Source organism: Pleurodeles waltl, chromosome 11 (assembly GCF_031143425.1).
Source record: "Pleurodeles waltl isolate 20211129_DDA chromosome 11, aPleWal1.hap1.20221129, whole genome shotgun sequence".
Lineage (NCBI taxonomy): Eukaryota > Metazoa > Chordata > Amphibia > Caudata > Salamandridae > Pleurodeles > Pleurodeles waltl.
The window spans coordinates 705,493,161-705,565,249 of NC_090450.1; the positions used below are offsets into that span (position 1 = coordinate 705,493,161).

The window sequence follows — 72,089 nt, forward strand, 5'->3', positions numbered from 1 at the left end:
AGAGCTGGTTTCTGGTTGCAGTACCCCCAACACACACTTTTTGCATGGTTTTTAGGTGCAACTTTGAAGTGCATTGGGTTCCTGCTAACCAGGTCGCCAGCATTCCTTCCCACAAGACACCTGGTCACCAAGTGTCCAGGCCCTTCAGCCACTTTAAGTCCCTAGTAAATGGTACACCTGGTATCTAGGGCCTAGGTATTGAAGAGGGCCCCTCAGTGGCACAAGCTGTGCTGCAGCTCTGAGGGACTCAGCATGGACCTTATGCACACTGCCACTGTAGGCAGTGTGACAAGGTACTCCCAAAATTGAAAAAAAAAAAAAATAGTGCACAATTGTGTGCCATGCCCCCTAAAACACTGCTTGTAATATCTGTATGTCACACCTACAGCAGGCCTTCAGCCTTAAGACAGGGTGCACTATATTACAAGTAAGGGCATATATGCATGAGCAAATGTGCCCCTACTAGGTCTGTCGATTCTTAGACATAAGTATGCAGGTAAAAGCAATTTTAGATACATGTGTTGGATGCTGGTCAATATGAGTTCCCCAGACCCATGATGGCTTCTCTGAACCTATGGATGTTTGGTTATCAAACTCCAGTGATTTCCTTAATACATGCAACCAGAAGGCATCTTTGAGGTGCCCACTGAAAAACCCACCAACTGCTGGTGAGCTCACTGGCCAGCCTGCCACAAGAAAAGAATCTGACCTCCCAGGGCAAGACCATCTGCTCTAAAGAGGTCAGAAACAAAAGCCTGTCCAGACAGGGGTGTTACCCCACCCCTCAGGACAGGCTGCATTGCAAGGCAGAAGCTTCAAAGAAGCCCAACCCCTATGTGTATATAGATCTGGCCTTCCTCAGAGGAAGGATATATGTGTATATAGATCAGGCCTTCCTCAGAGGAAGGTGCCAAACCCCCAACGCCCCCCCGGACTTATCTGGCACCTGGACAGGTGGGACAATTAGCTATACAGGTGTGCCACACTTCCTGACTCAGAACACCTATGGTGACCAGCCTGAAGTGGACACGACTTAGGAAATGCCTCCATCTTGCATGTGGTGGAATTTAGGAATTCTGGACACAGATGCCCACTACCCACATGAAGTGGTTATCAATGGGTTGTAGTGACCCCAAGGATAAGTATACCATTGACTGTTACCCCGCACTTCCCTTAACACACCCCTAAATTGACTATTTAGGGGACACCCCTCCCCCACCAGATCTTCGCTGAACATAAAATGAAGAGTAGACATAACTGTCTAACCCAAGAACAGAGGAGCACAATTGATTTGGCATGGACCCTGCCAGCTGCACCAAACCCTAGAGGGGCAACTAACCTGTCCTGGCACTGCAGGCTCCAAGGACCTAGGAGAGCTGCTAGAGCTTCACCACGAGGAACTCACCTGGAATAGGAGGTGCTGCTCCCCTGCATCTTCAAGCACCAAAGAAAGGCTTAACTGTGGACTTCATGGCGGCATCTGCAGACTGTTTCTGCAGCCCCCCCCCCCCAACCAACCACAAGTGACCAGGAGACAAAGACCCAACACCCTGCACCCATCCGTCCTGGACCCAGGAGAAGAGAACCAGGGGTGCCCCCAGTGTCTTCTCACCTCATGCGACCTGAACCCCCTTGTTGGCTTGGTCGAACAGGACCCCTAGTTCACACCTGCAGTGTTTCCAAAGGTCCCCTTGGTACCAGGGTCAACAGGAGAAGGCACCCGCACCCTAGATGCCAGGAAGGAGTGGACTGTGTCCCCTCACACGCCCGAAGACCAAGGGTTGAGCCCTGCATGGGCTGTCTTAGACTGTCCTTCCAGTCCATCACTGCAGCAACTTTGTAACAGGACCATTCCCCATAGACTTCAATGAAACACCAAACACCGTAACGCCTTGGCACCTGATGCACCAGAGCTCCCGGAGGTGACCCTTTGTGTGGGCTTGCCCCAAACTCACCCCAAGTCTGGGAGACTAGTCCAGTTAGTCGCTGTACTCTACCTGGTTTGCAGTCTGTTTTCCTCCAAAGGATTGCACTACAGCTTCCTGAAAATGTGTCTACTTTTCTAAAGTACTCACCCGACTCCAGTGAGCTTGATATCAAAATTTACATTAACATGTTTTCTTTTTATAAATCGGTTCCGGATTTCTTTACAGAGTGTGCCTCACTTACTGCACGAGGGTGTGCCTTACTTGCTTAGCACTATCCTCTGATATGCGTAACTGCTTGACCACACTACTCAAAGAGAACATATGGGATGTCATTTGTGCCTCCAAATACCTCTGGGGATTGCTTGGACTCTGCAAAGTGTACCTCATTTTGGTCAATTATATAAAGACCGCTTCTTACAGTATGCATTCCATCTCCTACTCCTGCCTGCATTTCGAGAAAAGCTCCACAAAAGTCTATAAACTTGACTGAGTCGGGAGACTGAGCGTGGACTGCCATGGCAGAGGGAAAGCAGGTTCAGTCTGTGTAAATAGCGCAGTGTTCCTGTCATAAGAACCATGTGCAGCGTTGATCAGAGTCAGTCTTGAAAAACTGAACAGTGACTTATTTCTATCTACTTTTCAGGGCCTCAGATCAGTTGCTAAACATGTCCAAACCAGACGATGACCAATGCAGAAGAGCATTTTGGTTTAGGGTATGTGGAATGCAGGGGCGAAAGAAACACCAACACTTGCTGCCGGTTTGCTTCAATTTTGATACGCCAAAGATTCAAAGTCTTAAACAAAATTTTTAAAAAGTGGCACCACAGTGTGGGTGGACCAATTGCTGAGATCGAACTGTCCAAAGGTGACCCAAAGGCAACAGACTTTCTCAAAGAAGCAGGATACCATTTTTAATCTTGAGATTGTGGTAGGTATGACTGATCATTTACCAGAGGTTTCAGGGCTGGCTTACAAATACAAGTCAGTGTGAGGGGGAGAGAGAAAAAAATAAAATAAAAATAATCACCCAACATTACGGGTAATCTAGGAATCCTACATACAACTCAAACAAGGCACAATGATAAAACGCATGTTTTCATACCCAATTTTCACTCAGATGGATCATCATCAAGTGCAGTCAGTACACAATAAAAAGAAAATGTACAATGCAGTTCAGTTAGGTCTGGGGTTTGCAGGTATAAAGACTATACAAATCGAAGGGTCAGGAAAGCAGAGCTGTACTGCTTTCGCTTTTCCCCACACGTTCCCCCTCGCAAACTGCAGGTATGGAAAACCCACAAAATAAGAAATTGTGAGCATCACTTCGAAAAATAAACAAAACACCTGATTCAAGGTGCTGGGAAGAAGGCGATACAGAACATTTGCTAATTGCCACAAGAAAGGCGTAAATATAAAGTGGACGGATGGTCACCCAGGATTAAATCTGTCCTTATCCCCAATAGTGGTGGCTAGTAAAATGGCTCTAAAATATAACCACAGCACACACCAACGTGGAAGGCTCTAATGAATCTGCCGTAAGTGCTTCGTTATTACTAATCGTTTAGAAAACAGCCAATTTAGCCTTTACCTAAAATCACTAAATTCAACAAGGTGCATTGCATTTCCACTCCACACACCTCATCACCAACTCCATCCCGTTCTTTTGATACAATCATCCAAAAACATTACCTTTATGCTTTAACAGCGATTGGCTCTGCAGATTGCTCTTTAAAACAAAAAAATAAGACAAAGGTGGTGGGTTTTAATGCTTGTTTATTTTTATTTATTCCACCAGCAACAAGAACAAACCAGTGAAAATGGATGTACGCTGGAAAACGTTACAGCCCGCTATACGTCAGACCAATCTCCTGGGCTGCACACCACATCACACCTGCTGCCAGACATCCCCCAAATAAGCATTGCTGCACGCTCGACCCAAGGCTGGGAACAAAGTTGCATACACCCTTTCACTTGCCTTCAAACAAATCAGATCAGTTCTCTTTTGGCTTTAATTCATTAAAAAAGGGGGGCTAGACTGTGTGCACGTTTATTCCCAACCTTGACCTGGGGCTGAGCCTTGGCACGAGCACCGACTCACTGTGCCAGCCAGTACTTTGATTCATTCTAACCCCAACCCCATTGCCGCCCGCCCCCCCCACCCCCCCCAAAAAAGTGGGAAAAATAACTAAGCAATTTTTTTTAAAGTTGCGATATAAAAGAATACAGTGATCCACAGCTTTTTTTTTTTTTTAACACTGAAGTTAAGTGTGATGGCGATACAGTACATTAGCTACGATTTGGAGACAGCAGTCAGATATTTAGTATAAAAGCAGTTTTACAGCACAAATATACCGATATGGTCCACCCCCTTCCAGTCCCCACTTTCGCTTTGAAGGTTGGTTAAATCTTAGTAACACATGGAGGTTGTTCGATTAGGGGAGGAGCAGGAAGTGCAGTCCACCGAGATGATAGGGTAACATCAGATCCCCTTGTGCTCAGAGAATGGCAAACTTGAAGAGGGCCATAATTGCTGCACTAATTAGCCCAGAGATTGGAACAGTGACAAACCATGCCAAAAAGATGTTCCTGAAGAGACGCCAGTCAACAGCTTTCCGAGAGCGTAGCCAGCCGACTGAGACAACAGAACCGACCTGAAAGAAACAGCAAAATGTAGAAAGCAGGCAATCAAGCAATACCGACTGTGTTCAACTAAATACCATTTCAAGGCGCCACAGCTCTATGCTCTACAAGTACACACTTTAGAGATATACCAGCAAATAGGAGTCCAAACCAACGCATGGCTACAAAACAACCGAAGGGCTATTTATAGTATTGTCCCATCAAGCCTCCCTGATCACATCTGCACCACAAAACAGTCTCCCATTCAGAGACACCCCGGGACAGTAAGGCGTGGTGTTCTCTATGGCATAGTTATAGAACACTCCTTGTCACCTCCGCCCCCCCCCCCCCCCACACACACACACAAATGAAAAAATATATATATACTTACTTTACAATGTGTAGTGCTAATGGGAAGGCCAACGTTTGATGCAATCATGACTGTGAGAGCAGATGCCAATTCAATACTGAAGCCACTATAAGAAAACAAAAATTCAAGGTTAAGTTACTGAATTCCTAAAACTCGATCTTGCATGCAGTGCGTGCAAGTGTGGCATGCACACACCGAGAAGCCACCCCTACATAAATGTACACCATAAATTCATTATTAATCACTACTTCAGGAATAGGTAACTCAGTAAATTAAGACATTTTATCAACTTCAAACTTCTCTGGCGTGCAGAAAACTACAGCCATTGAATAATAAAAAGTGGCATTCAGACAATAGAATGAAGCTTCGCAACTTGCAAGCTATTAAAAAGTGCATCTATTGCGGTGCATCTTATCGCATGACTCCAAGCTTTGCAAACATTTGGATTTATTAGTTAAAACACAAATTTAGTCCAGTTCTGTAGAGGATCTCACTCAACAGTACAAGATTTAAGTCACGATCTCAATTTTGAAGTCCAGCCTAAGCACACATCTCAGGTCTCCCTTCCATTTAAGCTTTAGTTCTAGTATCTAAAATATGAAGTCTATTACCAAATCATAATTATTAGGTTCTCAGTTTGTCGTACTAGAGATTTGTTTTGACTACCAAAAACTTTCAGAGACCACAGACTTTTAGCTTGCAAGAATCCAGGGTCAACTGGTATGTAAGAAGAGAACTGGTGCCTTTAAGTCTGAGACTTTACTGTAAACTAAAAACATCCAATAAGAAAAGGCTGTGCAATCGCATTACATACAGGCAGCCCCCCCTTACCCAATAATCAACTAGACCTTAAACGTTTCTAAATCACTGAAAGGCAATTTGCCACGTAGCAAGTACTCGGTAGCAAGACCGTAAGCTAAACGATGGTGTTCTTGGGTCAGATTCCCAGTAAACTTCTGTCAAAAGGTACATCAAGCTGCGATAGCTGGCTTGAAGGAGAATCCTGCTTTGAAACATGACAATACTCCGCCTCTATATCCATTCAAGGTAGTAGTCAATTCCAGAATGTGTGCAGGGCTCGTCGTCTTGAGGTTGCACACTGTTCCAAGACAAGCATCTGCCCCGGTGCAGTTTGGATGTGCGCTCTAGCAGGACTACTGCTATGACAAACTCCATTCAGGAGGTGTGCACAGAATAGGTTTAGTACCCACATCCAGAATTTATTTCCTTCCATGTTTTGGTGGACATGGCGTATGTGGGGGGTGGGGGAGAGCATTTTTTTTTTTTTTTTTAACTTCACTTGAAAGAAATAGGTTATTCCTTGCCTCTTTAGAAATGCTCTCTACCACCAGCTTCGAGGACTTGAGCTTTCTCTACCAGCCACTGTTGGCAACAGTCTTGCAAGTGTGTGAAATGTTTGGAGAACTTCAGAACCTAACCTGCAACCACTATATACAGCACCTAGCACACATTAGATTTGGTTACACTGTCATGACAGAATTAATTTCCACCCAAGGGAATATGTAATACGGGAGGCAGCGTTAGGTAATTAGCAACCCTTGGCTACTCTGGGAACGTTACACCGCAGTTTGTCAATCACCTCTGGGAGGCAGCCCTTCAGTGAATAGAAAGGCTCAGGCTGCGGCTGGCATAGCCTACTTTGATGCCTTTTCAGTTAGATTTAGAACAGTGGCATGAATCCCTCCTTCGTAGGTTAAGCTGAAATGTTTTATCTGATAAGGCAGACTAGTTTTATACTTTCACGGCAGACTTAATTTTCTCTGATCCTGTTAATGTGGCCTTAAAGTGAGTGCCAAAAAGATGAATAAATAAACTAGAATCACTTGCAGTATAATGGAGTTGAGAAGTTGAGCCACACGAATGACCTCCAAGATAGTCATGAGCTGTAGTTCAGCGGAACCAATTGCTGCACTTATCAGCTTGAACATAATGGTTTCAATTCAGGATTTCGATTAAATATCATTTTTACTTTGAGACCGTTTGTGAACAGCCCTGGTAAGTTCGAGAAAGCATGGTCCCAGTGCTCAAAAACGGAGGAGATCCCTGCTCAGGGACGTTTAGAGTCGTGCAGGTGGCTTTACCAATCAAAAACATTCATCTTTGATGCTAGGAGAGAATACAAGAGATTAAACTGCTCCCTAGATCAATAGCTTTCCCAGAGTCTGGTGGAGAGTTCTCCCAACACAATCTTGACTTAAAGGAGGGAACTTCTTTTCTGACACCATTTTAAAGTTATTGACAAATGCTTCAAAGAATTGTAGAACACCTGTAACAAAGGGACAGGGAGACAAACTATTTGAGAGGTGGTGTCGCAGCCGGAGGTCAACTATGCGAATGTCAAGCTTTTTAGGAACCACAATGGAGTCCCATAAGGTCAGTATCATACACAAGAACTATGGCATTGAAGACAGACTTCAAGGAGTACTTCCATATGGTAACAAGGTGAAAATTACAACATTCAAGTGCAGCGCATACAGAGTAAACAAAAGCTTTAGATGGCAAACCTATGCTAGTTAATTGGGATATTGTTTTAAAACTGGCGTGAAAAAGGTGCCCATTTACCATTTCTCATAAAATTAACGAGATCTATTACAATGTGTTCCAATAAAACGGACAGTTATTAAATGGCTTACCAAGGACAATCAATGGTGGAAGCCATTCCTAGATGTACACATAAGCAGTGACCTGTACTTGGATGCATCCCAGAGAATGTTGGTGCTGCTGAGGACTACTGCAGGGGAATGCCGATGGTAGTTATTCAGAGGTGGCAAGTAGGGGTGCTTAAGTGTTTTGATAAGAGTGCATGCAGAAATGCTGTACCGGTTGTGAGCGAATTAAGGACATATTTTGTTTGCTTGTGCTGTGCCATATTTATTACGATCGTAAATGAACATGCAAAATCCAAAACTCATTTTTTTCTCTCTAAACAATATCGTAAAGTTTAACAGCCAAGATGTGAAACACAATGAAGAGGGTATGTTAAGGGTTTTATGTACCTTCCGAGATTGAGAGAAATTAAAAACACCTCCCTCAAAAGTGTTCCTAAAGCAATCTACTACAAAACAACCCCCAGAAAGGGCAGCTACTATCTCCACACGTTTATGCTGAAGGTATCCGAATAAAGCAAGACACATTGTTCTGTAAAAGAATACTCGACTCTTACCTAGAAGGTGTGATTGGTGTTAAATCTTTGCCCATCGTCTGAATCACTCTCCTGCCCCAAACCCATAGTCCGATGCAAATGCCTACGCCTCCATACAGTAGCAGCCAAATTGGAGTATGCGCTTTGGTAGCAACGTCACCCGTTTGATAGACCAACCACAGGGCAACAAGGGGTCCAATGGCATTACTAGAAGGAAAAAAACATTCACAAATAAGAAGAAATAGCAATCGGACAGAACATTAAACACACAAGCTCACCCTCCTCACTGCTGAAAACTATACCAGAAGTATCTGGGAGTAAAGGAACTTCAGTTAAACTGCTTTTATTAAAGTGAGACTGCTAACCTACAGACAAAAATACAGTGGTGTTGACGGATATGCCAGTTTCACAACTTGACTCCTATATTAATTCTTAAACAGTTGTTTTACGTGCATACAACTGGGGTGACGGACACCATTTATTTAAAATGAACGCGAATGTGTAATTTGCAGATTTTTTATTTACATCAACTGGCGATATTGCTAGTCCCTTTAGACATAATGAGTGTCATGCACACTGGAATACCACGCATGCATTTCTGGACTTCGCTTTTACATAGTTATCAGTTGATCTGGTCCAATCAAGACAATTGTCACTCTAGAATAAAGTTGTGGGGCACTAGTGGAAGCAAAATGCGCAAGAATACAACAGTTAACAAAAACGCCCGACAATAGAGGGGAAGAGAAGGGAGGGACACCCCCTGCCCCCCCAAAAAAAATCCTTGCTTAAACTGCCAAATCTATAATAACCAGTCTTTACATTAAAACAAAAACGTGCGTGAGGAGATAGGAACATTAGTAGTGCTGCAAGGATTTTTTTTTATTTTTTTTTTACTCCCAATAAAATGCACCTATGGTTACATCCTGCAAGTGGCTTGGGACAGACTCAAGATCGTTAGAGGCTTGAACCATAATTGCACAACTTTCGGACACACCACTAAATCCAGCTAGGAAGCTAGGTAGAACAACGGATTTCAGGTTTATTCCAGAATGCAGCACCACGGAGAAGCCACAATTATAAAGGACATTTTGCCAGGCCGTGAATCTTTACAGTGGCTTCTATAAGACCATTTCCAACTGTTTCTACAGGACAAACAGGCATTGTCTTGGGTAGCAGTGGATGTTAAAGCTACAAAGGAAGCTTTGTTTCCCCAATTAGAGCACATCAGTAAACAACTGACTAGATTTCAGACGTAAACATTTCCCAGGTTACTTTCCGATCACTGCGCAATCTCAGCATCCCTAGTAGACTACTTTTAAAAAGAAAAAATAGGTTTCTTATTTAAGCAAAACTAAGAGGGCAAGTCACCAACTGGTACAAATCCACTGACCTGACATCATTGCCACCATGTGCAAAAGAGCCAAAGCAGGCGGTGAGGATCTGCAAGAACTGGAAGAGCATGGAAATTTCAGGCTTGTCCTGATCGTGCCATTCCTCTAGAGAGTGGGTGCTGCCTTTCGGATCTTCAGGCCCCAACTCCACCTTGCTCTCATCTACTTCAGCCACCTCTGGGAGAGGGTCTGCCACAGCATTGCAGTAACTGGTATAGCTGTCCATCCGTGTGCGTTTCTTGTTCTCTGCTGCTCCAGTCCAGGTGAGTTTCTCTAGCTCTTCCCCCTTTGGTTCATTATCCCTAGGGCGGAAAGAATCCAGAGGCATGCCACATATGGCCATGGTATAGGATGTGTAGCTGTTGTTGCGCCTCAAAGGTCTGTCAGCATTGTCCCCCATGCAGTCACCCACCTTCGCAAGATGGAGCTTGTGCAGCAGGTCTTTATACAGGCCCGAATCCTTGTGCACTGTATGGTACTGATACTGCCCACTGGAGTTAATCTGGTTACTGACCGTCTGATTGAACTGTACATGGTTCCCACTAGGTAACTGTACACGGCCTAGAAAAAGGTAGGGCAAACAAGTTAGCAGCATGTTACAAACTGGGTAAAGTGAAAGGCGTTAGAAGCAGTTTTATCATCCTTTATATTTACATCATGCAGTCTGACTTCTATGCTTCCTCAACACGCTTGAAACACATTACGAAAAAGATAGATCCATCTGAGCTGCCTGCATCTGTCGTTAGAAAAAAAAAAAAGAAAAAAAAAAGGCGCCCCTTCCGACCACTATCGTTTGCGAGCTTTTCCTGATCGAAGCAGGAAATGTAAGGGCCTAGCTGTGATGCCAATAAAAGAGGTATTTCAGGTGGGGACAAAAAAAACAGACAACTTTACTACCATGGATATACATACGACTGACCAGGAAGACAACGGAGTGACCAGGACCCATTTATAATGGGATGCAACTGACAATTAGACATCATTCAAACGATCTTAATTGCAAAGTGGGATTTGCTAGAAAGAAACAATAGTCATCAGTTCAGTTAGGGGTTTGCAGCCAGCTGACCAAACTCACCATTCATTGCATTGTCTATGTTGGTTTCCTTAAGCTCTTGGCTTGAGGATTTTTCCCTCTCAGGTACGTCGTCCGAGTCTCCCAGGTTGAAGGAAACAGTCCGCTCCTCTGCCGCAGCTCTTGGGATTACAGGAGTGTCCCCACACTCCACAGAACCCTTGTTCTCAATGCAGATGCCATTACAAAGCGGAATCTTCACCTCTTCAGGATCAGATTTGCGCAAGGAAGAGTTTCGCTCTCTGGACTTGATGGCCATAAGTGGACTTTCTGAAGGACTAGACTTGTGCCCTGTTGAGAAACAAGACACTGGAGTACGAATTCCCGCTAACAACGGCATTTCATAGGTTCAGGTCAAATACTATAAATCCCCTTTTCAGTATTCCATATAACGGATTTTGAGCTTTGGAATCACTAAAGGAAACCCATTTCACAAGCCAGACTGGACTACAGTGATTTCAAAACAATACTGTGGCAGTTAAGAACCTGTCACCACAAAACTAGCTGAAGGCCTTTCAGACTATTCAGTGAAAGACAGCAATCAGTAAATATCACGCAACGTCCATACATTACTGCAACTATGTTACTACTTCATTTTGTTTGGGGGGGGCCTAATACAACCTTTTCGGACATTTAAGAGCATCGGAAAGAATTGAGTTTGAAAGACTAGGGCAGTCAGTCAGGGTTGTACTAAAATGGAATGGACATGCATCAGTGTAGAAGAGTAGCCTCTTTCTAGCTTGGTTACCCCCCCCACTTTTGGCCTGCTTGTCAGTGTTTGTGTTCACTGGATTCCTGCTAACCGGGACTCCAGTGACTGTACTCTAAATTTGGTTGCTGGTAACTTTTTATCTCCATAATTGGCACACTGGTGCCCCCATGTAAGTCCCTAGTATATGGTACTTAGGTAGCCATTGCACTGGGGTTCCAGGTGATCCCTATGGGCTGCAGCAGTTATTCTGTCACCCATAGGGAACCCATGCAAAGGGTTATGCAGGCTGCAAGCACCCAGTTTCACTATGGTAGGCACTCTTTGCCCAGAGGGCAGGGTGCAGGTATCTGTGTGCGAAAGCACCCCTGCACTAGCAAAGGTGCCCCCCACAAATTCCAGCTCCATTTTACTGGCCTTCGTGAGTGCGGGACGCCATTTTATATATGTACTGAACCTATGTCCATCTACATAATGGTAACTCCAAACCTGGGCATGTTTGGTATGAAACATGTTTGAATCATACCCCAGTACTGTTGCAGGTATGATTCCATGCCCTCTGGGGGATTCTTCGAGAACCCCCAGCATTGCTACCACTAGTCTTAGTGTTTTCTCAGGCAGCCCAGCTGCTCCACCCTTCAAACAGGTTTCGGCCTTCCTGCTGCTTGATCTGATCAAACCCAGGAAGGTAGAACAAAAGATTTCTTTTGTGAGAGGAGGTAACACCCTCTCCCTTTGGAAAGAGGAGTGACTGGCTTGGGAGTAACCGCCTTCCCAAGACACTGGTTTTGCTTTGAAGGGCACATTTGGTGCCCTGCATGCATAAACCAGTCTACACCGGTTCAGGGTCCCCCAGGGCCCTGCTCTGGCAGGGAACTGGACGATTAAAGGGGGAGAGACCACTCCCCTGTCCATCTCCACCCCAGGGGTGGTGCCCAGCGCTCCTCCAGAGGGTCCCTGTGTTCTGCAATCTTGATTCCAAGGTGGCCGGGAACTCTGGGAGCATCTGAGTTGCCAGGCTAGTGACATTAGAGGCACCCTCTGATAGGTAGTTACCTGGTTAAATGACCAACCCTCTTTGGGCTATATAGGGTCTTCCTCTGGGGTGCGTCCTCCGATTTAGCTTGCAAGACTCCATGAGGACTCCTCTGCAACTTTTGCTTCGACTTCTGTATTACTTACCTGTGTGGTATACTCCCAGCTCCTTTCTACACAATTTACTTACCTAGGTGGGGGCCCTGTGTTCACATTCCACTTTCTTACTAAATGGTTTGGGCTCCCCAGGGTCACTAATGCTTATTGCTATTTTACACTGTTTTCTAGCATTTCTATGCCTGAGGAAGTGAGAGTGAGTATACATTGTATTTACTTAGCTCCTATTGGAGGGTTGCCTCTAGTATTTTCTACTACTGTGTTCCAAAAATAAAGTTACTTTATTTTTGTCTAACCAAGTGTTTTCTTTCTTGTGTCTAAGTACTGTGTGACTGTAGTGGTATTGCATGAGCTTTGCATGTCTCCTAGGTAAGCCATGGCTGCACATCCAGAGCTACGTCTAGAGAGCCTGGCTTCTAAACACTGCCTACATTTCACTAAAAGGGGATATCTGAACCTGGTATATGGTGTAAGGCCAACAAGACAGATGTGCACACATGTATGTCAAGGTACACCAATAAGGCCAGGAGCAATTTTAACACAAAACCAACAGTGTCCCAGACAAAGAGGTGGCTAAACGGAGGATGTAAGTTTTCATAGGTTCTAGCCCCTGGGGAAGCTCACTCCAACAATGGAAACAAGACACTGAATGAACCAATCGATATTAGTGTTGGGGTGTAGTTTTACTCACCAGGACAAGCAAGGCATGTGTGACATGCCCAATAAGCTGTAAGCAAAATAAGTTTTGGGAGTGGTGTAGAACGTCCCCATGGAAGGCCTTGAACACCACAAGGAGTTAAAACTGTGTTCCACTGACAGGAGACCGTCATCTTCTCTACTCAGGTGGTATGATGGCGGGAGCAAGAGTGGTCCAGTCCGCACACAACTAATGGGCGTATCCTTCTGATGTTTAGTAGCTGAACCAACCAGCGATAGAGCCAATGTGACTGAGCAAAGAGTAAAAAAGGAGAGAGGGTCCCCTCAAACCAAGGGGATAGGGCACCAACAACAGCACAAAGTCTATCTTCCCCTTTGGGCTTTCAGTACACACCTCATTCATAACCTTTCAGACAACTATAGTTTACCACAAATATCAACTTACTCACCACCCCACTTACAAATACAAACAGTACCACTTCAGAATGGATACAACCACAACATTTTTTTTTAATAGAGCATAAAGACTACTTTGGAGCACTGTTAGGTGCCCACGCAGCTCAGGTACGAGGTATCCTGCATATAGCGCAGATAACAAACCACGCAAGGTGCATATACATAGATGTATACATTTTAAAATGGTCGTAGATTCCTTTTTAAAAAAAATCTTTTTAAAGTTGAGGGACCTATACGATCTAAAGGAGTGTCTGTACTGGCTAAACCTACTTCACTCATCTGATGCTAACGCACTTCTAAAATATGCAGGCTCAAAAAGATCTTGTTTCAAAGGTCCTCTTGTGAGCCATATACAGATATATCCCAGAAGGATCTACTTGGATAAAAAAATGTTATCATCGTGTGGGAGAATATATGTATTGTCATGAAGAAGGTGGTGTTAATTGTAATAACCACCGGAAGGCATCAACGCTTTGATTGACTGAATTCATATAAAGTGTGATCTCACACAATGAATAATTGCATATAATTGTAGAACTTGGAATGCAAAGTGCAACTAATGAACGGATCAGCTCAGATTTAGACATTTGTGATGTCTTGTGTTTCTCCCCATGCCTGTTTTTATTCATTTATATTATTTTTTTGTGCCGTGGGGTTTGGAAGTTTAATACAAAAGGTACTTTTTGTAGTGTTGGAATGAGTTTCAAGTATTGAATGAATAATTGGTCTTGCCTTTATGCACTATTGAAAAATGTAGTGATGTAGCCATACTAAAGTGGTACCATTTATAGGTTTTATATTTGGGGTAAGGTGATATTTGTGGTATACTATGGTTGTATGAAATGTTGAGTGATGTGTACTGAAAGTCCCAAGGGGAAATGGACTTAAAGTGCCAATGTGACTTGGGACATTAGGGTGCAGAACAGAAAATGCTTATGGCTGTTGGGGCTGCGCCATGACTGGATTAATCAGCATGTTTTCATGGCCTATGTGGCCACCAACGATTATTTGGGTGTAGTCTAGGTGTACACAGCTACAAGATACAGGCTGACCAACATCAGGAAATCAATGGTGTTAAACACCAAGAAAGCAGATCTAGGCAGCATTAGTAGACTAAACTTCTAGGCCAAGCAATGGGGTGCAAATTAACTTCCAGTAATGTTTGTTGATTGCCAATTAAAAATGGGGCAAATCACTACTTCAGGAGTGCATTCAAGATATACAACTGCCCTGCCCAACGAGGGAAAAAACCTGCACACTCCCTTCTGTCAATATCCAGATTCCTCAGGCTAGAGGTTGTTCGAATTATTTTGGAGCAGAGTACCTCAAGCCAAAGGGCTGCCAACACAGTCAATTGTTGAACACTGAAGTGTTTTTCTAGAAGTAGCAATGTATGTTGTAACCAACTCTAACTAGGTTACAAAAGTGTCGAACTAAGGGTCCAATTAAAGACTTGTATAACAAAATGGCAAATACTAACAAGGAACTGTAGCTGTGTAAGGGGTACATAAAAGGTCATGACCTTCTTAAGTTTTCCATCTCAGAATAACATTTCCTTGTTCACCTAAACTATATTTTGAAGCGGTCAATTATCAGCAACAACAAGCCTTGTGTATGGTAAACAGAGAGTGGTTACTAGGGTACTTTACACAATCCCTACATTTGAGTGACAAGTGCTGCCACCTGCACCATCAGCAGTGGGGATTCAATCTCTGCTTGAGGCTATCCTGGGACGTGCATATTACAGGAGAGGCACGAAAGGTTAACCCAAGTAACACCGCAGGGTTAGATTCTTCCAGCGTCCTAGAGGGGGTTCATGCAGCACTATACTCCATGCCAGTCTGTAATATGAAACGGACATGGTATGCCCAGAATTTAGCAAGAGCTTGTTATGACACGGCTAAGCGGGAGCAGACAAGCCAGCCAAGGTGAACGTGGACTAAAGGAAGGCAAATGAACTGCAGTGCAAAGTCTTACGCCCCAGTCACTTAAAATCACCACTCTAGAGACTTCTACTACGAAGACAACTGTCAGGTGAGAGAGAGTATGCAATTTACTTTTTCTACCAAGTTAATAATTCTAAATAAAGAACTGCGTCGGTCTTTCAATTTAACGAATACAGCATTTCCTCCCAGGAAATCTTAAGATTAATATTGTAATACGATTAGTCTCATCAATACAAGATCACTCCTCATAAACATTACCAGTAGAATTGGTACGGTATTACTTACGCTCAATTTTCCTTCTCATTCGTGGACAGACGAAGAACCAAACAATAAGCGCGCAGATCAGAGCACATCCCATGGCAATCAGGATAATGCCCCAAAGCGGAACTTTGTCGAAGCCGAGCACTGTGAAATAAAGGAACCTTTAGACACCAAAAACTCCCATTAACAGTTTACCTGGCAAATATTACTTGTAAAGGTTAAGGTTGACATTCTAAGTGCATCAAACATTCCTGAAAAGAATGTGCTTGGCAGTGAACGGACCTTAAAACTGGTGCCGGCCGCACATCTAGCTGTAACTCTTCAATATTCAACAGGTAAGAAACTCGTCCCAAAAACATATTTAGGCTAATATGATGGATTAAATGCCAACATAACTGACAGCAGGACTGATGGTTTATCGTGATAGCAGGGATCGAGAAATACTAAACCTAGGCTACCTCCACATTACAGGCACTATTACCCCGGACATTTACTTTGAGACTTAAATGAACACTGATGGCCTTTTTTCTACATTTGTTCAACTGAAACAGTTATTAGGCTAACACTACATCCACTTTGACAGACAATACAGTACACCGTCAAGAAACTAATAATCAGCACTTCAGAGGTCTACAATTCTTATTACAAAAAAAAAAAAAAAATAAGCCACCCAAAACGATAGGCTAATCAGCTTAAAAACATTCAGGAAGTCCACGTGGCTTTATGCTGTGCTGACATCTGTACAAACAGCCATGCAGAACCAAGCGGCAGCATTTAGCCAGATAGTTCACCATGTCCTTGGCGGATTGACAGTGCATTTCACAATTGTCTAGATTTTGAAAAACTGTTTCAACCCAGTCATCTTATGGGAAGAGGAATGCTTAAGTAACCAAGTTGGAAATTTTGGCCTTCAATTTATTTATAGAGCCTTTTCCTATCTGTATACCGTAATCTAATCATATTATAAGAATGCTGCTACTGTAGCATAGTCCCAAACCAGCAGTTAGAGGCCTCAAGAACACTAGGTCAAGTAAGTGCCTGTATTATCGGTCTGTGCGCCACACCCCTCACTTGAGCTGCGCTCGTGCAGTGTATAGATAAAGGTGCAGCCGGTCACATGTACACTACTGCATCGCTCTTACAAGCACTTTTCAAAGAGCCAAGCACTCTTACAAACATAAGCCCATCAGTTCATGGATGCAACAACTAGCAGTAAACAAGTCTGAGATGGCCTCACAAGTATGTTTGTGCCTACTTTCAAGAGCAAGAAGAGACTTCTGCAGCCATACTAACTCGCCCCCCCCCCTTTTCTTTGGTGGGGGAGATGGGGTAACGGGGGAGGAAAATAAGCACATGAAGGCCGGACGAAAGTGTCACCAAAACATTCCAAACATGTTATCCATTAACACAACAGAAAACACAGTTGAAAAGTAAACCTCCTGGGCCCTAGTATGAAAGCCAATACCACGTTGGATTACCAGATCACAGCAACGATTTCCCTGTAGGGACAGCATGTCCAAGAGCCAAGGAAAACTGTTAATTATTACTTAGTACTGGTTTGTGCAGCTAGTTTTCCAGCCATATATTTTTAATTCGTTTCCAGGACACCTCCTAGGAATATGAATAACGTGCATGAGAACAAATAACCGTTTCAAGCTCTTCTTTACTTTCCAAACACCAAATTTTGTACTCTAGTACACTGCAACCAAGTGGGCACCGCTTTAAAGAACTCCCAGTTATAAGTGGGGTCTGCACCCACTTACAGGTTGTAGCTAATATCAAAGCCAGATAAATTGGTTTTTCATTAGTGGCTCCGCTGAAGGCCACAGGCTAAGGCTGACTGGTGTTTCAGTAAGTGACTGAAAAAGATACCACTTTACCAGTAACAAAATGCGACTAAACAAATAAGCCCAGTCAAGTAAGTGTACAGTGCTTGCTCACTGGTCAGCATGCAAACATCACTTGCTGGTACACACAAGTGCGGTTGAGAAAGTACCAAAAAAAAAAAAAAACACATCAGGCAGCCAATACATTTACCATGCATAAATCAACCTGCAAACAATTGTATGTGCATCTAATGTCAAGAACCACAGCCAGTCCCAAACCCCCCCCCAAATATGCTAGGACTTGGAACAAATAAGATGGGAGCCTGGCTGGATTTACAGTGGAAAAATTAAAAAGTCTTTGAGACTTGTCAGGAGGAACCAAAGAAGTCAGAAGAAAGTAAACCCGGTTAGGAAAATGAGATTATGTGCAGCCTTAATCAAGCGATAAAACAGTGCTAAAAAGAATACCAAAGCATGCCTTGCCCTTGAGAGTACAGACTTATCTGCCATACATGCAGAGCCCACTCTACTACCTTAGTTTTAACTTTTGATCATTCCACCATAGCTACAGAAGGCTAGTCAGCTAGTCGAGAGCTGGTCAATGACTGCCACCAGCACCAAAATGAGAAACAAGAATAGTTCCTACCATTACTGTAAGACTGAGTAGCCACCTCCTCAAAGTTTAACACTTGCTCGTTTGCAGACTACCGTTAACCCCGGTCAGCTATTACCTCAAAACACTACTGTTGGGACTGCACGCATACCAAAAGCACTTCTGAAAAATACTTAAGAACGTGTAATGAGGAGAAAGCATTTGGCGCTTGTGTATTGGAAGAAGCATACCAGAGTAGCAGTTTTAACCAGCCTCCTGCTTTTACAAGATTAGCCGAGATAGTACAACATCAACATGGGTGCAACTCCCCTTTTGTACTTACACGGCGCACCACTGTACATTATGGAAAAGAGGTTGATGCCAATAGTGCAGGCATAGAAGACGGGTAACGCTCGCAGTCCATTAGGAACAGGATCAGCCTACAAAACAAAAGAACAGCATTATTTCTTTAAAAAAAAAAAAAAAAAAAAAACACATTCATTAATTCTATTTATTGAGCGAAAGATACCGGCCGAAAACGTTCATTGGTGAAGAGCATTTCAGTATGAAACTCAACGGCCATTCAACTGCTACCTTTTCCAGCACTCCTTCGCACTGCACCAGATCCACCAGTCCTGAATGTGTTTAAAAAAAATTAGACAACCCTCTCTAGAATAGCGACATGCTTTGAACCTCAACATGCACTGTACAACAACGGAGCCACAACTAGCAACATTCAAACCCATGTACCTTATGCAAAGAAAACCTGTTTACCAAGAATCATGTCCCAAACAATGGGGTCCCGATGCTTTAGTATTGTAGCTACATGTCCATTATTGTACCTTGCAGAGATTGTAACGAAGTAGTCAAGCACTGGACTAACATGGTAGAGTATAGTGTTATGCCTCCACAAAGTGCACACTCGTTTTCGCTGAGTGGAAGATAAGCCTTCATTAATATAGCGCTGATTTAAATCAACTTAAATACGTGGACTAGAGCGAGGTATTAAAACTGATCTTTAATTTTAGCAAAGCCCCATGCCAACAATATACTAGGCAAAGCTTTGTTTTTAATGACCAATCATCCAAAAAAGAATGGCTGGAAACAAAGATATCCTAGCAGGGTCTAGTGGGAAACACCCAGTAAATTCTGCACCAACATTTGGAATATTAGTTGCAATCACTGTACATTTCCAATACAAACCCCACATACAATTCTGGTACCAAGAAACTCAAGACTGGAAACCTGAAAACCCAGTCTACACCACACTACATTAACTAGTTAATTTTTACATCAAAGCACACCGGCAGCCACGGCTGGTGCCTTATTACAAAATGCATACCATTCAAGCAGCCCAGGAAAATGTTTAATTCAAAGTTACAGCAGCTTGTTGGAGGGATAAGTGACGCGAGTTCATCTGCCATGTCAGAATGAGTTATTCATGCACAGTATCATTTCCAGCCAAGTCACCCAATCTCCCAGATTGAGTCGGAAACAGTGAGATGTAAATACCTCGACAGGAAACCTACAACAGGCAGCTCATGACCTAACGCACAAAGCTAGTAATCAAAGGAGTAATCCTGCTGTCACGAAGACCACAAAAAACGTCTTGCAAAGGCAGAGTTAGGAGCCAATGCAGGTATTCTTAGACACTTTCCACTAACAAATGGACCACCAATGGCAGACTAATGCCCTTCACGTTTCAGGTCTCGCCTATGCAACACATGCTCAGTCTCTGAGACATACTGTATTCACTCTGTGGTCTTAGAGCCCACCCATCACTATTTGCTAATGATTGCATCGTCCCGAAAAGCTTGCTTCCATGTGGTTTTGCTTTGCTATATGTCCCTTTTTCATGTTTTGCTCCCTCCCATGCAGGGGGGACCTAGTACTTGTTTCCTTTCACTTGTTCATTTCCACTTTATGCACCATTTTTTTTGTTGCAGTATACCTGGGTTTTTGGTAAGGTTCCGTTTGTAATGTCATGCTGCTAAAGCTTGCAGGAAATGTGTTCTAAGCGTTTTTTTAGTTTTTTTTAACAATGTGCTTTTTGTTTACCAAGGCTTTCCCATGCAGATGGTGATAGTGGAGGACATTGCTTTTTACAGTGCCGTATTTTTTTTAGCCTGATCATTTTTTAGCAGTAGTGCCCTGGTAGAACAAACAGCATCCCACCCATTCATTGCCTCTGAACCTCCAGTATGACATCACTGTCGCTTGTGCCAGCACCCCCGGCCCCTGAACAAGGTCCACATCTGCAGCCATTACATAAAGGGCATTAAAAGGGACACCTTGTAAGATGGATATCCTTAGTCCCAGTGCATCCCTATTATGTGGGATATGAGGGGTGATTATATGGTACACAATCGCCTAAATACCCAACTCCCCTCGATGGGTCCTTGTAAACCCATTCTGCCACCATCTTCCGTCACCCACGGTTCCTGACTCCCACAGCTTCTATCCTTAATGGGAAGCTGCCAGATTTCAAATCAAGCAGCGCTTGACTTGGTGTGGGGGGTGGGGGGGTGCTCACACTGAATCTCCAGTGTAACACAAGATGACATGACAGGCATCTCAGGTTGGGAGTGCTGGTAAGTAAAATACAACTGGTGTGGTGAATAAAACGATTAGTGGGCTAGGGAGTTCATGTTTTAGACCCTGTATTATACCTTGACATGCACGTTCTGCAGCTCGATTTTCCGGGACTTCTACTATTCACACATGTATTATTTTCCTGTTTTATTCATAATGTTTTCTTTTATTTATTTTTTTAAATGGAGGTGGGTAGTATTTGGGATCCTATGGTAATTGTTTTTCTAATGCCCTTCTCTCTCTCTTTTTTTTTTTTTTTACAACTGCCAGGTAAATCTAACTGACGATCTGTGCAAATAATCGTAAATATTTTGGTTTGCTTGTCTTGGTACCCAACATTGCACTGTGTAATGCACATTTGCAGTGTTGACATGATCTCTTACAATTTTAAGAGGTGCGTCAGTAGTGTAATCCTGTCACAGAATACCTTGTTGTATGTGGGGCGGGTCACTTTTCTTTGACTGTCCAAAAATGTTAATCTTTTGTTGGTAGACACTACACTTAAGTGGCATAGTAACAAAATTATTTGATCTTGCGCCATCACTAAACAAAGCCACTGCTGACTGAAGAAAACTTGATGAAATAAAATAAATTTGATTATATATAAAATCAGGGTAGAACCAGATCGTCATCAGGGCAATCCTGTCAAATCCCTGCATCAGTCTCCTATTCGTAACACCTGAGGAATCCCAATTCGGGTACGAACCAGTTTAGACAACCATCTGTACCTAAATGTGTTAGTTAAATATTCCCCCACCGCCAGAACTTAAAACGGCCGCGACCCATGTACATCAAAACTAACAAATCATGGTCCCCAAAAATAATCGCAATACAGATTACACTTATCTCGGGGCCGTATGGTCTTCTCTAAATGTTAACATACGTGGGCAGCACATGACCACCGATGCAAAATTGCAGTGATGTGTGAGGTCATCAAGCAGTGGATTATTTTTTTTGTTTTGTTTTCAAACACAAAAAAAAAAAAAACCTCAGACCACACCTTGTCACCAGAAGTTTGCAGCAGTACTTCTGCTAAACATGGTTGCATGGACAGCAACCTATAGACAGAGAGTTGCATTCTTCTTACCGATTTTGCTCCCTCCCCCAGTTTAAAGAGGTGAAGCATCAACACCCTGGTGCCAGCAGTCGAACGTTACCAGTTTATGTAAAGTATTTTGTTTGACACTGTAACCTTAAGCAGAAGAACTTTCCTCATGGATTAACAGGTTCGCAGATAAATCCTAATGTGGCAAAACTGCTAGCTTTCCATATGTGTTGAGATGTCAATGTCCTCGTTGGCATGTAGTCCAAGAAAAATGTAATTAATAAACACTTAATTTGTATCCAGTTGCATCCTCTGCATCGTAAGGTGAAGACATTTAACTCTCGTTGTCAATGGCTCTGTAACATTGGCGAGTGGGCTTTGCAGGATTCTGAAGGTAGGCTGTAGGAAGGATGAGCGATTATTGGTACCCAATCTTCCTCCTTGCCTTCCCGTTATCTGCTTGTTCTAAACCCACTAATTAACTGAGAGAGACGATGATGAATCAAAGTACCTGTCACACTTGAAGTGTCAAGTTATGTCACATTGATTTTTATAGCACAAATCACCGAGGTCTCATACACCTTTACGAAACTAAGTATGAGAATATCATTGGTAGCAGGTGAGTAGGGGCATCAGTTCTTATTTAGGTCTTGCATAAGAGATAGCATATACGCTGTTACTTGCAAGATATTTTGTTTTCTATATAGTGGACTTAGCGCACCCATTTCTTAGCATTGGTTGGCTTCATTTTCACTAAGGTCCTTACTTTTTCTTGGTCAGCTGCTGTAGACTTCCTTCATTTTGTAAGTTCCCCATGTTTTTACTTTTATCCTTCCACTTTTTTTTTAAGCAGTCTGTCAGAGTGCACCTTTTTCAGCTGTTCCCCTCGTGTACTTCTCCCCACTCTGTTTGGACACTTTTGCTAGTTATTTTTAATGTGTTTTTCTTGTGATATAATACTTGTTTTTAACGGAGCTATCTTTCTGGCTTCAGGTCCGTCATTCAACGTAGTGACAAGTGCTTCCTTCCAAGTGACAAAAATAAGCAGCTGGGAAAATACCATGTAATGTTCTGTTACGCTGACAGGTAGGCAGATGGCAAAGCTACAGTATATTCAACATGGATATAATTTGCTGGGATTTTTTCATATTTATTCAACAGCCAGTAGAATACCTGGCCAGCAATTGCAAACATTCAACTGTCAGGGCCCTCGCTTTTTTTTTTTTTTTTAAATAAATCAAGCGCATCTCCTTTACACTGCTGTGTACGCACTGTCACTAGTGCAGTGCTTGTTCATTGTGTCCTCTAGGCTTCCCTCAGAGCGTGCACTGTGAGAACCTCCTTACAACAGGAAGCTCCACCCCAGAGTGCGATGACCGCCCCTCAGTGAGCTTCATTTAGTCTGCAGAGGCAGTGCTTTGAGTTTAGTAACCAACGGTCAAACAGTTACATATGGCATTGGCATACGTGACTGCACAGCAATCTGAACTCTGCTCTCTACTTGACAGGGGGTAGTAGAAAGGTAACCCAGCCTCCCGTGTCTTACAGATGCTGCTCACTTCGGGATACCTACCTTGAGATAAGGAGTTACACTGCACCCAGAACGTGTTACATTAGTAGGGACCCAAGTAGGGTGTACATAATCTAGAACGCTGTGTATCTCCTGTATTCATAACAATACATTATGTACACCGCATAACTAAAGCAACAAAAAAATAAAATCTACACTTCCTATCGACAACTACTGTAGAATCGAGAATGAATTTACAACATCTTGCAAAGGTGAGACCCATTGGCTTTGCCAATGCTTGCTTTTGCTGACAAGCAACCTCCTTACTTCAGTTGTATTGTAATAATTTTTGCAGCCTACTGGTCCGTCCCATACCAAGTTCCTCAAGCACATCTTCCAGTTCTTCAATGCAGCATGAAAATCCTACTCTATTGAGTGGTGCAACTGTAAGTCTTAAGTCTTTGCAATTCCCATCTAAAAGTGTTTTAAAAAGATTTGATACATCCTTAACATGTCCTCGCTGTTGCCAGATAACACTCATAACCTTATGCCACTCATGGCCACATGCTTGTCAGCCTTGTCACCAAAAACAGTTACAACTGTGCTATGCTAAAGCAGTACGTGGTTTCCATTCTTTAAGCAAAGAAATGTATATGCTATAAATACAGTGGAAAAATGCCTCAGCATAGCAGAGGCAGGAATTAAAAATCCATTCTGTACTATGACCATGAAGTGGAGAAAGTTTCCATTTCTGTTTGAACCCCCATTTTGCAGAAATAGGTAATTATTTCAATAGGCATGCTAGCCTGGCTCACAAAGATACATTTTCTGTTGCTCAGAACACCCCATTATTGAAAAGCAAACTCACTATTGCTCAGTACAATGATAACTAAAGGGATACAGTACAATAAAGGAACTCACCTTGCGCAGAATGAACTGACGGACGAGAAAGAAGAGCAAAGCAGACATAATACCAGAAAGAAGAGGAGAGATAAACCAAGATAAAACTAGAAAGAAAAAAAAAGAAAAAACACTGTTAACATTACAAGCGGGAAAACAAATGAAAAAACATCCTAGTTGGAAAAGTTGCATTACTTACCAATTCTAAGCAGCTCTATCCACTGAACTCCTTGCTGCCCTTTAGCCACCAGTGAGAAACCAATTGTGGCTCCCACAATACAATGGGTACCGGAAATAGGAAGCTTCAAAAATGAAGCAACTAGCTGCCATACAGCCGAACCTAAAATAAAATAAAAGTATGCATTAGTTTACACACGGATGATCCATGGTGATGGGGGAGGGGACTTCTATTGCCTAATAGTTTATTGATGTTAAACGAAACTAAGTGTATGGGTACTTTAGATTATTCTTTTTACAGTAATAAACAATTTAGGGATAAATAGCAGGTTAACACAAATGTAATTTGTGTTATATAGGCCTGAAAGTCAGTTTTCTACTCTAAAGGCCACTCGTCAAACCCAATGGCTTTGTTCTGCAATGAAGGCAATTTATGTACACACAGGGGGTTTTGGTGGTGGTGGGTGGGTGGGTGGTAGACTAGCTTCAGAATTCAAGGAAATGCAATGCGCCAGGAAGTTTAGCAATGACAGGCATGCCTGGAAGAAGCAGCTCCTGGCTAAGGGGGTTTAACCATTGAAAAAAAAAAAAAAAAAACACACCCACTTAGTTACTTCGTTCCTCCTCTCCAGTCTTGCTGCAGGCACAGGCTCCCAGCCTGCCCTGCGGTCAATCCGGACGCTGCTCAAAGCAGCGTCAGGCTTGGCTGGGAGCTCATTGGCAGACTGGGAGCCTATGCAGGCTCTCTCCAGCACACCAACTGTGGGGCCAGGCTGGAGACAGCCTACTGCGCATGTATGTTTGGCTGGCCTGAGACGCCCAGCCAAACGTATATGCACTCTGAGGAGGGCGTGCAGTGCACTCCTCCTCACTGCTCGTCAACCCAATGGCCCCACCCCTTTTAAAAAGAAAATGATAATAAACAAAGTTGATCATCCTTTTCTTGCAAAGGTTTGCAACTGCCACTGCTGGCTTTTTTTTTGGGGGGGGGGAGGGGGGGAAGAGAATGCTCCTCCACCCTAAAGGAGGAACCGCCCATGATGCCAGGTCACCTACATCATCCAAAACAGAGGCTGTGGAAGAGGAATGTCCCCTACATGGGCACAAGGATGTACAACCACAGCCCTTATTAACCCAGCTGCATGATATCTGGTATACTGACATTCTTAAAGCTTAGCACATATGACAATTGTGGGTAAACTGCCTCCTATGCAATCCACAAAGTTGAGAACAGATCATGGCTGTGTGGCCTGGAGTGGTGCACCAGGGTAGTCCCAGCTCATAAGCCTATTGTTTGTGGCCAGTCCTATATGTTAAGTAGGGATGACCGAGAACAAGTATTTATTAACTGACCATCAAAACTGCTTTTTAGGGTTACGCGCAAAGCACTCTGTCCCTGGTGTACTCTGTGGGCTTTCAAGCATGCCCATCAGTCTGGTTGGTTCATGGGATTGCCTTTTAAAATTCGCTTGATTTAATTAGTGAAAGGCATGCATACGTCATGCCTTTTCCAGTGTTTAACCCTCCTCGAGCGCACCAGCCAACTACTGAAAACATACATGGCTTGGGGTTTGCCATGTGGTTTCTGGCACACCTTTTCATTTTATAGGCATCGCTCGCTGGGCGTTAGTGAGCGCTTTACATGACATCCTCCCCGTTACATGGATATTCGCACTGTTGCTGGTTACATGGCTAATTACACTTTTATCGATCCGGTTAACTGAGAGTGAACTTGTTTCCTTTTGAGTGTCTGCTTTGCACTCATTGTGGTCGTCGGTGCACTTATGTGAAACTGTTTCTCAGTTTCTGTGGCAAGAAAAGTCCACTCATGTTAAGTTATGGTTGAATGTAGTGCCCAGACCCAGCGCTAAAATCCAGACTAAATGCATCGGTGTATGTGGTGTGGTTAGCAGAGCTCCATGTTCAATTTGACTGTATGCTTCACCAGATCAATGGGATCCAATTTGGATAGCCCCTAGTACAATATAGCATCGGACCTGAGGTTATGCCTTAGCCTCCCACAGGCAAGCAAGCATATTGCTGGTACTGCTCCATTAGAAGAAACCGCCCCAAATAATCTATTAGATGGGAGAGACAGGGGCACTTCAGAAATGCAGCGGAACCATGTGGAGTTTTTGTAGATTCCTTCTCAAAACACTAAAATCAGGGCTGACAAGTCAAGCACTGGAGAGGATTCAGGTAACGACCAGAGCTGCCGTTAGAGCTGGGGAACCAGGTTTGAGACTCTGCATCAGCTCAACATCTTGTGGTTGTTGGCAAATCACTTAAGCTCCCCTTGCCTACCAAAATGAATGTGTTCTTGTGTAATGTAACTGATGCACATGGAAAAAAGCGCCAATATCTTTGGGTCGAGTTTGTGCAGTATAAAATTAAAAAAAAAAAAAAAAAAAAAAAAAAAAACAGAGAAGGTGTAATGAGAATCGTTCAGGAAGGGCTTGACCGTTTGACTTTTCACAAGTGCTACTCCACAACGACTGCTCACAGCCAGGTATAGAGCTTAACACTGGATTGTGCCGCTGTTGTGGGTCGTTCAATTGTAGATGCTACTTATCCATATCCGATGAGAAAAGAACAGCCTCAGAGACAAAGACTAAGTATTCTTTGCAATTAGAACACACAAGAAAGAACTTCCATAAGTCAGTTTCATGCCTTTGATAGTGAAATCTGGAAAAGGACTATAAAAGTGGGACCTGAATACCACCACTTGGTTCCACTGCTTTCAATAAACAGGGGAGTAGCCACCCTGCAGAGTACCCTCCCCCACCCCATAAAAAAAATAAATCCAGACATTCAGGGCTAGAACTTACCTGCCGCATCAATGCTCTTCGGCTCCTTTCCACTGCTGCACAGGCTCCCAAATCCATGCTGCCAATCAAGACGATGCTGTCATGCTGCTGGCAGAATGAGAACAGCATCTGGACTGGCCTGAGCACCTTGGATTTGCACTCCCAGAGAGACTGGGAGTCTGTGCCGGTTATCTCCAATCCAGCAACGCAGCTCGGTTTGGAGACAACTCAGTGTACATATCGGTTTGGCCATCCTGACATGGCCAGACAAACCCACTTGTACACTGACAGCACCCCCCCCCCCTTTAGCCCTCTGCCTATCACTGTGGTAGCCCCGCCCCCAAGACTAGGCATGGCCCTTAGAACCTAGATAATAAACCCGTTTCATTTTTTTTTTTTTTTTTTTTAAACTTTCGAGGCTGCTGCTGGCAGGGGAGCACTCTGTGGTGAGAACAGTTAAGAAGAAGCCATGCTGCTAATCCCAGCTTCAAATCAGACTGGCGTAGGGTGTAACTGGCACCAACCCACTGGTATAGCAGCATCCCGAACTTAATTTCAAGATACTAGTTCATACCACAAGAGGCGTGACTGCCATCCTCAAGTGTTCTGCAGCTACGAGCTTCTGTGATCTAAGATACATACGGTTACAAGCCTGAGAAAGTTATACGTGACAAATCCTACCACCCCCACCAATCCATTGGAAGGACACCTCCACCAACTGCAGTAGTGACTGGTGCAAACTCCTTGTCAACTCAACAAGCTAGCAGTTTCTTCTGGGCAGATCAAAGGTGATAATTTGACAGCGCAGGGTTTCACATTTCTAACTCAAGAACACATGCTCATTGCATCAGAGTCAATAGTGAAGTAAAGCCAAGACTGTTCAACTCACCGGAGTGCTTGAAGTATCAAACTAAAATGAGTTGAAGACTCAATGCAGGGACATTTATAAGGACAGTCTCACCAGTCACAGAACTAGGAAACTGGTAATGCATTCAGTGAGCGTTTATGTGAATGTGAAGTCAGATTAGTTTATATGCAGAATTCCCAATATTACATTTGTAGAACCTTGTGTCTTAGTTCTGTGTAGCATTGTGCTTTGTAGAGTATTACAAAACATATTTCACAAAAAGAAGCACTCAACAGTAATGGTCTGTAGCATGACTGTTGAGTCCAGAATCTCTGCCACAACACTATCTCCCCGTAACCAAAGCAGGTGAATGCCGAATAAGTGCGCTTGTGTTCAGTTTGCAGGACTCTTGTAGGCCAGGCAAAGACCACCGTTTGCACCCCCCCCCCCCCATACAGTTTCCATGTCTTTAACACAAAGGGATCCGAAAGCTCAGCTGCCCCTAAGGACCACATTGGCCAATAATGTCAATACAAACATGGTGGTGCGGTTAGCATTCAAGTGATTAGCTTCTATAATGCTCGTATTTGTTAAAGGGGGGCTGGGGCAGTGACTTCACTAAAACGTTATAGGCAGGCCTCCGGTAGTCCTGTTTCCCTGAAGACATGGAAGAGTAAAAATAGACTCATGTACTCAAGGTATTCCAATTCCACACTTGCAAATCCTGAAAACTGATCTGTACTTCTGTGGGGAATGAATTCACATGCACAGATGGTAACCGTGAGAGGCACTGAAGCTTTGGGTTAAGACAGCTGAGGAGCAGGTTAGACAAGTGTTTAATACAGCTTTATACTTTCTCAAAAACCTGCCTAGAACAAGCCGACATCTTCACACAAAACAAAATTAAAAAAAAAAAAAAAAAAAAAAAAAAAAAAAAAAAAAAAAAAAAAAGAGAGGTCAATTACACCTACTTCCCAAGAATTCTAGAAGAGCTTCATCAAAAAGCAGATTTCGACTTTGTCAGAGCCATGTACCAGAACGTTTTTCTTTATGGGTTTCCTTATTCTTGAGGCAGTAATGTTCAGCGGGTAACCCATGACCTTGGAAGCTAACTTAACCAAGCACTTTAGTACTCTAAACTACCAGATAAGATCACCTAGGTAGAACATGCATTAGTGAAGCAAATCGGCGTGGCATGCATTTTCAATTACCAGACCCACTGGCTTCACTTAAGCCATCAGGCGCTAAATTTAGGTTTTCTAAGCATCCCAACAGCAGAAGAAGAGCTGATGATGTGTTGCATCTTATTAGTGCCCTGGTGCCTACAGGCAACAAAAGGCTCATTCCTCTATTGAAAAGCTTACTTTTTGGATATAAAAATAGTTATTTATGCACTGCTTTGGAGCAGCTCTGCTTTTAAGGGGGGGGGGGGGGGCGGGTTGGAGGAAAAAAAAAAAAACACAAGCCAGTGGATAAGCATTCTTCTTTTGAAACAATCTTAAAATTTGTATAAATACCAACAGTTACTACAAGGAGGCAAATAAAAGGTCCTAGTGTTCAATGGTGAAAGATTCTTAAGAGGATGGCTTCTGCATGATAACATATGTAAAATCGTGCTCAGAGAAAAGGATTTACTGCTAATTCAGATCAACTACAGCCAATGAGGACTGCTAAATATTTTCTTGAAGGACATACCACACATGGGGCATATCTATAAGATCTCTACTCACTATACTTCAAAATCTATTTAGTATGGTTCTTATTCCTAGCAGAAACCAGAACTGAAAACAACTTTGTTTAACTGCCATTGCCAGACAATCTAAAGCTACCAAACACCTGCAAATGGTGCATTCTCCACAGCCAGCAACATTAAGGGCCGTATTTATACTCCGTTTGCGCCGAATTTGCGTCGTTTTTTTCGACGCAAATTCGACGCTAAACTAACGCCATATTTATACTATGGCGTTAGAGGCGTATAGCGCCAAAGTTCCCGGAATGTGCGTCATTTTTTAGCGTGAACCCCTTCCTTGCGTTAATGATATGCAAGGGAGGCGTTCCCGTCTAAAAAATGACTCCCAGGCCTTTACGTGGTATTTATACTCCCGGGCAAAAGCGACGCCCGGGAGTGGGCGTGGCTAAAAACGGCGCATTTGCGCCGCTTTTTAACGCCTGGGTCAGGCATGGCGTTAAGGGACAAGTGGGCTCAAAATGAGCCCAGAGTGCCCTCCCCTGCCCCCAGGGACCCCCCCTGCCACCCTTTCCCACCCCAGGAGGACACCCAAGGCTAGAGGGACCCACCCCAGGGACATTCAGGTAAGTATTTTTTTATTTTTTTTTAATAATTTTTTTTGGCATAGGGGGGCCTGATTTGTGCCCCCCTACATGCCACTATGCCCAATGACCATGCCCAGGGGACAGAAGTCCCCTGGGCATGGCCATTGGGCAAGGGGGCAGGACTCCTATCTTTACAATGATAGGAGTCATGTTGATGGGGGATGGGCGTCGAAAAAAAATGGCGCAAGTCGGGTTACGACGATTTTTTCGACGTAACCTGACTTGCCCCATTTTAAGACGCCCATGCGCCATTTTCCCCCTACGCCGGCGCTGCCTGGTGTACGTGGTTTTTCTCGCGCACACCAGGCAGCGCCGGTCTGCTTGCGCCGGCTAACGCCATTCAATAAATACGGCGCCCGCATGGCGCTTCAGAATGGCGTTAGCCGGCGAAAAACTTTTTGACGCTAAACTGCGTTAGCGCAGTTTAGCGTCAAAAAGTATAAATATGGGCCTAACTGTGCAGAGCTGGGGGTGGTGGGTGTTAACATGCAGCCTTGTTAAAACCTTCCAGCCCAGAATTTTTTTTGTAGCTATTTGACTAACCAGGACTATCTCAATGTTGGTATATAGATCTTTCCAAGAATACTACAGACCACCTAGATAATTTAACCATACTTCAGAGGGCTTCAGTAAAGGAGACAACTTTTTTTGCAGGGGAAAGCATGTTTAGAGTTGAAGAACACCATTATGTAGGAGGAGGTGGCCGTTTTCGATCAGTTCCAACTGCAGTGTCTGGGGTGACCGGATGCAGTACTCTAAGTGTTCACCAGTTGGATGTTTAAACAGATGCCTGCTCACCAGCCCATGAACACTGGTTGTTTGCCCCAGTGAATCCTGGGAGGCATTTGGAAATTACAAGAAGTAAACCACCAGCCCATTCATTATTAATGTGAAGGGGGTTGGGGAATTATGTTAAGACCCTTCATACAAGAGCACGAAGTAGGGGTAATGGAGGCAGTTACGCAAGATTGGTTTCCAGCATACTGGGCCCACATGGTAGTCACAACTTGAACCTTGCACGAAATATACAGAATACCAGTTTGACACATTGGAGCTTCAAGTTAAAACAGTGCAGACAGTCTCCTTTTCAAAGTGGCAGAAAGGGAAGTAAATTTGGTATGTGCAGGAGAATATATATATATACACACACACACACACAGGTTGAACGAGAGTGCTGGACAAAGGGCTTGAGGATTTAAAACCGATAGTTGGACTTTATGAACAAATGTCAAAAAGGGTTCCTATTTTGTGAAGCTAGATAAAAGGATTACATGGGGGATTTTTTTTAGAAATGTAAAAGCTCAGATACGGGAGCAAAATATGGGCTATACAAGCTTGACAGAAACCAGACTTACCAAACATGGCACTCACAGATCCTGCCATCAGTAGCTCTTGGGTGGTGTTGTACATTTCCACATCGATCAGGCCTTTGCGGATGGTCTCGCTGACTTTGGCTCCCAAAAGGACTGAGCCCACCGTCTCAAAGATGGATGCCAAAATACAGGCTTGCCGGAGGGTCACCACACCAGATCCCACTGCTGTCCCAAAGGAGTTTGCTACATCATTGGCACCCACAGAAAAGGCAAGGACGAATGCGATGATAAAACCCACCACAAGCAGCCAAAGGAATGCGGTCAATGGCCCAGTGCTCTCTGTGCCCACTATGCTCGTAACTAAACTCATAAAGGCGGTCGTTGATTCCATGTTTATCAAAATTAGTGGTTCAAAAAAATATTTAACTTGATATGTAAACAAAATGAGGTATGAAAATATTTAATAAATAATGTATTATAAAATTAAATAAGACTGTAAACTATGATATGTATTGAGGAGTTAACCTATTGCTATCCTCTACGTATCAGCGTCTGTTTTCTAGAGTTCGTTTGGCTCTGACGAGTTAAAGAAGATGAATAAAGCCCCATGGTGACGAGAGATGGGCCAGCAAATTCTTCATTCTGTAGGGGGGGTGGGAGAGAAAAGAAAAAAGAAAACTTTCAAAACTAGTCACATACTTCAAAATAAAGAACTTATTGACAAGTGAGAAATACAAAATAAGCCATTCACTGAAACTATTTAAGCATCCGAGTGCTTGGGCAAATGCTAGTACATTTTAGTTAAGAAACTTAAATTCCCTCTTTATCCATTTAATAAATAGGACCTCAATAAAAGAGGCAGACAGCTGTAAATTTTCAAGGTTTATACATAAATGCAATGGTCAAGCAATTAAAAGCTGCATGACCAATTTGTGGAACTTACACTTGATCTTTTAATAATGAAAACCACAAAAGGTAAACATGCATATCCAATCATGATACAGAAATAATGATTAGCATTACAATCAATTACATGGCACAATGACAGTACAGACGTTACAAATCAAACTATCCATCCAATTAAAATAAAATTGCGATTTCATAGATGGTTTTACACGACCTTCTGAGGTCACTGGGTCTCAAGGGAATAACACCAGCTGGTTGAGTGCCTCACCACGTTCTCAGGGGTTGGGGTGCTGGTCGGGGCTTTACTGAGTTTATGTTATACTAGGATTACAATTATTTTTTGGTACTGCTTACTATCTATGGCACGGAGCTAGTTTGCATAATTACAAATGCGGTTGTGTTTGTCAGCCCCGCTGTTGTGATAAAGTCTTTATTGTTGTATTGGGCTACTCCTCTCATACCCATTACATCTGTTGGCATTGTTGGAAGGGGCAAATTCTATTTTGTCATTATGTCTTGTTTCAACAGAGGTTAACGTATCTGAGGTCATGGGACACGAATCCATTGTTATCCAACGTAACTATACTGGGGGGGGGAGTGGAACTCAAACACTTCTTTACTTAAACGTCTAAATGTTTAGGGCTAATCTGTAGCATGGAAAACACTATCTAGACGGTTCACATCTTGCACAGAGGCCCGTCTTTAACAAGGGTTTTAAGACTTCCTTTGGGGTAGCTTACCGAATTCTCTTACTTCAGAGAACAAGACAACATTGAACAGGAGGGCTAGAGGAGTCACGTTTATCCATCAAAGTCAAGATTATTTGGCTGTCAGAATATGATGGCAACAATAGTGATAAAAATTCTATGTCTTTGATAATCTAATAATTCTCATTGTTCAAAAAAGTACCAAATGAGTTACGCAACTTAATAGAAAAATAAATTAAAATAAGAGGCGAAATTCGAGTGAATGATGGCGCTAGTCTAGACAAAATATTTCTGTAATCTAATGGACAAAATTCTCAGCCTATCAAAGTATTTACTATGATACTAAATCTTACATTCTTAGTCCCGCTTGAGGTTTCCATGAAAAAAAAAAAAAGTAGATGGACTGACTGAAGGACCGCCTGCTAAAGTTGTAGGAATCGGATGCAAACCTCCACAGGCCAGGTCCTGCCCTTTAGACTGCAAAAAATGTTGTAAGTGTCTGCATTCCTACAGATAACCCTCCCGTCGTAGATTTGAATTTGAAGTGACCTTCCCGCTTATTCTGAAGGTCTCTGCAGAGCTACAGAGAAAGAGGAAACTGATCTTCCCGCCCACCCGGCCAAGTCTCCCGCCTAGGCTGTGTAGTGCGACGCTGCAGGGCGAGAGCGTCAGACTTAAATCCGTCGGCAGTCTGGCGAATAGTCCAACCTTGGAACAGGGATGGGTAAAGGCACTACATCCGAGGTTGGCAGAGGGCCACTGGGGAGTCTTCCACAGCAACAAAGAACTACCACCAACCGCCTCATACAATGCACTCAGTGTACAATTATCCATTACTGACATGCCGATTCCAAAACCTTAATCAGATAGTAATAAAAAAAATAAACAGTGAATTCCAACCTTCGTGTATTATTTCGGGACGGTCAGGGCTATACTTTATATTTCCAAATATTGCCATCCACCACCCGGTCCCAAACACAGGGCAACCAAACAGATAAATTAAAATCACCTACACGACGAAAGCCCTCGTGTGCAGACTGCAAAATTCGGACTCGAATGCGACTCGACAGCATGTGTACACTTCGCGCGCCTGCAGATCTGTCCACCCAAACAGCCATTAAATGGTTCCCATCCACCTCATCCCGCCGCCAGCTCCTCTCCCGGGACACTGGGGCAGCTGAAAGCAAAACTGGCGCAGGCTATTTATAGCCTAAACCAAGCATCTGATGCTAGCGCACCTTCGTAATTTAGCTCTTGGGCTAATATAGTGATTCCGATTGCACCCTACGAATTCAATACACATGTGACGTGAATGTCGTCCCTACTGTTCCCCGGTTACAACACCCAAGTCAATAAAAACGTTTAGGAAAATAAACGCTGTCTGGGTGAGCGCAGCGGTTGTCACAGCAAATCAGCAAAGGGACCATGCGGAGGAGCGAACCCCCCCCCGCCCTCTTCAGAGAGGAGATTGCAAAACACGAAGCCGGTTTTCTCCGCTTTTAAGTTGCGAATGAAAAGCCGTCTCGAAGGCTTAGGACTCGCCCTGCCACAGGGCCGCGGGCTGCAGTCCTGTCAGCGACAGACTATCGCAGGCCAAGGGCACTTGGCGCGCTTTCGGTAGCACATTTTAACACACCCATCTCGGTACCTACATGCATCGTTAAAGTTGCAAACGTCGCTCGAGGTGACCCCTTGTGGGCTATCAGTTCCTTAGCATGGTGGGACACACGTTTCACCTGGAGCACAGCCCGCTAACATGCGAAACCGATTAATTGAACCTTTTAAAAGATTACACTGGCTGGTACGGCTTCTCCCGCCAGACTCCCCAGAACTATGGCGTCAATGCTGCAACCAAAATGCCCATGAGTTTTTATTAGAGACCACCACCTAAACTTGCTTAATGGCGCAGATCGTACGTGACAAGGAAGGACTGAGACAGGTCTAAATGTTAAGCAGTATGACGGAAATGGTACTGTGTAGGGCACGTTTCAATCAACAGAAAAGAGACAAGGAAAAGGGCCGCCCAATTGGGAACAATATTATAAAGCTGAGCATGGATCAGATCAGACACCGCTGAAGGCGTTACGGATGTCCACTAATATAACCTAATTCTAGCCAGGAATATATGTGGCTTCCAACAGCGTGGAAATGCACACTCTTCAGGCGGAGGGCTCAACATTGATCAATGAGTCAAGGTATGCAATGATTAAAGGCGAGCGTGATTCACATACTAGAAACGAGATCACAGCAAGCCACAACAGTAATTCTGTAAAAGATTGACCTACCATACAAAACTGTCTTTTAGAAAAATATACTTGCTGTGTGCTAGACGGGAGCTCTTCTGGTGCATATAAGTAACGGCATTTTTTTTAACCCACTACACGATGAAGGGATGAAACTCGTTTTGTAGGATTGACTGATCTGATAGCAACATCACCCACAAAGACGTAAACAGTTCTAATTGTTCGCTCAACTGATGCGCATTAACTACCGAGTAGTAATCAAATAATTGTATGAATGCTAATCACGTTTACGTACATACCTATCCAGCTTTTAAATCCATGACACTTTATGAAAGATTTTGTGGAAACAAGAAAATGGTGCCAGAGAGGCTCCCTCTGACAACTATGCATGCAATTAAGTGCATGAAATGATCTCAGTAGTGCCCTGTGGAAAAAAAATACGGAATATAGCACCGTCCTATATCTTCAACTTGCACATGGACGCCCTAGAAAAACTCGTGTATTCTGTCTATGAACCAGGTTGCTCTACTACCAAAGAGTAGTAAGACGTGTCGTCTGCCCTGGCAACATATATCACTACTACTTCTGCCAATGCTTGAAATGGAAACACAGAAGTGCAGGTACTCCGCACCAGAGTACCTGCTTGTTTCTGAGAAGTGCCGTACTCTCTAATTAAAAGTATTACGTTCCCCCCCCCCCCCCCCCCCCCCAAGAAGCGCCGGTACTCTCCCTCTCAAAGTAAAAAAGTGCCTGTACTCAGTACCGGCCCATTTAAAGCACTGATTCTGTTAGGAGTAAGCCACCCGCCTATCCTCTTCACGAAAAACTTCAGCTCTCACTTTCATAAAACACACCACGTGTCCGATCCCTTGTATCGCGCAATAGGCTGTTTGTGCCTACGTCACTATGCCGTTCCCCGCCTGACAGCCGCCGGTAGACGTCCAGCTTCAGATCCGTCACAGTACGGACCTCCTCACGTGCGCGCACCCGGCCTTTCATCACCCCAAAGACTTTCATTCCAGTTCAAATGGAATTCAATCCACGGAATGCCCCCGAAAAGACGGTTAAGACGCCGTGTGGGGCGGGAGAGCACAGTCCCAGACAGCCATATTTAAAGCTTCTGACGAGAAGGTTTTTGCTGTGATGGCGCCATTATGCCCTAGGCCAAAGGAAGGACAGACTTCGTGCCTAGGAGCAGGTGGGATATATTCTGATGGATAACAGACACTTCGCGCTTAACATTACTGAAATCATGAAGGCTGGTGTGCCCGTGTCGAGGTAAAAGATAAAGTATGGATGCAAGCCCGCATGCCATACTGTTTAATACACACTCGTAGCTCAGGACTCCTTTACCGGCTTCATACCAAGTCTGTCGGGTACGCCCTCATACAAAAGATACCCACCCATAAAACTAATCCCGGGGGGGGGGAAGAGGTGGTTAACGGGCTTGGAAGCGCGGAAGGATACGAAGTTCCGTCTGAAAATGTCTACACACAGAACTTTGAGGAAAAGCAGAGGCGAGCAGGCCTGTCACGGAATACAACAAGAGCAGAGAAGAAGCGAAAGATTAGGGTGTTCAAGTACTCACCAAAGCCGGAAGGACCGCACTACTTCTCCTCCGTTCCTTACTGGACGCACCACCGGGTAAAGCACGAGATTCGTCCGCCGCGCCTGCGCACAAGTCGCTGCCGTGAACGGAATAAAACAGAAACAAAACCCAAGAGCCTCCAAAACCGTGCGGGCGGGAAATCGCCGAGCTCAAGGCCTTCTCACCAAGCGCGTCTAAAAGATAAAAACAGAGCCGCGAACACCGCCGCCATTCACTGACAGGTTCCGCGCGCTGCCTGTATTTATAGACGGCTGGGTCACGCCTCCCTGCGACACCACTCCCACCCGACCTGTACTACCTTGGGGTGTGTCAGACAAAAGGCCCGCCTACATCATGTAGGAGGCCAGTCATACAGCAGGCTGTGCTCAGTGAGCTCCCCGGTGGAACACGCCTCTTGAGCGGTTGTCAGTATGCCGTGCTCACATCCTGCATGAACGCCCTTCCCAAGGCAAGACCCGCCCACATCCTTTGAAAATGTCACTCACAGCGGACATACTGGACACCGAAGCTTAAGGCAAAACATAGGCTCAGCCCACACCTCCAAAGCCTATCAAACCGGTTCACGTACAACGTTTATTCCATCATAATGTGAGGTACAGCCAAAGGACTAGCCCTTGACCGCACATTGCTCGTCGACGCTCAGACCCGACCGCTCCTCTACCTGTGTCAGTCACAATAACACTCCTCCTACTCAGAGCGCGTGCGGCCAGGATGTCACCGGGACGACACGCTCATCGCCCGCCGACCACCTCGGTGCTGGTCATTAGACCTCGCCCACTTGGGGGACGGCAATCCGAAAAGCGTAATTGCAAGTAACTAATGCAAACAGAAGAGGGGTAACCAGTGCTTTAAATGGGCCGGTAGTGAGTACCGACACACTTATTTTGAGAGTGAGATTACCGGTACTTAAAAAAAAAAGTATTACTTTTCATTGGAGAGTACCGGCACTTCTCAGAAACAAGCTGGTACTCTTGTTCAGAGTATCTGCACTTCTATTTTTCCATTTCAAGCAATGAGGGTAACAAGGGCAGGGACAAAGACCAGCTGAAGGTAGGGTAACAAAATGTCCTAGCAGAGGATTATTTAGGGGGAAGCTTACATTTTCGGTAACCGTTGTCTCTGGAAAATACATTTGGTAGCTAAATAACTTTCAATATAATGTACACCGCGTGACTCCGTTACTTGAGTCAAAACGCCCATACAAATATGTGCAGCTTGGCCTTCTTTCTTGTGAAAATACACGAAAAGGCTCCTAGAGCATTACCCGAAGTAAATGGTTTTAGGTTCCCTCCTACCGGCCAGCAATAAACACATCGGGTCTTAGGAGTATGGGGCCCTGGGCTAAGGGGAGGGTGTGAGGTCTCTGTACTTTCTACTTCGCGTGACATGTGACATCATAGAAAGTGACATCACTAATCTTCTATGGCATCACTGAAGTAACTTATTATGGATATCAGCAACATGGATAAAAAGATAAATGCCCAAAATAAAATAAGTCAATCTATTTCAAAGCTGTATTAAGTGGATTACATTAGCCACAATGGATGAAAAAGCTATACACAGGCCATTCCTTACTCCATGTGAACGAATTGTTTGCCAATTACTGCATGATAAAGTTGATTTCTGTAAAATGGGTACTAAGCCCAGAAGATGGGCTACCAGTGCACTAGGCTCCATAATGCAGGGCTGTGAGGCCCAGGGCAGAGGTGCCCCTCTCCTGGGCCTCAGACCACTACATTGTGTCTGCGAGGTTGCTGGAAAAAGCATTTATTAAAAGCCAGGGGTGAACCAAAGCAAGCTGGGTAGCATAAAGCCAGGGGCATAGCTTTATGTGAGGCAGGTAGTCTGGTTCTCCGGGCCACAGTAATTACAATTTGACTCTGAAAGGGATCCCTACTCTGTACTTATGTCCTGTACATGGCCGAACACTGATCAATATCTCAACAACATTAAGCTACCCCATGAGCTGTGAGACCCAGAGGAGACTGTCTCAGCCCTTGGGCTTCATGGCCACCGTGTAGCTCTTTGTGGTCCACGAGATTGGAGCCCGCTGCTCTGGGCCCCACACCAGTGGATAATGGCTGCAAGGTCCAGGGAAGGGGGCCCTAACCCTGGACCATGCAGCCATGATCCAGTACTGTGAGGCCCAGTGGGTTAGGGCCCCTTTGCCTGGTCCTCAAGGATGTAGTTTGCTGCATAGCTCAACAGGGAAAACATTAATTAAAAGGCAGGGCTGTACCAAAGCAAAGTGAGCATCATAAACCCAGGGTCAGGGCTTTCAGTGAGGCACTTTCCCCCAGATCTCAGGTCTGGCAGTAATTAAAATCTGACTTTGAAAGGGGGCCCTATTGCTTTGTATCGATGACCTTTACAGGGCAAAGCACTGATGCAGATACAGAGGAATTATTAAAACCCCTGCAGTAAAGCAGTTTCAGACAAACAGGGGGCCTGCCCCTAAATATAGTGCAGCCAACCCACCCAGCATTTTCCAGGCTGAGTTAATGATTAAAATGCCTGTGGCTATGGAAACACCTTTCTAGGTACATCATGCACTTTGCAATGGTAAATTGCAGTTCATTATTAGAAACAAAAATTTCAGGGAGACCTTTGTGGTAACAATCATCATCAAGAATAATGATTGCCATATCAGAAGTGATGCTCTCCGCCACTCTAATTTCTGGCTACTTCCTGTATTAATCCATACAAACAATATTGTAGGTTCTTTTAATGCACCCAAAGGTAGATAATCATATTCCAATATGATTCTCTACCATTAGGTGCATTAATTTAACCTATAATATCTATCCCCAGTTTTCTCTAAGTTCCCCTGGCAGTGTAACAGGACCAGCATTCATCACACAAGGATTGCCTACTTTGCCACTCTTACTACATATCACACAACTACTCACTACACCGTTCACCAGGCCACCAAAAAGTGTATCCTTTCAGTGGCTGACATGCCAACATGTTCCAGATGGCCATGTTCAATTATTCTCAACCTGACATTGTAAGGTACAATATTGTCTCCTCATTAGCAGTGCTATTCTGTGAAAAATCTCTATGGATTTTTCCAAAAGTCTTAATTTCTCTGTGCATTGTTCTCTAAACAGGCAAACCACATGCAAGACAACATCTAATATCTCTAAATAACCAATTTTCCAGTCATCTTTTTTCCATTCTTCTTCATCACATATCATCCCTGAAGTAATTTCAATAGCAGACATGCCCTAGATGCTAAAGACTACCTCCTTCTCATTCAGCATACCTTCAGGAACTGGTAAAGTCCAGCAAGACATGCAGTCTGCCAGAGCTTTCATTTTTCAGGAAACATGCTGAATAGCATATTGGTAATTTTGAAGGCTCGCAGCCAGTCCATCCAACCTGGCTGTCATAACTCTTCCCCTAGGTGAAACAAAAGCATATTGATCAACGTTTAGGGTCCATCCTCAGCATAAATCTGTTCCTTCATAAAAACTAACAAGCAAACAATTTATTTTCTACTACCAAGTAGTTTTTAATCAGACTCGCACAAAGTTCTAAATCCATAAATTATAACCAATTCCTTACTTCCCTCTGTGTGTTGTAGGACAGCACTCTAACCCTCGTTATTGCCATCAACTGCTACTTTGCAACTTTTACCTGCAACAAAAGGTGTAGGATAGAGAGCCTGCGCAATATCACATTTCAGTTCTGCAAAGACCTCTCTCAGTGTATCCCTCTATATGAAGCCAGCATTTTTTTTTAGTACAGCCTCATAGGTTCAACTTTGGCAGAATAAGTTTTAACAAACTTTGCATAGAATTCTGATAAAGCAAGAAAGGGTGCCAACCACTCTTCTGTCTTTGGATCAGGAGCTTCTATAAAAACTTTGACGTGTGAATCCTTCAGTTTAATTCCCTTATTGAATAGAATATGTCCTAGATATTCCACTTTGCTACACCTGAAGCAACAGTTCTTAAATTTCAAAATCAACCCTTTGTCTGACAAGCTGTCATAGAAATGTTGGTAGTCTGAGATCATGCTCATCTTTAATCTTACCAAAAACTAGAATATCATCTTGAAATGTTATTTCCCCCTTCCAGGTCTCAAAGATTTTCTTTCATGGTGTTCTGGAGGACAAATTCAGCACTCACTAAATTTAAAAGGAAACCTTCTGAAGTAGGGCATTCCTTACTGTGTCATAAAAGCAGTGAGATGCTTGGAGGTTTCAGTCAGGACTAATTGTTTATAGACACTAGCAAGGTCCAAAGTCGGAAATACCTCTACCCCTCTAGAGTAGAAATCAATTCATGCTTATTGGGTACTGGGCGATGATCTATCCAAATGCCACTGTTTAGGCTGTGAAGATTCACACAGAGTCTAAGTTCAACTAAACTCTTAGGTGAAACCATGATAGGAGCAACCCATGGAGCAGATTTAATGGGTTTAATAACATCTTTTGAGCACGTCATTCAAAATGTTCATCAATATTCCCCTATTTGACAATGGGACATGTATCACACAATGTTTTACCAAATGGTAAAATGGTATCCTTTTCAAGAATGATATTGTGCTAAATTCCTTGTATCTGCTAAAATTTTAAAATCATTCTTTAGAATCTGAACAAGTCCTTTTATATTCACGTTTTGCTGTGCACTACTATCATCCACATTTTCCTGTTTGGGGCTTATTACATAGACCTGGATATTCCCAAAGGCAGCTTCTCCAAATGAGCGAAGGAGTGTCACCCTGCCTAGCTTGCAGGTGCAGCAAAAGTGAAATATAAAAACGTTATTAAACTCAGTTTATTACCATTTTAGTTTTCCTCTGCCAGCCAAAGCTGAAAGGGTGGGGTGGGGTGGGGTCACCCCTGCTGACTGGCATCATGGGAGGATGAGTGGTGACAGCAGTTAAAGTATGCATGCCACTTTAGCCAGGTGTCTTGCAACAGCCATCCTGACATGCACACTTTAAACCTCTCCAGTCCAAGCTGACTTGGACAGCCGGGTGGAGAGAAAGCACTGATATTGAGTGCCTGAAAGCCTGCTCCTACCAATCCTGGTACTTCTCTCATGCTGATTAACAGCATGAGAGCAGTGTCTGGATTAGTTAGAGGGGGGTTTGCTCTAGGACCCTCTAGAAGAACACCAGGACCGGAGGATGACGGATCTTAAGGCAGTAGGTAAGTAAATATTTTTTATTTTTTTATTTAAACAGTAACTAAATCACTAACATGCATTACATTAACGTTAATTTAAAAACATTAATGTAATGCATGTTAGCAATTTAGTGACTGTATATAGCACATGAGTGATCCTCTTTAACCCACTGTTAGGCAGTATGAGAAACTTGCACTGCCTTCAGCCTCATCTCCAGAGATCTCAGTCGTGGCTCGTTATAAACACAGTTTGTAACAAGCCACGATTGAGAGCTTTGGCACTGAGCCTAAAGGCACTGCTGATGTCTCCCACTGCCAGTTTGCTCATCCTACCACTAAATATTGTTTCCAGCCGCCACTGGAGATTCCCTCTAAGGTCTAATCTAATTTCCATCTCTTCTTGACGTGGCAGCCTAAAACAGAATTGTCTTTATCAACCACATAAACGTCATGTCCTAAGTCCATCCTGCCACACACATACAAAGACAGTAAAATTAGTCTTGGACAGTTAAAATTAAATAGGTAGATGAATCAACCATAATTTCCACTTTCTGTCCAGCCATTAAAAAATTGCACTTCACTTAGGTTAACCTCTACATTTTGTTGTGCCTCTGTCAAAACAACTTTGGGATCACGACCTATTCCTCGCTCATTGTTATCAGAAATCATTCTAACTTCTTTACAATCGCTGCTAAAATGACCTTTCTTCCAGCATTTATTGCATTATGTGTCAAACGAGGGACATGTTTTTGAATTTTCTAATGTATCTTACAACCACGTCTGAAGCAATACATTGTCTTTTATCTTCTTTGAATGTATTAACATTCAATTTTTTTTGTTTCTATGTTATCTCTCTTCCCAATAACATTCATTTCTTCACAACGAGGGCCTCTTATCTCTCCTACAAACTTTTTGGAACGTTCTATACTCTTTTCTAGGTCAACTGCAGGTTCCAGAGTTAAATTAGGAGTGGCCCAAAGTTTTTTTGCATCTTTTTGTTGTTGGTTCTCGTTAAAACATGGTCCCATAATACTTGGTTGTAATTTATTTATTCGAACTGGCAAGTTGCTGCTAAAGTTGTTTCGCCTATTTCCGATATCCTGAATAAAACTTATATTGCTCCATTACTGTGCCATTGTTTTTACCATATCTCATTTTGAATTGTTTTACAGCATATTCAAAAGTGTTTAGATTGGCAACATTTTGTAAAGAAGGTAACAGTTTAAATTGCCTCAGACCATCGCCAACCAACCAATATTTTCTTGAGGAGGGCTAATTTTATTGGATAGGGGTAATCATCTCCTTAGGGTGCATTGTCAAATGCCAAAAACGTATGAAACCAGACATTCCAATTAATTATAGGTTCCTATGGAGTAGGTTAAAAATAAAAAAAAAAAAGAGGAATTTGTATTCCAGAGAATGTTACTTTAGGCATAGCAGGGATAAAAAAATAAAATAAAAAAAATTATATATATATATATATATATATATATATATATGCATATATATTATATATATATATAAATATATATATGCATATATATTATATATATATATATATATATAATCTACTGGCAGTCGCCAGTAGGTAGTTATAGTTAGGACCCAGTTTCTTTGTTTTTCCAATAACTTTAGCGCCTCTTGATGAATCTTCAAAAAAAAATTAAAAACGTATACTTTGCTCAGTTCAGCAGCTATATTGAAAGTTTTAGGGTGATCCGTCATGTGAGGGCTGAGAAAAAGGTGGGGGGTCCCAAAATTAGTTCTCGCCATTCATTTTCCCATCGGGTCTTTAGACACACCTACAGCCCAAACTGCTGAACGGAATTACACCACATTTGGCAGAAAGCTAGATTTTAATAAAGAGATTACGCTTTTTGTGATTTGCTATGAATCTGTTCAATAGTTTCTGAGATATTAGAGTTTTAAAAATATAGATCTATAGGGACTGAGGTCTTCTGCAGATGCAGGGGCTAAAAGCAAGGCCTTGATTGGTTGGCCGCAACCTGATAGAAAAGTTGCATCTGCCATTTGTTTGTCTCTTCAGCTGGGGGGTTGGAAAGTAAGAGTGCAAAAACACATAAGGGGTCAGAATACAGGTATCCTGAGCCCATAGGACACATATGGGGGTCCCTTAGTGGCAACAAATTGCCTAATTATTTTCTCTTTTTTTGCCAGATCTGCAGATCCATGGGTGGATCCTCAGATCCATGGACTTGCAGATCCACAAATGGATCCCCAGATCCAGTGAAAAACTGAAACCCCCCCAAAAAAACTGCATATCCAACCTCATGCTGCGCATGGCTGAAGGCAGTGTTTTTACTTCAATAGTTTTCAATTCAAGATGGTGCTCTTCATAGTGGAACACATCATACGCGTGATAGCATCCCAAAGGAAAATGGCCTCTTTTTTCGTGGAACACTTCCCTAACCCAGTGGTTTCAAACCTTTCAGCAAGGCCATAAAATGGCATGTCCATAGATGGAGCAACATGTTAGTTTACAGTGCACCTCAGGGTTTCCGCACACAGCTGCAGCACCCCTTTGTATGTCTGTGTTTCTCAGGCTATTAACACGCAGTCCCACGTGATCTATAAATATTGGGTATGTGTGCTCTTCCCAAATTCATTGATTTTTCCCAATTTACTTTACTTAGGTTGCTGCTGCTTACCCTATAGGGTTCCACAATCAAATATACAATGCCTTTATAGGGCCTCTGTGCAGTTCTTTAGATAGTGTGGCTCTTACTAGTCGTGGCGCCTTACCTCGTTGCCCCACTCATCGGCAGTATAAATAAGTACGATGGTAAGCCAATGTCCCTAAAGATGATCTATTCATAAGGTAAAGAACAAACACTCAGAGTTCTACTGCTCAACTCCTCACCACTCATCTGTTAACCTTTCAAAAATACACATTCTTAAACCTAGAACACTACACAAATCCCTGACATTTAGTGCTTGCTTTAGGTGGCCATCGTTACACTATGGGCTTTCCCAATGCTTGTTGCTCTTTTTTCAAAGCAAGTACCCAGCCTGTTGTTTTTTAATGGCCAGGCAATGTCATGCGCTTTGTAAATGCAGTTCTTTGATTCGAAAGGGATCTCAGCATTGTGTATTGTTTTTAAGAGGAGAGTACTGCTACATCTCAGGATCAAAGAGGTAATCAATGACATTGAGTACGCGGTCTACATTTCCACTAAAGTATTGTCTACAGGTTTACCTGTCAATGTGTGAATATCAAAGTTGAAGGAGGGAAATGGCTTTTGGATTTCCACTTTTTTCGAGTCAATAAATCATATAGTTTGTAATTAAGTTCAAATGCCAACACCTGTGCTTAAACCTAGTGTACGCACTAAAACTATACTGTACAGGCTAGTACCATTCCTGATCTACTTTTTAAATCTCTCAACTCGAATTACATGGGTGATTAATTTTAAAGAAGACTTTGGAACTTCACAGTTAGATATTGGTAATGGGCTGCTTTGCAACCAGACCCATTCCCTGGCCCCCGCCTGACACTCAGTCAAAGTATGTGGGGCACATGGCATGCCACCCCTGCCAGGATCATTCTGCCCTGCCCCGCTCTAGTATCGTGACAGACATTCCTCAATTGCTCTCTCTAGGATGGTGAATTCCCTGCAGAATTCTGCCCAGTAAGTAAGTCCATAGAGTTATTATGCATCACTGGATCGCGTCACGGAATTCTTCATTACTTGTATTCTGGACCCAAATATCCCAGACATAACTTCTAGAAATGTTGTCAGTACTCCTAGTAAGGGGTATATAACAGGATGCTTAACTCCAGAAGAACCCTCATCCTCCAAAAAATGGGCATGACTCCAGATGTAGTCTCCAGAAATGGACAGATTACTCAAAAACCAGATGAGGTCTCCTGCATGGTACAAAACAAGCCAGATGACGTCTCCTCAATTAAACACTCTAACGTTGGTTCTGAAAACTAGATACAATACACTAGGTATGGGTCCTGCTGTACTAGCAGTACTCCTGGTAATGCACTGAGATACATTTAAGATGAGGCTTTCAGGACTTGACCCAATATTCCAGATGAGACGTGACAACACTACATAAAAGTGTTTGGTGAAATGCTTAATAACAGCTGGTAATTGTTAGTGGCCTCATTCCATAACACCATTTTTTGCGGACTGTGCCACCTCAGACAGGTGCTAGCCATTTTTAAATCATTCTTAGTCCTGCTTCAGTAGGAACAATCCAGTTGAAACTGCCAAGCCACCTGAACGGGGACACAAACCCAGAATTCTTTTGTTGTTTGTCTGACTTTAACACCGTAACCGTGACAGATATGCTGAAGCGTATTTCATGTCCTCACAATACCACTTCACCTTGATAACGAGACCAAAAGAGCTCGGAGTTACTTGTGTTCCTGAAAAAGACCTTGCCCGGCAGATTGGGTTGGACAGCCCTTATTGGAGCAGGACCAAGACTGATTTGCATAGGGGTCTCTCCAGAGAGGCATGCTGGGCAAACAGCTCAGTGGTCTGGGATACAGCCCAAGTAATTACCACTGGCTGAGATTAATTCAAGCATTTCACCCATCAATTTTTTTGTTTTTCGCATATGGATTCTCATTGTGTCCCATTTGTACCCTATGTGATATAAAATATATGTACAACATTGTCATTAATTATATTTATAGTATAATGCATTCCAAGTCCTATCCTAGTAGACAAGATTAATTCCATACATTGTTGTTTTGGATTTTTGGGAAACTGTATAAAAAAAAATAATAATAAAAAAAAAAAAAAATCCAGCCTATATAATGTCTTGCAAACTATGGACGAAAACGATGTTCACAATTATTCAACACAGTAACTAACAGACAAAAATGAATATGTGCCCTGTACCTCTGAAAGTATCAGCAATAAGCCAGGAAAGGTATGTAGAAGTGCACAATAGTACTCTAGCCACAGCTTAGGTCAAATTATAGTACTTAAAAGCTGGACGTGGCTGACAACATAGAACTCAAAAGTGCACATGTGGCTTCCAGAGCAAGACAAAGAGCCATCGATGTGGCCATCAGAACTAGACATAATACTCCAAATGAGACATCCAAAACTAGACAACCCTCCAGAAGTAGCCTCTTCAACTGAACACAATACATTATATGAGAGGTCCAAAACTGGAAAGATTACTCTAGAGGTGACACCCAAATCTGGACACAAAATTCGACAAATGGCCTTTCTTAACCAGTTTATGTTTTAGGTGAGGCAAAGTATTGCATTCGCGTTTCAAGAAGAGGGTGTCAAAGGCAGGAAGTGATCAACTGGATCATATATTTTTGTCTTGGCACTTCGTGGTCCTGAAAAAAGTGCTACCATTACAGGAAATCATGCTACAGTGGACATCTTTGTGGCATAGTTTGGTTAGCATGTTTGAATGGTGAGCTGATAGCTGTGCCCCACTGGCCTCTGCTGGTAGCCAATTTAGGGCTCCACCTTTGGGCATCATATGTCTTGTTCATGTAATTGCTGTGTTATGTTTATTTTCTATGTCATATTACTTTACTTTATGTGATGGGCTCAACGGCAGAAATCTGATTCTTGAGAACATGGTCTATGCTCCAGCCTTTTTTGCTACTCGTGGGAAGGTCAAAGACTGAGCTACTGTCAATCACCCATCTCAGATGAACATATAGTAGCATAGCAATGCCAGATATCTAGTCTCAAGTTGCCTTACATCAGGTGGGTTAGCACTCTTACTTCAGGGAGGTAAGTGATTCCATGTTAGTTTTGTGTATCTCACCCAGACCAGAGATATCAAGCTGCCCATCGTCAGATAGGAGTTCATGCAGTCAAATTTTGTAGCGGTCTGTGTCCCTCTGTTTGTACTTTAGCTTTTTTCATTCGAAATTTAGTACTGTAACTACGAACCAGAAGACAAAATAAGTACCAGGACCGGATATTATCCTCAAACCTGATAATAGACAGGTTGTGTCCTCTTATGTTAGTTCAGTCAATTTTTAACATTTTAGTGGGTTTAAACCCTTACAAAAAGATAGTTGACACATTGATTTCTCAATGCCCTGCAGTTCAAGGAAGGGGGAGTTTCTGTTGCAATCTCCGTTCTGTGCTTGTAAAAGTAATCATCCATGACTGTTGTTACCATGTATGCTGCTAATGAGTAAACAATGACTTTTTTCCATCCTGTTGTTGGAAACTTATTATGCTGCAGCAAGACTCTTGGTTCACTGCAGTTCAATTGATCAGCTCCCTATAAGAAATTCACCTTAAATCAGTTGAGGGTTACACAACTAGCTCTTTGTGCTTTTAGCCAGCTCAAAATATATTTATTTACTTTATAGAGAAAGGCACATCTTTATCAAACAGTCATGGACTGCCATGTCAAAACCTCTCTCCCACCAGCTCTAAGCAATACAGTGTATGTCACCGTACTCGGAGTAAACCACAAGTGGTCCTCCATAAACCTGGCCTCTCAAATTCTCTAGCATGTATGACCCCTGTCACGTGGATCTTGGCCTGAGCCCAGGAAGCCAAGGTTAAACACAAACTACTGGCCCTCTATATCTCCTACACAACATTTTACCAAGGAATGCAATGCAAAGACATGAGTGAGCAGGAGTGGGTCTTCCCCTAGCTGCTTGCATAGTATTTTATGTCAAATTGATGGGTTTCTTTCTCAACCGAATCGAGGTTGCACTGGCCTTTCTCCTACTCTGCATTTTCCTGCTGAGCTGCTTGCTAGGGGGCTCCTTTTAGAGCAGGATGGGCAGCCAGGAACCAACCATGCCACCATCATAGGATTCAGTCTGTGCCTTTCTGCAGCAAGAGGTTGGTATTAACATTTTTGTTTCAGTCCGGCCTTGAACAGGCTAGCCAGAAGAGCAAGGGCGTATGGCAGGCCTATCCATTCCACTTCACCAAGAGACAGCTGTGGGGGTTTCACAGGTGTATCCGTCCCTAACTCACCAGCAAGCTCGTAATTAAAGCTGGTCAAGGCAGTTATAGCCCTTAGTCCTTCTCTATGAATCCTGAATCATAGCAGTTCCCACTCAGAGATGGCGAAATGTAGAAGAATGTGGAAACAGGATTGGAAGCTGCATGAATTGATGTGGAAAACCTGAGGCCAAACCTATCTGTACAGTGTGATGCTTGGTAAAGAGGTACAGTGAACAGATTAATAAAGTGTAAGTATAAGAATGTTTTGGATAGAAGAAATAGAGTTTGTCTGGTATTTAAATTGACCCTTAGCTCTTTCAGGCATTGATTAAACCACCTGGAAATCGTCAGTTTTAATACTGCTGTGCCAGGCCCTAACCCCAAAGAGTGCAAAGCAGTTAGCTTGTGAACCCCAATAACTCGCCTTTTGAAAGAAAACATTTCAAAAGTCTTGACAGGGCATGTGAAACGAGCTTTAAAATAGGATGAGGGATACTTCTGGCTGATAGTAACTTTGTCCTGGTTGAGGAACAAACAGGGGCCTCTCTGTAACTGACTTTTCAAGAGGAAGTAACGACCACCAGAAACAGACTATTAGGTGTCAAAAACTTGATGAGGTATGGGGCATGGCTCACCCAGGGCTTCTCTCTTCACCCATAAAAACTTTAATGCACAAGGAAAGCCCATTAACCTGGTCGCTACACAGACTGGCAGAGCCCCAGTGGTCTCCTATGTCAGCAGGCTCAAGCCTTCATTTCACCTTAAGTCAGCAAGATACAGAAGGTGAGGGATCTCTTGTGCTGCCACCATTTTCAGCAGCATGACCAAGCAGTAAGAAGGCTCTCAGACAGACAAGACAGAGGGGCCTACTCACGAATATCCCTGTGAAATGGGAGGAGCATGTCATCGGGACCTTCCTGCAGAGATGGCTTGGGTGAGGAGCTGGCGGAGACTCGAAAGTCCTGTGCTTGGAGTCAATGAGGGTGATGGTACCTCAGCCTCAGAGCTGTGTGCACAGCTGTGGGGCTATGCAAAATGCCAAGGTTGCCCTCCAAGGACCCCCCTTTTGGATGCCTTGAAATCCCATTAGCTTCTACCGCTTGGACTGTTTGCACGTGTGAGACCTGAACTCTGAAAATTAGAAGCCATGCCTGAGAGATGGAAGGGGGTAGTGACATTATTTTGAAAGGAGCAACATAACAGGTTAGCTGCAAAACCATCTGAAACAATGGCAATGTATTTATTGGAAGCCTCCTCTAGGACGTTGGAGTCTGTCACCAGGACAAAGTGCGAACTAGTCCTACATGGATAGGCACAGCACTAGTTATGGAAAACTGTTGTGAGGCACACCTTGGGCTTACTGATGAGAAATTTGGTGATGGACGGAGAGAAAGACCTGATCTCAGAACACCATAACCCACAATAAGTGGCTCACCACTTGAAGTTTGCTCTAGTTCATTTGCCCAGCACCAGAGTTTGCTGATCCCTTCACAATCTGTAGATACTGAAATGTGCCACAACAGAGGGCACTCATGCAGGGGCAGACGTGAAGCAAGACAACACAGAGTGAAATGTGAAACACAGACCAATCTGCAAGCTCATGACCTCTAAGTGGGTTGGTGACACAGGAACAGGGTGTGAAATGATAGCATGTGAAACTTTGCCCACATCTCAGCAAGTCTCTCTCATGGAAATTTAGTGCACCAAAAGACCTATTTGGTAACCCACTTCTTTGCCATACCCGAAAGATAATGCCTAGAAAAGATCCACACAGCTGCTACCTAACGATACTGATCACAGAAAAAAATTGTCATTGTCAACAAAAACCTCATCATCTTTGGTTACGCATTATACTGGTGATCGATATGCTGGGAAACCATGTCAAGGAGCCATGGGGGGACCTTTGACCAAAGACATGTTGGTGGTGAAGGTGTACAGAAGTGACAACAGTGAGAAGTGTCCAAGCTAGACTCTCTCTTCTCGGGACAGACAGTAAAAGCTTTGAACCATGCTGAATCCCTGACTGACATAACAATCAGAAGGGAGTTCCAAGACTTGAAAAGTTGCATTCACGAACCACAGAAAGACATCCGGCCAAAGCATGGGTCATAGAATTGATGACGTAAAAAATATGGGCAACATTTGTGCAGAAGAGCAACATTAGATGGGAACCCAAGCCCCTACCTTACAGGAATATGAAAAATTGGCACCTAACCATGATGATATACTCTTTCAATTAGGCCACCCATTCTGAACGTTATTTATGTGGCAAGGGTGGAGAGGTGCACAATACACTGGGAGAAATTGCATGCTTGGAAACCTGCAAAATGAAACACCTGCTGAAAACGTTATGAAGGGATAGGTTCCCCAACTCATTTTCTCTGGCATCGTCCAAAGCGACAGAAATAATGTGAAGCAGTCATACTGGCCACCATTCAGACAGTTGTAAAGGGAAAGTTCATAGTCCTCAGTTCACAGGGGTTTGTCAGTAAAGTCATGGACTGCAACACGTAATGTTGGTCCTCGTTGAGCCGATTCTAGCATGATGGAGTAAATTTGACGGGCCTGAAATGAAAGAATGGACAATGGGATTCGGATCCAGTAGCAATGAAGAAAATGTCTTACTCATTGAAGTACAATCTCAGGGCCTTGAACGTATACTGATGTCCCTTTCTAAACGTCTTCACTGGAGAATTTTATTAACAACAACAGTATTTTTTGGTGGAAACCTGTGTGATGGCCATAATTGTGCCAAGCATATATCCCAGGTTCACCAGTCCTCCCCAGATGCTGAGGCTGTCTAAGAAAAACAATCCTGGAAAAGCTGAAGGTTATAGCAACATGGATAAATAAGAAGGTGTTTTGAAGAGAAGACCTTTTGTGGAAAGCCCTGAACCAGAACATGTCAGCTTTTGCTGGGGCTGGGAATATCAGGTTGTCCTTCCATCGCTGAGCACCATGAGACCTTTCTCGTCACATGAATTGGTGCTTATTGCATTGCAACAGCCAGCCGAATGCTGAATCCCCAAGAGGGGTGGGTGCCCCAAAGAGTCTAAACCGATCAGAGCAGAAAATGTCACTTCTTATTCTCTCTGGTTGAAAATATGTCTATATGCGTGCAGCTCCGGTTGTTGCAGAAGTGTTAAGGGGGCATCTTAAACACACGTTTTTGGATCTCAAATTGGGAAAAGAAAGAAGCTGTCCTGTTTAGATACCACACACTCAAACACCGGACTGAAATGTGCACCCCTAACCTTCCCTCATCTTCAATTAACCCCGCTTCTGTGCTAATCCTAAAATGTTTGTACCAGACTAGTGATGGAGGAGTTTTTTTTTTTTTTTTTTACAAGAGCATACTAGAATATTCAATTAACTTAAAAAAAGAAAAGAAAAAATAAACTGCGGTTTATTGGAGGATTTCAAGCATTCTTGGAGGCTGAAAGGAATCCACAGCGGACACAGGGAACATTGTTGTTCTCAAATAAATACAGGAGAAGGGGGCAGGATGGGACCCTGAAATATTGAGATGGTCTATATTTTACAATTACAGGAATTTTTCTTCGTGGGGAATTGCAGACTCTTGTCTCTAAATGCTTGTATCGTGAAAGCCAATACTTTGTGATCTAAAACAGCGTGTTAATGTTTAAGCCAGCATTCGCAAGCGTTTAGCAGTTGTAATTGTGCAAACCAGGAATGCGATTCACTTCATTGAACCATTCGGAGGATGCCTCTGAGGAATTGTGGGTAATCTGTGGCGTCATATCGACGGGAATTGGCCGAGGCTAGGTATGCTAAAGTGAAGCTATCCACTGGATGATAATAGTATGGGGTGTTAGGGAAAAAAGATTGCGGGAGTAGGGGTTCTTCTCAGTTCTAGGCGCTATGGCCAGTGAGCATACCTGCAGCATAATAAGGCTGACATGTCTCCCAGTGCCCATGTGCCAGATCCGGACTTTGGCGACAGCCTCGCGTTATTTGGGCAGCTGTATGCGTTACCAGTTCTTGTCCGAAGAAACCTCGTTTTGAAAGTTAGTAAACCCATAACCTTCTCTTTACATGGATTTTGCTGTTACTGTTATCCTCAGTCAGACGCCATCATGAGTACTGCACGTGTAGCTCAAAGCTGCACACGAACACTGAAACGTTGACGTCCTCTTTTGTATGTATATAATATTTCTATAGTGCTAACCCAGCCAAAAGGCAGCTAAGTGCTGTACTTGACCAAAGACAAGCATTGAGTAAACAAGGAAGATAGGTTGTGGACAGTTAGTGCATTGTGATGTAGAGTTCTTAAAAGAGGCGATTCTTCAACTATTGTCTTAGTTGAATTAGCGTTGGGGTGGGCCTAACGGAAACAGGGGTGCTGTTCTAGACCCTTGGTGCTTAGACAGAAAAAACCTGCAGTCTTCTATTTTCCATTTTTTACACTTCCTCAGTTTGCAGTCTGACAGCTGCTGGTCTACTCGAATAAACCCTTCTCTTGTTCAATGTTTCCTAGGCTGTTAAAATCAAAGGAAGGATGGTGGGGCGTGGCGTGGCTGACCAGCAAGATGGCTGCCACACCGCGAGGCTCTGCTTGGCGTGGGAATTAATCCTCCCGTTTCTCTGCGTGAGCTGTCGCTCGATCCCCGGGTCGCATTGTGAGCGACGCGGGGAAGCTTAGGAGGCTTCGGGTGGCGGCGGAGCCGGTTGGATGGCGAAAGGTGGGTGGGGCGGAGCGTGGGCCTCGGCGGAGGAGGTGAGCAGAGGCCAGCACGCTCCTCCCGGGTGGCACGGGGGAGTGACCCCTTGATTCTTTGGGCCCATATATGCTCCTGCAGCTGGGGGCTCTGGAGGCGACCCCCCCTCCTTTTGGCACGCACATTCAGCGGCCTGATTTTTTTCCTCCCGTTCGGGTACCTGAGGGGGTGTGGGCTGAGCTGCTGCCAGTGCGTTCACCCGAGTGGCACGGGGGAGCAGCCCCTTGATCTATTGGGCCTAAAAGTGCTCTGCAGCTGGGGGTGTGGGCTTTAGAGACGACCCCCCTCCTCTTGGCAAGCGTATTTGGCAGCCTGCTTTTCTTTTTCCCCTGTGGGGCCCGTTCAGCAGTCGGGGCAGGCACCGGGCGCCTGCAGGGCTGTGGGCCCCTCGTGGTGCTGGAGCCAGGCCTCACTGGCTTGCATCTCCTGTGCCCGAGTGTTTTTTGGGGCCTGTGGCTGCCTGGGGGCCACAGGGTGTGGTCTCCCCCCCCACCACCTTCCTGTGTGGAGCGCTGATGACTGCTTGAGGTGCTGGGGCCCGGCGCCTTGGCCTGGATTGGGGCCTGGCTACGAATGACTGGTGGGGCCTGATCAGCAGCAGGGCTCGAGCCGCACGGCCCTGCGGTGCAGTGGACCTTTCCCCTGGGGTTGTTGCTGTGGACACCTGCGGCTGGGTCTGGTCTTGTGGCCTTGGCTGCGGGATCAGCTTGGGGGCACCATACTTGGTTTCCTACTTCAGGTTTGGCTCAGACGGGACCAGTGAGTCGGAGTACGTACCTGTGTGTTGTTCTTGTCCTGGGTGACCTTGCCTGGTGGACGGCTAGCGTTGGTGCGGTGCTGCGCACTTCATTGTTGCTAACCCGGGGAGCAGTGCAGAGGATGGGGAAGGCTGACCATAAACAGCCTAAGCTCACCTTTGAGGGGGGGGCAAAAAGAGCGGGGTTGCTGGGCATTCGGCAGATGACTCTCCACCTGAGGAGGGGGCTTCGGCCTCCTTTGTAAAGGCTATGTTTTTAGATCTCAAGCACAGCCTGGCTGGTATTGATGCTAAGCTTGACCATTTGACCGAGCAGATGGATCGTTTAATGGAGCAGGTGGATGGTCATGATGCTCGGTTTGAGCAGCTGGACTCTCGCACCTCGGACTTGGAGGATGGACGCCTTGGAGACGGAGAACAATTGCTGAGCATGGAGCGTGTGTTGGAGGTGATCCGTAACAAGAACAAGGATCTGGAGGCCCGGTCCTGCCGCAATAACATATGCATTATTGGCCTTCCCAAGTCGACGGCTATGGGCCGTATGGAGGACTATGTTGAGACTATGTTGTCTGAGATATTTCCCAGTGAACTCTCTCAGTTACTGGTGGTGGAGAGGGCCCATGGGTCCTCGGCCGCCGGTGGGAAGTCCACCGCGCCCTATAGTTATTTGTTTGCTGAACTATGATGACAGGGACACTGTAATTAGACTGGCCAGAGAGCGCAGACCTGTGATTTATAATAATACTAAGCGTAACTTTTTTCCTGACTATACCCCTGGGGTGCAGGCTGCCCACCGGGCTTTCCTGCCAGTCAACCGCACTCTGAGTCAGACGGATGCCAAATACTCCCTCATTTATCCAGCTAACCTATGAGTGCAGCATAAGGGCAAGTTGCATTTCTTCACTGATCTGAAGCTGGCCGCCAAGTTTGCAAAATCGGTTCCCAAAAAGTTAAAGTTGGAGGGTTCGAGGGCTTCGGGCGAGAAAGAGGTGCCCTGAGTGACAATGACTAAATGGTTTCTGCTGTTCTGGGGCAATGGTAGCCCTGCTCGTTGCCTTATTACTAGTACACTGGTTATTGTTTCCCATACGTAAGATGGCTGCTCTATTGTGAGTACCCCTGCCTCACATCCCACACAGGATGGTGTTTCAAATGGCCTGTTCCACGCCCTTCTGGATGAGTCCTTTGATACTGCTTAATAATGTTGGTCGGGATGTGTTTTTGGAGCTGGGCACAGACCTGATTGGGGGTCAGAGTGGGTGGGGGTTTGGGGTGTTCTGGTTTTGGAATACCTCCTGTGTCCCCTTTTCTTTGTCTTTGCTCTCCTTCCTGCATGCTGATATCAGCAGTGTTTTGATGGTGTGGAGGTTTATGTGGCTGGATGACTGTTTGGAATGTCGGGGAGTGGCGTGACACCGGTGCGCTGCCTAACTTGGAATGTATGTGGACTGAATGACGGGCGCAAGATGAGACTGCTGTCTGCCTATATGCATTGTCATGCGACTGACATATGTATGTTGCAGGAGACCTACCTGGTTGCAGCCACCCAAAATAGGATAAAGGCTGGCTGGATTGGAGAGTGCCATGCCTCGATGAGTTAGTGCTCTGCTAGAGGTGTGGTGATTCTGATTAGGAAGGGGCTACAGTGGCGCACCGAAAAGACGCTTGCGGATCCGGCTGGCTGCTACGTCATGCTGCTCGGCACGCTGCTAGATAGGCCTTGTAGATTGGTGTTGATTTACAGACCAAATACGGACGATCCTGATTTTTTCCGGGAGGTGGGTCGGCTGATTGACTCGTTGGGATCTGGGACCTTGCTGTGGAGGGGGGGGATTTAATGTGATAAGGGATCCTGTGGAGGATCGTGAGAGTCTTGCTCGGCCGCAGCATGTGGGGGCAGCTAGGGCTCTTTTGCATGTGATGTCCGAGGGTGCTTTGGTAGAAATTTAGAGGGTGAAGCATGGTGCTGCCAGGGAGGGCACCTGTGTCAATTATGTTCATAACAGCTGGTCCCGTATGGACAGATGGCTTGGTACCAGGGATGATGAGCTTTGGACGCGGTCGGTTGAGCATATGGCACGTACTTTGTCGGACCATTCTCTAGTTCTGCTGGAGGTGGCTATACCAGGAGGCCCCTCGCGGGCCTTCATTAGAAGACTTCCTCACGGCACTCTTAGAGATCAGGTATTCCGAAATGAGATTGGTGACAGCATCCTGCATTATTTTTCAGAGAATCAGGGGTCGGTGGATTCTGCTGGGACGGTGTGGGAGGCTTTTAAGGTGGTGATTCGTGGTATCTGCCTCTCTAAGCAGCATGGAGTGCTGACGAGGGAGTTGGCGGAGTTGGAGGCCCAGCTTGTTGATCTGGAAAAACGCTTAGCGGCGGATTGGTCAGGCGATACTCTGGCCACCCTGAGAAGTAAGATGACACAGTATGAGGAGGCTGTGTTGCGAGAGGTTTGCTTATTGGCGAGGCACGCTGTGGCAAGAAGATATGGAGAGGGGGAGCGAGCTGGTCGAACGCTAGCAGACATGCTCCGTAAACTGTGGGCAAGTAATTATATTCTAGAGTTGTCGGATTCGGCCAGTGATCGCCACACTGGCACTGACGAGATTAAACCCGTTCTCACTATGCAGATCTGAATGCAGATCCTCCGGGGTTGGACTCAGCGGCATCTGCTATTATTTTGAGGATATTAGTTTGTTGTGGTTTGAGAATTCAAATTGGTTGTACCTAGATGCCCCCTTTTCGGTGGATGACGTGGTTCAGGCGATTCGCAGCTTGCCGGGTGATAACGCACCTGGGCTGGACGGCCTAATGTCGTCCTTCTATAAGGAATATGCTGATATCCTCGTGCCGCACCTCCTGGAGGTTTATGCAGAAGGTATAGATGCCAGGATTCTTCCTGCCTCATTGCAAGAGGCCCTCATTGTGACTATTTTAAAGCCTGGGAAAGATCTGTGCAGCTGTGACTCCTACCGCCCTCTTTCATTAATCAATATAGATAATAAGATCCTGGCGAAGCTAATTGCTGCGCGTCTACAGCCTTTGCTCCCATCCCTGGTGTTGCCAGACCAATCTGGTTTTGTACCGGGTCGTTTCACATTGCACAATCTCCGTACCTACTTTGCGGTCTATGGCTCGATCGACCCCGATGACACGCGGCGGTGGTGTTCTTAGATGCTACCAAGGCTTTTGACTCCCTTGAGTGGCCATACATGTTTGCCCTGCTGGCTCGGGTAGGACTGAGCTCCAGGTTTATCCAGTTGATTCACTTGCTGTATTCAAGACCTTCTGCCTGGTTGAGAGTGAATGGAACCATTTCTGACCCTTTTCTGATAGCTAGAGGCACTCGCCAGGGCTGCCCACTGTCTCCACTGCTTTTCGCAATAGCGATGAAGCCGCTGGCTGCTCGTTTGAGGCAGCATCACAATCATAGAGGTTTGGCATTTCGGCAGCGGCCAATACTAATTTCTATGTATGTGGATGATATTGCTTTGTATGTCCGCAATCCACAGCAACATCTTGATGTTCTGCTAGGTGAAATGGTGAGTTTTGGATGGCTCTCTGGGATTACCGTCAACTGGTCCACGTCGGCCGTGTTGCCTCTCTCTGCGGCTACTACACAATTTCCCTCTGAATAGGATATTGGCTGGGCTGATGGCCCGGTGCGTTATTTAGGCGTTTGGCTGAGCCGGGACGTCACTACGCTTTGGTCGGCGAATTACGGTAGAGCTCTTGCGTGGTTGGAAAACAAAGTGGAGATGTTGCGCTCCCTGCCGTTGATGGGTCGCATTGCAATAGTGAAGGTGGTTATCCTGCCAAAGTTCCTGTATCTATTTATAAACCTACCCCTCGTTCTCACTGAGTTTTTTTAAATGGCTTAAGTCCGCTCTGGTGAAGCTGGCCTGGGTGGGTAGACAGCCCAGAATTTTGTGGGAGAGACTGACACTTCCATTCGAAATGGGCAGTTTGGCTGTCCCAGATTTAGAGCTTTATTATTACTGTGAGCAGACGCATTTCGCGCATTTCTGGCTGTACCCCGCGCAGTATCTGCCACACTTGGCACCTGAAAATGATGCTATATGGCCTGATTGACCGCCGCATGTGCTGGGGAGTCCGGTTGGGCCCAGGCCGCCTGGGGTCAATACTATGGCTTGCACGGCGAGGGCATGGACTGTGCTGTTGCGGCGGTTTAATGTACATGAGACGTTTGCCCCTGCAATGCCAGTTTTGCATGTTGCAGACTTGCAGCTGGCAAGAGATGCCCGTGTGCATGAGTTTCTCCGTGAGTCCGGTCTGAACACCTTGGGGTCTTGGTTTCCCGATGGGCTGGTCATCTCATCTGGGGTGGCTCTCGGTGATGGACGTGACACTGCGATGAACCAGCTATATGTGCTTAGAATAGGTGCTGTGCTCTGCTCGCGCTACTCCTGCTTCCCTGCGATGCCACCGGTGTGCCGTGCGCTGGAGCTCTTGTATCAGACGCGGTCCCTGTGCAGGCTTATCACCAAGCTTTATGCTTGTATGCAGAGCAAGACGCCCAAGAGTGGGATGAGGGCGAGAGTGCGCTGGGATGCAGACATCGGTGAGGCCATCTCTGACGAGGTGTGACGTAGATGCTGCTCGCATATGAGAAAATTGTCCCCTAATTATAGACTGCGCCTCATTCATTTTAAGTTTTTACATCGGCTGTATCACATGCCCTATGGCTTGAGACGCATGGGTTTGCGTGCTGACGTGCTTTGTGAGAGATGTGGGGCCCCTGATGTGGACTTTCTGCACCTGGCTTGGAGCTGTGCCGGGATGCATGAATACTGGACGGAAGTGTTGAGTATCATTGAGGAGATGACTGGTGCCAAGCTGTTGCGCACTCCTAAGCTTGCACTCTTATGTGGAAGGGGTCCCCGCTGCACACAGAAGACTGATAGGGCTGCTGTTGTTGCTGGTCAAGCACAGGGTTGCGATGTGCTGGGGGCGTGGTAGAACTCCCCGGAGTCGTGAGTGGCTGCGGGATGCATCGTTCTGTCAGGAGCAGCCGATGATCTACTGGGAGCTCATGCCTGAGGGCTCGCGTCCGAAAGACATATGGGGCCCCCTGCAAGCTTTTTTGGAGAATTGAGATTTTGGGCAGCATCTAGAGGCTTGACACTTCCTATAGACAACACTAAAAAAAGTTTTCTTCCTTCCGTGCCATCTCACAAGGACTTCAGGAATATTGACGTACTGTAGGCGGCAGAACAATTCTGATCTTTTCCCCTTCGCTTTTATCTATCATTTCCTCTACTCTTCAATTCCTTCTTCCTTCTCAGCTTTTTAGTTGAATCTGTCTGTTGTATAGTTCTCTCGTTTCTCAGTGTGCACATTGGGAGTGCTCAGATCTTGATAGCATTATATCATACTCAGTGAAGCCTGTTAGGAAGATACTGTAAGAAGGTTGAATGTTGTTGTTGATAACTATGCTTTACTCATTTCATGTGCTGTTAATGCTGGCCTCTCAGATGTGAGACATTGACGGTCTTGTTATTGTTGCATAATAATAAAATAAAATAAATAAAATAAAAAAATATATTGAAGGAAGGATGCAAATCTCACTATCCTTTGCTATAGCATTCCAGGTCTGCTCACTTCTAAATTCATAAACAGGCCTTTACTGGGCTATCTGCATTGAGACCCAATCAAACCAGCAAACAACAAAAGGGATGACAGTGATGCTAATATTGGTTGAGTGCTATTTATTTTGGGCTCTCGGTGAAGACAGCAATGCTGGAGGTAGATCTTAGCATTTCCACCCCTAGCCCCTTTATCAACTTTTGCTTTCGCAACAGCCGCATGGATTACATTTCACAAACATACCACACTTTATTCTTCTGCTGCTGCTGCTGAACAAAAAAAAGGGGAGCAGTAGTACAAGATCCTTTAAATCAGGGGTCTCCCACCTTTTTTGTAACAGCTATTTATGGTAGGTGAAAACAATACTGAGCTATTAACATTGTTAGTGTGGTAACAGTGAGCACATTAGACAAGATGACATTAGGGGCCACCCCAAGCAAGATTACCAGCGGCGATCACCTCAGTGCCTCTAGGTGGGTTGAAAGCAATAATGTGAAAAAGACTACATGAACTTGAAATACTTATCTATGTTTAATACATGACAGCCATAGCTGCAATGCCCCTGGCACCAGTGTAATAATGTTAGTAATAAGCCTCTCCAATGACGCATGATTGAATCATCAAATATCACCTTTTCAATTTTGAGATACCTACATTAATTGAACCAAACAAAAGCTTCTAATTTAGGGGACTGCACCGCACACTGGAGAACTACTTACAGGTAGCTGGAGAGCCACCAGTAGCTCACGAGCTACTTGTTGGAGAAACCTGCTCTAAATACTCTCAACCTGGGCCAGAGGTGACGTCATTCGTCCCAGGCTGAGTTGCAGAACACTTGTGCTGACTAGTTTACTTGGCCAGGTAGCCACTGAAGAAACACTATTGCCTGGGCAGTGGGGAAACACTAAGGGGCTGTCCCCTTAAATGTCCCCTGAGGGGGGTGTGGCGATCCACCATTCCTCTGAGAGCAAAGAAGGGTTCCTGCAGATGCTTAAAAAAAAGCCTTCGCAATGCAATAGTTCTTGCATTTGCTTGAGTTATAGCTATTGGCGTTGTAAATGCATTCTTTTCCTGCCGCATAAATTGGTCAAACCTGCCACAAAATTTGGTCCTCTCTTCCTCATGATTCCAGTGGCCCTGCATACAAGTGAAGCACTTCCATTTACCATTGGGGTTCCCCCTCCCACTCAACCTAGTGTGAAGACTCAGAGATGACCTAGACAGAAAGCACATCTTGTGTTATGGGAAAGGTGTGTGGGGTGGGGGGGTAGGAAACAGGCTATAGTGAGTTTGAGCAGGCTTCTGGCTGCCCAGTGCAGCCTTATTCACTCACACTCGGCTGCTGCAGGGGTCACGCAAGGGCTGTACAGATGCCAGAGCTCCTACAGCAGCAAAGACAGGCCCAGAAATACTGGGTCCACAGTTTGCGGATGGATAATTCTGGACCCAGTTTGACTTTAATTATGATTTAAGGAACTGCACTCCAACTTATTGCTCCCACTCAAATACCACAACCGATAATGACGGCCTAATTGATGTTTATTTTTGTATCAATTCAACACATCTGTTATGTTTCACAAGGGAGTCAAATCTAACATGCAATAACATGTTGCCGCCTTTATCAATTGGTTGGGACTTTATTTAGATTTTTCCGACGCACTCCTCAATGTATAAGTACACATTTAAGACTCTTACCTAAACAATCTGTTCAGTTTACTTTTATTCACGTGGTTCAGAGCTTCAGGCGAAGGTTTTCTGTATTCAGAGCTTTGTTAAAGTCACTGTAACTACAAGCCGGGTGGACCTCAAAAAGCATGTGCTACCTTTCCAAAGTCTGTGCTTGTGCCTTGGCTCCGAGGTGAAATGCCCTGTAAAGTCTTGTGGGGGGTGCTACACAGTGCATAGATGTGGATGGGGAACACTTTTTTTTATTTTTTATATTCATATGAATGATCTCAACACGGCTCCCTCTTCACCCAGGTCGCCTCAGGTGCAGGGGCCAACTACTGTATAATTACGCTTTGTCATGTTTCGGGCCATGTAACATTCGTACATTCCAAGGGCACATAGCCCGATGCACCTAGACAAGCTCTGTCCCTGCCTGGTCAGAATGAAGTGATTACAGTGATTCACCCCTGGGAGGGAAGTTGACGAGGAGTAACTGAGGGCACTGGAAAAAAAGCCTCCCACTACCCCCGGGGTCAACCCAGACTGAATGACTGGGAGGAACGGATGAATGGATTACAATACTAGTGTGGCCCAACATGGGGAAATGAATGGCCTCAAGGCACTCCTTGACCGAAAGAGTGAGTGTGCAAACATTGCAGAAAAGGTAGGCTGGCGGTTTTTGAAAACAAATCATTTTAAATGTCTCACTGAGAGATTTAAACAAACCCCGCCAAAAGAACAGAAATCTCCATAATTTTCATTGTTCTTACACTGTCATTCCTCCCTTTGCAGAGCAAAGGGAAGAGGATTTGGTGTAAAAGCCAGAGTTGCAGACTGTGTAACCGGGACTAGGTAAGAGTCTCGGCGTCAGCTGAACATACTGTGTTTCTGGGCAAATAGCTTAATTTCCCCGTGCCCAACAAAAATCATTAGGGTGTCCTTGTATAACGTAACTGATGTTCATGTAAAGAGCTCCAATACCTTCGGGTTGAGTTTGTGCAATATAAAAACAAAATGCAAAAACAACCCCAAAGTACAAATGCACACCTGGTCTGCCATTCGGATGCAACACTCTTTCATGGAGCCTACAGTGCCTGCAACACTACTGTAATAGACATCAAGCACAGTCCCACTCCCCTGTCTATTCCACTGTGCAAATGCTCTGGCTTGTTGTAATTCAACTACCCCTATCATTCTCTAGTTCTCTTTGCCATCACACTACAATAACTCTCCAACCATTTTAAACAATGTTACGGACACAGTCTGTAAGTGAAAACGAATATTTAAAATACAATTTTGGTTGACATCTTTCTGTTTGAAAGGTGCCCATTTAAACAGAGACTTATGTCACAGTGCCACAGATCGAAAGTAGAGCATTAAACACCTTCAATTCGTGCCAGCAGTTTGCTAATTGCACTTTAGTCGTGGAGGCTTCCATCCCCCAAACCTAGCCCCTAACCGCTATTGTGCATTAAAATAATACAAATAATCATGTGCCTTCAATAATTATATGTGTAACTAAGTGCGAGTAAACAAGGTCAGAATTCAGCTACCATAGGAAACCTAAGTATCTTTATTATAATGATGCAAGTCTCCGTTACCTTCTTTGTCCCAATCCATACAAAGTGATGAGAATTATTCAACTAGTTTATACTAACCACATATTTTTTCTTAACCAATCCCCAATGGACGTGTATAAACATAAGGACTTTGGCAGTCAAGCGGGTTCATACCTGCAAGCTAGGAAAGGTGCAAAAATCCTCAAAACATAGCTGCAGATCAGCCTAGGGGCTCGGACAGCGAGCCTCTGCCAAGAATAATAAACGAGCAGCGGAGCAGGAAGGACAGCAATGAGGAGAAGGAGGAGGTGCTAGCGATTTGGCAACAGATGGCCAGAGATGTCCTACAAAAAAGATCATTTAGAAGAAGCAGCGATGATGGTGTATGTTTTATGATCTCGGTATTTGAATGCTTAGCAAATGTGACCAACATAACAGGCTGATTTACAGCCCTGTTTCCTGAAACAGCATTGCAGCAAAGCTAAGCTGAGAGCATGAATGCTCTGCAAATGAAAAGAGAAGCTTTGCCGAACACGAGCAGGAAACAAAGAAAAAAAAAAAAAGTCCTTCAAAGAACAGATAAACACGACAAAGCGTAATTATACAGTAGTTGGTCCCTGCTCCCCAAGAGAAAAAGGACCGAAAAAAGGCATCACTGACCACTAGCAAGCAAGGATTTTTAAGTAACACTGAAACAAGCAAATGAAACGGCTTTAACTCCACAGAAGTATACTTAAAAGTTTACGAGAGGTCGTATGCTTACGTTCAGCCTAATAGACGAGCTCCCTAGTCCTGCTCAGGCCTCAGCAATCATGGAAAACTGCAACACTAGTACACAAGACACATTGCCTTTGGGCCACACTTTCGGGCAGTCTCCCCAGCTGCATCAACAATAAGCTCAATAGGCATATTGTGTAAACTCCTAAACATATTAAGTTGCTGAGACGTATTACACATTTCTCTGTTGCATGTTCCAAGTCCAATTAGGACTGGGACTACCAAAGTGAATGTGCCCCGGTAACTTTTGTGCATGTACAAGTATTGTAGAGTGTCCCTGCACTCATTAGATATGTGTCCCTCCTAGGGTTGTGTCTAGGGGCGAGCTGTGCCTCTATGCTCCCACTGTGGCCATGTACACTCCAATGAAACGTTTCCCTCTACTTATTGCTTACTTTGTCCATTTGTTGCCAATAAGCCTGCTTCACCTGTGCCTCGATAACTGTTCCAAATTGAGAGACCTCACCCACCAAAACGACACTAAGTTTAAATTTGCTGTGTCACACACCACAATGCTCCCGCCTACTACTACATTCATTCTCTTCCTTGATTTCTCACTACTTATGGTCAAAGGACTTCAAGGGCAGCCCCATTGTCTGCTACTCCTCACATTACAGATCCTCTCACTAACCCTGGCCTCCTAATAGCGGCCTTCCCAGTCATACATCTCAAACAAATCCCTTACCCATAGCCCCCTAACTTAATTACTTTCTGTGGCTCAACGTTTAACAAACTCTCCACTCTAGCTCAAAAAACAGTCTTCTATAGCCTATGGCTTGCCTGTTCCATGTGAAAATAAATTACTGCTGGCTCTAAATGTTGGATAGATCCCAAAAGCAAGGTCATACATGCTTTCCTCTGCAACCAGCATTCCACACTGTCAACTCATCCAGGATACCACCCGTAATGGAAAAGGCAGAATGCTCAAAACACATTCCTACCATACCTAAATCTGGTTATTAGTTACAGGGTCCTACCAAGTAAGAAATTTTACTTATTTGCCAAGAGCCACCAACGTTTTTTCTTTTTTTTTTACAAGATTGATTTAATCTTCCGCTCATGTTTCCTTGAACCTACCTTGAGTTTAAAGGCAGGATTCAAATCACTCTCATGAATCAATTTCTCTCCAGTTGGTCTCTAAACAACACCTACTCTGCCCTCATACAGTCTTATGGAAACAGTCTGTGCTCTTTCATGACATCGCCCATGCAGTCCTGCACCCACCTCGGCTATAAGTAGATGTCCGAACATGCCTAGATCCACATCTATCTTAATATACCTTCTGACCCGGTCAGTAAATGTAAATCTTTCATCTGCACATGCAAAGTCCCTGCTGATCCTGTCCCTGATACCTCTATCAAATACACAGCACCCTTCCCGTAATGGAAATGAAATACATTGTCAATTTAATAATTGACACCTGTCACAATTCCCTCTGTACCTTTAGTTCCTCTTTCCTCGCCTACAGCCATGAACTGCACCAGCCTAATTGTAAGGAAACATGCTTTTTTGTAGGCCTACTTGTTGCCCCCATTTGGACTACTAGCTACTAGTTTTCAACTCAAAGTGCAGTGAAGCCTGCTAACCAGGCCCAAGTGCCAGTGATCTCTCTCTAGCCATCCTGTCAGAATGAGGTGACACCTTCTGCCCAGGCAGGCCTTTGTTTTTTACCCCTAGCAGAGTTCACACCTCCTGTTGGGTTGTCAGATTCCTCTCTTGGTAGCAGCAGCTGCAGGCAGTCAGCCAGGGCACAGGAAAGGCTGGAGCAACCAGGTGGGCAACCTCCCTCCCCGATAGGATGGCTAGTGAAATGGCATATCAGAGCAGTGAGCTTCAAAGCCCACACCACCTCTGATATGCAGTTATGCTGCCTCCAAGAGGAGGCAAAAGCCAACTCCTTGCACCAAGCACATTTGCAACCCTGACAGTCAGGATAATTAGACAGTCAGGAGGCATATACCCCAGAAGGCTAACCAAACCCCTGGAATGGGCTACGTGGTCTATACAGCTGAAGATGGGTTCTGCCATTTTTTAAAGTGGCAGAATAGAGGCTTCTATGTAGAAACGGTGGCACACTTCTCTGGATGTGGTCACCTCAAGGGCAGATTAGCAGCTCGGGCTAATAGCCCATTGGCTACCAGCCAGAAAACAGTGGTAAAATATCTGGGAACTGAGTTGTTGAATTTGTGTTGGCATCTACCTGTGGCTAGCTTGGACTCTAGGACAAATTAGGCATTTTAGAAAAAATGTTATTCCAAGGTTCAGTTATACAGACAATAGTAAACTCTGCAAAAGTTTAAACCCGTATTCCTCTCTCTCTTTTTTTTTTTTAAGATAAAGTATTTGCGACCACAAGAGTATGATCTTTTACACGCGCCCAATTGCAGCTCCCTCATGGAACAAGGTAAAAGAGATGGAAGATGTGATTCTCGACTGGCTGGTCCAGCGCTCCTGGTGAGAATTGTTCATCAACACTCATGGCGCCTAGCTGAAGAAATTTCTCTCAGAAAGCGCCTGAACGCCTCACCAGGGGTAGTAAGCGCTATATCGATGCAATTTCAATAGAGCACGTTTCTTTTTACTGCGACATTGCTCTCATATGAAGCTCCATCTTCTTCCTGGACACATTAGGGCTCTTTCCAGAATCAGAAGGTGATAACGTGTCTACTGAATATGACCATATGATGTAGCACAAATAAATGGGGGGTGGGGACGAAGGCATGGCATCCATTGTGATAACGGACACTGTTTTATTTTTATGCAGTATAACGCACGCGGTTTTATCGCAGAAATTTAAAATATGCTGAAACGAGAACAGTGTGCGGTAACCGGGTTGTCTGGCTTTTTTCCATTTTACGTACTGCTTTTTATGAAAACGTCAGTATTTTCCACGTCTGCGAATCCAAATTTCTCACAGACAGCCAAGTAAAAAGCACAAACTGGGCATCATTTAAAGCCATAAACCGAGCTGGAGTCTAAGCAGGGCCTGTAAAGTTTCAGAAGAATGGGAATTGGGCAGATTAGGTCGGCCTGGCACCAGAACTTATTTTAATGTGCCAAAGCGTATCTTTTTTTGATCTCACAGCAGGTATAGCAACTCTCTGTTCAAGTATTTCTGTATAATTATCATTTATCAGTATGTAGTAAGATTCTTTTCATTAATTGGTCCCAGTCTGTCGCTCTTTTTCTGCCTTCAATATAGACTTATTTAAGCACGCATTTATGTATTTCTTGCACATGCTTTCTGAAAGTTTGTGAAATTTAAGACGTTCCAGAGCCTGCCGGTGCAATCCGGCTCTTTGAAACAAGTTCGTGCAATGCACTTTTCACAACACAGAACGCTCACAGCACATCATTTGTTGTCTTAAGTGAGCTACCCTTGTGGGCTGCCCGAACAACTGCTAAATACCAAGGAAAGCTTTTAATTGAGATATCATCTATCTTTGGGAAGCTGTCAAGGGTTGTAACATTTCCCAGGGGCCTCCCCTCCCTAATAGATGGTTACAAAGACAAAAAACGTTTCTTTTAAATAAAACCAATGATCCTTTAAGTTTAGGTTGCACCAAAAGATCTCAGATTCTCTCCATTCAACACGGTATGGTTGGCACACAAACATGTGAAAACTCTGTTGCTTCAGGTTAGGTTGGGATCTCCACATGTCACATGGCAGGTGTGAGCAGGTCTCTCAAGCCATAGGGGTGTGTGTGTGTGTAGGTCCCCTAATCCTGAGAGAATATGCTGTTCCCCGATGTGGTAAGTAGCGCCTCATGTTTAGAGGTCTCAAGGTGGCCTTCGTAAGGTGTTAATATCTCCCTCATTCCAGGGGTCTGGAGCTGACCTGCTTCAAATCGGAGAAGCTTTCCCAGTTGGGAGACCCCTCAACTGGCAGGGCTACTCAGATTTAATGCAGATGAGCTCCAGACCCCTGGATCATCCCACGTTAGGCACTAGTCGCTCATTTAGCCAGAAAATCAGAAGCCAGCTCATAATAGATGTGGGTAGCTTACTCTGGATATCAGTAGTTGTCCCTTGTCTCGCGTGAGAAACTGATGTACACTGGAGATCACAAGCTTTGTCTGGTCATGTGCCATCTCACGTTTAAGACGTCTGGTGACAAGTGTGAGCGCTTACCCAGTTAAGGGGATGAGTTGACGCACGTCAAGTGTGGTTGGTAATCTGGGTGTCTTTACTGGCTTAATATGATGTTGCACATTTGTATACCATTGTAATCCACCATAACGTTGTCTTGAAGTGCTCAGAGAGGGAAGATTTAGAGCCTATTTTCCAAAGAAAAATATACTGTAGGTTGATACAACAGTTTAAACTTTCTCAACGCCTTGCCAGCTCACCATACAACCAAAAGGATATGGCAAGAAAAGAAAATCCACTGCAATTTGCAGTATTAATATTTTTTCACAGTAATAATCTGCACGCCATATAGATCCTCAAGCAGCATGCATTGAAGCCATTTTACCATTAAAAAATTCAAAACAACCAATGGGAATGCCAATCTAGAAAAAAAACTGCTTTTAGCTTTGGACATTTAAAGTCAAAGATCAAAATATGAACAAAAAAAGGGTCAGAATAATTCAGGATCTAGTAGCCTTTCCATTTCAGAGGTCACTTTGTCAGCCAAAGACAAACATCTCTTCAGAATTATCTGAAATTGCAAGACTTGCTGTGTGAATTACATACCACGAGGCGCTCGATTTCCTGTTTCTCTGGTGGAATTCGTTTTTTTGGGGTTGGAAACCTTTTGAGTAACATTGCATGGAACCTCCTGCATGTGTGGTTCCTAACTTTACAAACTTAAAGGGCACATGAGGATGCCATATTCACCAGAGTGTCAAAATCAAGATCAATGAAAACCGTGCTGAGGAAAGGACTTTAATGATAGTTCTACGAAGTGGATTTCCACTGATCACCACTGTGAATGAGACATTTCAGGTACAGCTACCAAAGTAAGCCTATGTGACCTGAGTGCACTAATGGACACACATCCTTACGTATTGTTGGTAAATTGACAATGTGCATTAAATAGTAATGGGTTAACCAAATTGTTTTAGAACAACAGGAACTCAAAAACATCAAGGGGAAAAAATGTCAAAAAGATGTTAAAAAGAGTAACATAGTCAGCAACACTCAAAAATATTTAATACAAAGTAAAAAACAAAACAAAAAAAACATAAGAAGCAGTGCATTGAAAACTAGGTAGGGGGCTGAGGAGACAACAAGCAGGCAGGCAAGGGTACAGAGCAACTTTGACGGATTGGGGATTAAGGAGACACAGTGGCAGTAGGTAGACAGTGGATAAGATGGTGATGGGAAAGGGGTTGGCCTTGGGAACAACCCTTTTCCTGCCAGACACAGCGCTGGTGCCTAGCAACTGTCAGCAGAGTTCACATCCTCCTTCATGCCCAGTGGCAGAGAGGCACCATAATTTGGCACGCAATGGAAAACCCGGAATTTTGTACTCTCTGGACTGAAGAGAGTTTAAATCTGATGGGTACTTGGACTTCCTTCCTACCAATGCTCCCTTAGCAGGAAGCATGCTAGCCTCTGCGATCAGGTTCTCTATACTATGTATAGTGATGTCCCTTCTTTGAGAATGTTTTCCCTGCAGGCATTGTTAAATTAGCCATCTGAACAACAATATTTTCCTCAAGACCAGAACATGCCAACACAGGAAAAGTGTACTGTTGTAAAGGCTTTTCAGCCTGCCTTTGAAGTAGAATTTAACATTTTCCTCTAATGGTGAGTCGTTTGATAGATGAAATCAACAAATGATCTATGAAGCTTTGAATGACATTCTGAAACATTGGCATCTTTTAGTGTCCTTCACTGATCAAGATGCAAACCAATCGAAAGTTTTACATGCTATGGATACAGATCTATCTAGTGGGGAGACGGCAGGAAGTACTTGGAGCAAGAAATCCACCAGTAAAAGCACATATATATAGAAATTTCAAAAGTTTTTTTTTGGGGGGAACCCCTTTCTGTTTATTTCGAAAATGACAGTCCTGTTCCTAAACATGGGTGACAAATGAGGGAGTCTACACCCAGAATCCTCCTGATTGACACTATTTAAGGTGGAATACATGTTTTTCTACTGCATAAATCTTCCTGGGCTGGGGTCCAAAATTACTTAGAAGAGGTCCCCAGCTCCCCACTCTACATGCTGCGGAGAAAGTAGATTTGAGATTTCCTATGTCGAGCCATTGGATGGGCTTGCTAGGAGTGTGCAGAGTCGGGGTCCCAGGTTGAGAACAACAGTATTCCAGTGACACATTGAAATGGGACGTTACTACATTTTCCTGGAGGACAAACTTCTTAAATGATCAAGTGAGCAGAAGGTCTCCTCATGCAGTCTCTGTTTGTTGTCTGGCTTAGGATAACAAAGGACATCCGTCTGTTCCAAAGCAGCACCTCCTCTCTTCAGGCAAGTACAGCAGAGCATAAGTGCCTTGCCGTTCTAAGTGTTCCAGTCCTTTTGTGATACTTTGGTGTCCATACAGAGGAAGCACTGCGAAGCGGGCCTCCTGTGTATCTGCGGGCAAGAAACCAGTGCACGGATAAGACTCATACTGGATTTAAGCACAGGGGTGATTATTTTTTTTAATAACCTGAGGCTTGTAAAGCTAATATGGTTCCAATCTGTGGGGTAACTTATTGGAATCTACTCTGGACACCACTGTTAGCCCTTTAGAAATGACTCATAAAAAATAGATTTCTTTCATGTAGAGAGACTGTCTTCTGACTCCAACAGGGGAGAAAACCAAAGTATTTCATAAAAGAAATATTATTAATGGCTAGGAGCATGTCGGAGAAATAATTAGTTATGGAAGAGATATTTGCCTGATCAACCCACCGAGATTCAGGTCTAGAATTGTGACCCTAAAACATATCACAGATTAGCTTCTAAAGCAAGTATTGATAACTATTATATGTTTTATTGCTTGATGTTCATTTTACAATGTACAAAAATCTTAAAATTGCAACAATCTCTTACCAATTTTTATCATAACTCTTCATGCTGATAATATATTTTAAAATGTGCCAAAATATACACTTTCTTATAGATTATAGTCACAGTGCTCTCTTTTTACGAGAGAATAGAATGTTCTAACAATTATTATTATTATGTATTCTCCGTACTATACAACTGCGACAAGACAGTGTTACACTGTAAGCCAAAACATCCTGTTATATCTTTTGTTGATTGGCTTTTGCCCAGCACTCAGACATTGAAAAGGTAGGTGCTTCCAAGAGCTTGCAGATGCATCGTTGCAGCAATTAAACCATGCGTTTATCCTTAAGAGGAGAAGGGTTGGCGCTAAAAAGACAACTAGAGAAAAAAAAAAATCAAGATGTTCTAGAAACATACCACAATTCATAATTTCACAGACAATTACTAAAATCTAAATAAAATACAGCCTACCATTTCAGCAATTGAAAAGAAGTGGTAGATGGGGAAAGCACACATGACAAAGTGAAGGTGCCCATTACAGTCCACATTTTGAAATGGTTGAAGAAAGAACAGCCACAGTTACTAATGTCTTCTGTGACTGATTCATGGTGGAGCCTCCCACTGGAAAAACAAGGCAACCTGGATACCGACGTCAAGCAGTAATCTAGTCTTAAGTATGGCTATTATAAAAGGAAGGAAAAGACGCCCCTTGTGTACTGGTGCAGACAAACCCTGTGTCTGGCAATATTCATCTTCTAAAGTTTTAAAATCACAATAATGAAGATTTCTAGGAATCCTAAGTGCAAC

The 72,089-nt window shown here is 44.1% G+C and overlaps 1 protein-coding gene across 2 annotated transcripts; it reads right to left on the minus strand.

Moving 5' to 3' along the window:
* Positions 1–3,684: 3,684 nt before the first annotated feature.
* Positions 3,685–37,568, minus strand: SLC20A1 (solute carrier family 20 member 1). 2 transcript variants are annotated; one of them, XM_069214322.1, is made up of 11 exons: positions 37,112–37,568; positions 31,710–32,309; positions 24,389–24,529; positions 24,211–24,296; positions 18,486–18,582; positions 15,749–15,868; positions 10,547–10,834; positions 9,471–10,032; positions 8,102–8,287; positions 4,939–5,023; positions 3,685–4,579 (listed from the first exon to the last, which is right to left on the minus strand). In XM_069214322.1, the coding sequence occupies exons 2-11, from the start codon at positions 32,056–32,058 to the stop codon at positions 4,424–4,426; spliced, it is 2,070 nt and encodes a 689-aa protein (XP_069070423.1). In that variant the 5' UTR covers positions 32,059–32,309; positions 37,112–37,568; the 3' UTR covers positions 3,685–4,423. The 2 variants fall into 2 exon arrangements, with proteins under 2 accessions (XP_069070423.1, XP_069070424.1); XM_069214323.1 differs by lacking the exon at positions 37,112–37,568 and adding an exon at positions 34,294–34,465.
* Between the last annotated feature and the right edge of the window lie 34,521 nt (positions 37,569–72,089).

Bases quoted from the DNA above. Each gene is read 5' to 3' on its own strand.
- SLC20A1 (XM_069214322.1), bottom strand. From the start codon at position 32,058: ATGGAATCAACGACCGCCTTTATGAGTTTAGTTACGAGCATAGTGGGC. The intron at 10,033-10,546 runs GTGAGTTTGGTC...ACCTTTTTCTAG, and splicing joins CATAGACAATGCAATGAATG to GCCGTGTACAGTTACCTAGT. The intron at 8,288-9,470 runs GTCAGTGGATTT...TTTTCCTTCTAG, and splicing joins CATGGTGGCAATGATGTCAG to TAATGCCATTGGACCCCTTG.